This window comes from Microtus oregoni, unplaced genomic scaffold (genome assembly GCF_018167655.1).
Source record: "Microtus oregoni isolate MIOR12 unplaced genomic scaffold, Mior012 000268F_001, whole genome shotgun sequence".
NCBI lineage: Eukaryota > Metazoa > Chordata > Mammalia > Rodentia > Cricetidae > Microtus > Microtus oregoni.
Window position 1 is genome coordinate 1 of NW_024544942.1, and position 57,796 is coordinate 57,796.

General features: G+C 47.0%; 3 protein-coding genes across 4 annotated transcripts; 2 read left to right on the forward strand and 1 right to left on the reverse strand.

The window, feature by feature from the left end:
* Positions 1-2,436: 2,436 nt before the first annotated feature.
* On the reverse strand, positions 2,437-14,965 carry LOC121445666 (rhox homeobox family member 2B-like; the record flags this gene model as incomplete). Its single annotated transcript, XM_041647813.1, has 5 exons — positions 14,838-14,965; positions 6,241-6,359; positions 5,503-5,646; positions 4,910-5,330; positions 2,437-2,482 (listed from the first exon to the last, which is right to left on the reverse strand). Coding segments are annotated over exons 1-5 (858 nt in total), but the record flags the coding sequence as incomplete, so codon positions are not given.
* Positions 14,966-28,704: 13,739 nt separating this feature from the next.
* On the forward strand, positions 28,705-32,258 carry LOC121445667 (homeobox protein Rhox5-like). 2 transcript variants are annotated; one of them, XR_005973981.1, is made up of 4 exons: positions 28,705-28,938; positions 29,132-29,484; positions 30,094-30,139; positions 32,222-32,253. XR_005973981.1 is itself a non-coding variant. In XM_041647814.1 (4 exons), the coding sequence occupies exons 1-2, from the start codon at positions 28,860-28,862 to the stop codon at positions 29,473-29,475; spliced, it is 423 nt and encodes a 140-aa protein (XP_041503748.1). In that variant the 5' UTR covers positions 28,705-28,859; the 3' UTR covers positions 29,476-29,484; positions 30,094-30,118; positions 32,222-32,258. The 2 variants fall into 2 exon arrangements, 1 of the variants encoding a protein (XP_041503748.1); XM_041647814.1 differs by having other exon boundaries at positions 30,094-30,118; positions 32,222-32,258.
* A 2,296-nt stretch (positions 32,259-34,554) lies between these two features.
* Positions 34,555-56,371, forward strand: LOC121445665 (homeobox protein Rhox5-like). The gene is made up of 5 exons (XM_041647811.1): positions 34,555-34,857; positions 53,606-53,720; positions 53,897-54,353; positions 54,964-55,009; positions 56,255-56,371. The coding sequence occupies exons 2-5, from the start codon at positions 53,639-53,641 to the stop codon at positions 56,369-56,371; spliced, it is 702 nt and encodes a 233-aa protein (XP_041503745.1). The 5' UTR covers positions 34,555-34,857; positions 53,606-53,638.
* The last annotated feature ends 1,425 nt before the right edge of the window (positions 56,372-57,796 follow it).

A 57,796-nucleotide genomic window follows, 5' to 3' on the forward strand; every position in this document is an offset into this window, starting at 1 on the left:
TGGATGGAGGAAGAGTTGGGGGAGGACAAATATGATCAAAACATGTATGAAATTTTCAGAGACTAATAAAAATTTTAAAAACCCAGTAGGAGTAGGTAATTTAACTGGATATTTTCTTCGTTTCCATAAGATAAGTTTTCATTAGTTATATGAGTTCAGCCTGTAAATTATCAGCAATTCCCCTGTAAGGATAGAATTTATTATTAGTTTTTTAAAATTAGTGTCATGGATCCCCTAGCTACACTTATTTGGGTAATTTATATATCACAAACACGTTATGACTCCCCAGAGAAATGCTTTTTAAAGAATGCCAGCCTTGCTGGGGAGTGGTGCACACCTTTAATCCCAGCACTCGGGAGGCAGAGGCAGGCAGAGCTTTGTGAGTTTGAGGCCAGCCTGGTCTACAGAGTGAGTTCCAGGACAGGCTCCAAAGCTACACAGGGAAATCCTGCCTCCAAAAACAAACAAACAAAAAACCCTACTGGTAATTTTGTTTTATTATCCTCCACCATTAGCAAAAATAAAAACATACTATGTCCCTAATAAGCAATTTCAAAAACACTTATAGGAACAGCAAAAAAAAAAAAAAAACTCAAAAGAAATGCTCCTAACCCCCAAAAGAAAATCAGTCTTACAATGCATGCATATAATATCCTACATAACTGTCATTCATGCAACTATCTTATGCATTATCTGTACATATTTTCTAAGCTAAAATGCATACATTCATAATTCAGCCACAAGATACTTGTATATATAGCAGGAGGGTAAGCATGTCATTGGCCTTCAGATGGGCAGCAACAGAGGGGCCTCACAGGCTGGCATGACAGGCTATGGACGACCCCGGCAGACCATCAGTTAGAAGGGAAGGCCAGCCCCAAGCCTGCCTTTCCCAGATACCTGGCTACAGCGTCCTGTTTAGCCTGCCACACCCACACCTATGTAGGTTCTTAGCCCTGACAGCTTCGAGGCTGTCACTGCGCAAAGATGACTGCACATGGGAACCCCCACCTCTCCCCAGCCTCAGCCCAGCTTCTTACCCCAGAGCCACCACCCTTGGCCCCTGCTCCCAGCTGCACCTCCACTGTCTCTCCCATTCTGGAGTAATCAGGGAGAAGTGGGCTGGGGTAGCCTGGGTATTGGCCAGCTGCCCACTGTCCTTGGTAGCAAATGCCATCTGAAGGAGACCCAGCCCAACCTCTCCATCTTTTCCTGGAATATTTTTTGGGTTAAATTTCAAAAATGAAAAATACAGACACACACACACACACACACACACACACACACACACACACACACACACATCTTTTCCCAAAAAAAGCAGTAAAAATAGTTTAGTAATTCTTTGCTCCTGAGGAAATGAGCCATTCCTAATTAGTAGGGCTTTCTTGTTCCATTTTCTACCAACCAGGACCAAAAATCTCAAAAGACATTTTGAGGCAGAGGCAGGTAGATCTCTGTGAGTTCAAGGCCAGCCTGGTCTACAGAGTGAGTTCCAGGACAGCTAGGGCCGGACAGCCTTGTCTTGAAAAAACAAATACATATATACACATATACATACACACATATGTATAGTTTTTACTACATATAATATATAATATTTAACATATAATACATAACATGTCAATATGTTATCTAATTGATATATTAATGTTAATATACTTTATGTGTTGCATAATATATTAAAGATTAGTCTATAATATATTTATATTTATATATTATACCACTAAACCATCATTCTAGGTCACTCAAAATGTCTTTTGAGATTTGTGGTCCTGGTGGGTAGAAAATGGAACTAGAAAGCCCTACTAATCAGGAATGGCTCATTTCCAGAAGACACATAACTTCCTAAGGAACAAAGAATGTACTAAACTATTTTTACTACTTAAGTACATATGTACTACATATACATGTATCTTGTGCTGAATTATGAATGTATGCATTTTAGCTTAGAAAATATGTACCCATAATATATAAGATAGTTCTACGAATGTTATATAAATATGCAGGATATATATGTAATACACTGTAAAACTGATACTCTTTTGGGGCATTAGGAGCATTTCTTTTGAAGTTTTTGCTGTTCATATTAGTGTTTTATGAAATTGCTTATTAGGGACGTGGAGTGGAGAGAATTGAGTTCAGTTCCTAATACCCATTTGGCCTGCTCATACATACGTGTAACTCCAGCTCCAGGAAATTTATGCCCTCTCCTGGCTCCCTTGGGTGCACACACACATATGTGCATGCGCGCCGCGCGCACGCGCACACACACACACACACACACACAATTTAGAGATAATATTTAAAAGTCAATATGAAACATGGAAAATTAAAAAAGCAACACAAATTTTGACTCAGAGGACCAACAGGACCTGCAGATAAAGTAACATCTAGAATCACTTTCCTCCAAATGGCTGTTCCGTGCTTACTGACCTGCACTCTGGCTTCAGTTACACCCAAGCAAGATGCCAATCGTTTCCTGAGGGTAAAAATGGAAGACATTCAGTATTTGGAATTATGGATATGTAAAATTAAATATGAGAAAGATATTTTATATGTGTTTCGAAATATTTTGTCTCATTCTCTACCTTCTCTGATATTCGCTTTGAGAATTTTGAGAGTTTTAGAACAAATTATTTTATTACCATTAGTAGATATGCAAACCAAAGTATATCTCTAATAAGCAATTTGAAAGCCACTAACACTGTCTAGTAAAATCCTCAAAACAGTGCTCCTAACACTAGGTGTAGTCATACAGGAGACTTAAAACAACAACAGCAAAAACTAAACCCAACACAAAACAAGGCAAAAACTACAAAACAAATGTACATAGGGAAAGCCCAGGTGACATGTTTTGTCAGGATAGAAGGAAGCTCAAATAAAGATTAATGGAAGCATCCCAGAATTTTAAATATTCAAATAATACACAAGGTACTCCAACCTGCTAATCATCAGAAAAATGAAATATCACACTTATTTCTTTTCTTAATGTGTGTATGTGTCAATGGTGTATATGGGAGGCGAGAGGACAGCTTGCCGGAGTCCTCTTCTTCCATGTGTGTCTTCAGAATGGAATTCAGGATCTCAGGCTTGGTAGTGTCTTCACCTGATGAGCCATCTTGCCAATCAAGGTAAAGAAATATTAAAGTCATAGCAGGCCCAGGTGAATGTTATAAAATCTCACAACACTAGCCACACAGTCCTGAATTCCAAGCACCATTGGAAACTGAGGTAGAAGACTCCTTGCAAGTACCTGGACAGCCTTGCTACAGAGTGAGGTCTTATATCAGAAAGTCAGAAGAGAAAGGCACTCCCACACTTCTCCACCCCTGATAGAAAAAAAAACAGCATGGTGGAATATAGCTTCACTCTCAACACAAATGGCCTAATGGATATGGTGCTAGCCTGGAACTCATCATAGAACTGAGATAACCTTGAACTTCTGATCTACCTGCCTCCAAATCCCAAGCAATGAGATTAAAAATCTGAACCACCCCACTCAGCTCGGGTTGTTTTTTATTTTCATTTTTAATATATATTACAAACCAAATATATACATTACACAATGATATATGATATTTAATGTTGATCATATAATATTCAATATGTAATATTTAATATGTCATACATTATATTTAATATATCATACAATATCCAATATATCATAAATGATATTTAACATATAACACAGCAATATCATATAATATTTAATATACAACATATATAGTAACACAATATATTATAATATAATGTTATAAATTATATAACATATATTTTGGTCTTTAATATATAATAAGCATGTAATATATAACACATAATACATAATATGTAATAATATACATATCAATATATTATATATCATATATTAATGTACTTAATGTACACTATATCACCATACATTATACTATATTATAAACATCATATTTATGTATTAATAAAATCAATATGTTAATATATTAATGTATTTTAATACATTAATATAACAATTATTACATCATGCTATATTATATCATTATATAAATTATATTATAATATATTGTATATTTATATATGTAGTATAATAATATATAAATATATTATAGGTTAATCTATAATATATTATATAGTATGTTATATAACACATTAAATAATATGTCAAAGTATATTAACATATTAATACACATTAATATATCAATAGATAATATAATATATTAATATATGTTATATTATATGTTATATGTAGTAAAAACCATACATAAGTGTGTATATGTTTATTTGTTTTTTCGAGACATGGCTTTCTTTGTGTAAGAGCCCTAGCTGTCCTGGAACTAGCTCTGTAGACCAGGCTGGCCCTGAACTCACAGAGATCTACCTGCTTCTGCCTCCTGAGTGCTGGAATTAAAAGCATGCGCCACCACTGTCCAGCTCATTTTTTTTTAAATTGGTTTTATTGGGCTACACATTTTTGTCTGCTCCCCTCTCCTCCTCTCTTCTCCCCTTCTCCCCTCTCCAGTGACCCCATGCTCCCAAGTCACTCAGGAGATCTAAAGATAACCTTCCACTCTGTAGCTGAGGCTGGCCCTGCAATCACCCTCGCATTCACCACTGTAGCAAAAATGGCTCAGACAAATAGGTGCTTGCCTGCATGCCTGAGTTCAACACCGGGGACACACGTGATTGGAGAAGAGAAACAATTATTGAAAGTTGTCGTCTGTTCCCCATAGGTGCAATTTTGTGGATATGCACATGCAAGCACAACACACACACACACACACACACACACACACACACACACACACACACACACACTGAGGACTTAAATAAGAGAAATTAAAAAAAAATCACATTTAAAAATATAATAAAACGAGGACAAGAGTGGAACCTGGAGGCCCAACAAACAACAGAGCAAGCTAGGCAAGCTACTCACGCCTCCTCAGTGGTGAGGTACTGACTGCGCTGAAAGGCGCTCTCCAGCTCTTGGAGCTGAGCCAAGGTGAACCTGTGCTGGTAATGGACTCGGAATTCAGGCACCAGCACCCTCACGGGTTGAACACAGGACCACCGCTCGGCCAAGGACAGCACAGCCTGGTTGTCTCCCATGGCCCCACGATCTGGCTCCTGAGGCTGTGGCTCATTCTCCTGGCCATGGCCACCAACAGCGCCCTCTTGGTTCCCATCATCCACGGGGCCTGCTGCGCCAGCAGCTGAGGGGCCTTCTCCTGCTTCTGCTCCGGCTGCTTCTGCGGCTATGGCTGCAGCGGCTGCGGCTCCGCGCCCAGCCTGGCCCGGTCCACTGGCTTCCTCATTTCGTCCCTCTCCAGCCTGCAAGACCGTCGATGCCTCAGCCTCTGGAAGTGGGAAACAGAAAGGGGCACCGAGGTGACAGGGCCTCGTGATGCGAAATCCCGTGAAGTCGAGCGCCAACAGGCGACGCCAGTACACGGGGCCTGCCCCGCCGCCTCTGTGGACGCTCCTCCCCCCATGGACAGCACCACCCCACCGTTCCTAGCACGCACTGACCATCCCAGTTGTCATCGTCGTCGTCAAGTCCACGTAAAGCAGGTAATCGAAGTTTGACGCTCCATGTCCTTCCAGAATGCCGGCGTTGCAGTGGCTTATGGCTTGCTGTCCGTCGTGCCTCTGACGTGTCGGAGCCGGAGCTCCCTGACGTTCCGGAAGTAAGGTCTCTCAGCCTCAAGGACTTGCTATATCTCTATAGCTTCTGAGTTGGAGCCTCTACCGCTCTGGGAGTGAGGCTCCTCAACCCGCAGGGGTTTTCTGGTTTCCGGGTCCCCCCCCCCCCCCTCATAGTCCTTATTAGCATGTATCCAATCCTGGCCATGCCGTCCTGGCTTCCGGTTGGCCTGCAGTTGTTATGGTCTGCGATCCTCAGGGGCAAAACTGAGTGCAGCCTGAAGCTTGAGTGAGCTGCATGTGTTTGTGCGGGAACGGGTGGCACCTGGACAACGGAATAGAAGGGGCCTTCCGAGTTGCAACTTCATGAGTCCTTTCACCATGGTGACTATCTTCCTAGGGAACGGGTGGTGGTCAACCACAGGAACCGATTTGCAGGGGGCAAGAAAAGATCCACCAGAAGCCTTTAAGACCTTGTGGAGATGTGAGGACAATATCTCTTAGTCTTGACATTGGGTCCTTGCAACTTGGCAGAGAATGGGTACTAAGTAATGTGTTTATCTGGGAGGCTCTTCTTTGAACTTCCCCAGCAAGGTAGATCCTGCCTTGCTTCCGTGTTCTGACTTTGCAGGAGCTGGGCAGGGTTGCAGGACCTGGGGCTGTTCAGCAGGCAGATCGGTGGGCTCATCTTCACCAGGGCTACTGAGGAGGAGCTTAGTAGTACCGTCCAGCCTTCATGAGCGCTGGCAAAGCGTGAGAATAGTCACACCTGTGCTGAGGTTCCTCACCTTTCTCTTGAACGCATTTTTAACGTCTTCTGTGAATGGTCAGAGTGTCAAGAGCAGGCCTTTGTGCCTGGTTTCCATCCCAGAGTCAAGCAGCCCCTTTCCTGGCAGGTGGTCAGACTGGTTCCAAGGCAGCCAGCTTTTCCAAGCATGTTCTGGTCACTCTTAAAATGGAAGGAGCCCTAAAGTACTAGTGTCTGTCCAGACACACTCTATTTGGTGCTGGGAATATTCTGGAGCCCTGGTGCTGAAATTCTTCCAGGATAAGACTTACCTCACAGTTCTGGTAACTACCTCACCGCTAAATCTGCATATGTTTGCTTCCTGCCCTTTGTTTTTACTGTATGACCTGAATCTCCTTTTGTTGAGGTCCCCCAGGACCTGGGAAATATTTTTCTCTCTTCCTTCTGTGATTATAAAGACACTCATTTATGTGCTGGGGATGTAGCTCATTGTGCAGAGTCCTTGGCAAGAAATTTCTAAAAGCTTGGATTTGAGCTCCCCAATTGCATAAAGTGACAGGCTGTCCCAGGCTGAACACTGACACAGGAAGATAATAGCTTCAAAGTCCTTCTTTGTCTCAGAGGGAGTTTTAATCCTGCCTTGGGCATTTGGTCTCAAGAAAGAGAGAAAGAGGGAGAGAGAGGCATAGAGAGAGAGATCCCTTTCTTATTTCATCTTATCAGTTCCGTCTGTCACTCCTCATTTTCCTGCCAAGCAGAGAGCAAAGGGCATGATTTGGTTTTTAAAATGTTAAACCATGTTGGTTTCAGAAATTCTGTGAACATACAGCTTTGTCCCATAGCCTCCTTGGTAATGCAGGTGTTTCTATCCTGTCTCTCAAGTGGCCCTGCATTTCAGGCCCTTTAGGACAGAACTCCACTGAGCTACAGCCCTGCTCTCCTGAGCTGCAGGTGCCCCTCTTGCATGTCCCCTTTTGCATGGCGGCTTCAGATTGCAGCAGGAGTTCAGAGGGATTGGGGAACCCTTCTGATCAGGACCCTGCTGAGGAATTCCAGCCTTGCATAGGAGAACATGGCCCCTTGTGTGTCTAGAGAAGTCACTGGGGGCTACAGCCTTTGGAACTCTTGAAACCCAGCTTCTGCTGTTCAGTGCCCCTCTATACCATGTGATATTGGAAGATCCCAGGCTGTCTCATGGGTACCACAGAGAGCTGAAAGGGTAGACACGATACTGACCAACACGGAGTGGTTCTTTTTTTCCCCTTTATTTTCTTTATTATTATTATTTATTTATTAAGGATTTCTGTCTCCTCCCCGCCACTGCCTCCCATTTCCCTCCCCCTCCCCCAACCAACACCCCCTCCCTCATCAGCCCAAAGAGCAATCAGGGTTCGCTGTTCTGTGGGGAGTTCCAAGGGACCTTCCACCTCCATCCAGGTCTAGTAAGTTGAGCATCCAAACTGCCTAGGCTCCCACAAAGCCAGTACGTGCAGTAGGATCAAAACCCAGTGCCATTGTTCTTGACTTCTCAGCAGTCCTCATTGTCTGCTATGTTCAGCAAGTCCGGTTTTATCCCATGCTTTTTCACACCCAGTCCAGCTGGCCTTGGTGAGTTCCTGATAGAACATCCCCATTGTCTCAGTATGTGGGTGCACCCCTCGCAGTCCTGAGTTCCTTGCTCGTCCTCTCTCTCCTTCTGCTCCTGTTTTGGACCTTGAGATTTCAGTCCGGTGCTCCAATGTGGGTCTCTGTCTCTGTCTCCTTTCATCGCCTGATGAAGGTTAATATCCAGAGGATGACTATGTGTTTTTTCTTTGGGTTCTCCTTCTTATTTAGCTTCTCTAGGATCACGAATTATAGGCTCAATGTCCTTTATTTATGGCTAGGAAACCAATTATGAGTGAGTACATCCTGTGTTCCTCCTTTTGGGTCTGGCTTACCCACTCAGGGTAGTGTTTTATATTTCTGTCCATTTGCATGCAAAATTCAAGAAGTCATTGTTTTTTTACTGCTGAGTAGAACTCTAATATGTATATATTCCATATTTTCTTCATCCATTCTTCCATTGAAGGGCATCTAGGTTGTTTCCAGGTTCTGGCTATTACAAACAATGCTGCTATGAACATAGTTGAGCATATACTTTTGTTGTATGATAGGGCATCTCTTGGGTATATTCCCAAGAGTGGTATTGCTGGGTCTAGGGGTAGGTTGATTCCGAATTTCCTGAGAAACCGCCACACTGCTTGCGGAGTGGGTCTTGAATCTTTAATGACATCTCCAGTTTTTTCATACATCTTGCTTTTATTTGTATTTAGTTCTAAAACATTTTCTTGATTCTTTGTGAATTTCACATCACACATCCTAATATGACTCATTCCCCTGTCTCCTCGCTCCTGCCCTCTGCCCTTGCAATCTCCCCTGCCAAAATAAAGTTTAAAAGTAAATCAAAACCCGAACCAAATCACAAAAAAAATCAAACACCCCTCAAACCTCGGTGCAGAAGCTGTGCTGTGTCACAGGTCACCCTTCAGTCCACACATATATGCCCTTTTCTTGAAAGTGCTCATTGCACGGAGTCATTGGTCTGGTCCGGGGCCTCTGGTTTCTGCTGCGCTGTGGGTACTGGGCCCTGACTAGGACCCTCTTGGATATCCTGTGTTTGCTCCCCCCCACCCCCCGTGTTGTTTAGACCCTGCAGCTTTGGGTCTGTGCTGGTCACGTGCTCTAGAGGCTCATAGATGAGGTGGGTGTGGGGTGGGCTACCTTGTTGTCCTGATTCTGGGTCTGGCTGGTAGCTGGTCTGGTTCAGCCTGCCAGCTTTCCCTCTCTGTCACCACCCAGGAGAGATCTCCATGTCTTGGCCTGTGGTCCTACCACAGCCTGAGTCTGTGCTGATGTCCGTGACCCGTGTTGCTACCAAACACCACACTGATGCCCAGGATCTGGGCTCCCACCCTGTGGCCTTCTTGGTGCCTGAGAGCTGTACCACTGCTGAACCCATACTGACCTGAGTGTCGTGTGCTGCAACCTAGGCCCAGGGTGTCATATGGGGCCCCGAGCTGCAGCAGGGACCAAGTCTGGGTCAGTGACCCTGCCACAGCCGGGGTCTGCACTGATGTCTGAGATTCCTGTGTGGATGCTCAGGATCTGGGCTGACACCTGGGCCATACAGGTGTTCACAGGCCATGCTGTTCAGAGGGACCTGCACTGCCACCTGGGGCCACTGTGACATCTGCGCCTGGGCCCCTGCCGAGGACCCTGTCTGAGCCCATGGTCCAACCACAGCAGGGACCTGTATTGCTATCCATGGCCCATATTGCCACTAAGGGCCACTCAGGACGCATCAAGGGCCTGAGCACCACCAAGGGTCAGATCACTGTTGGGGGGTTGAGCCCTCTGTTGGAGCCATGGAGATCTGAGGAGCCTGTGCTGCTACCAGGGCCATGGTTTCACTGGGGGCCTGGGCTGTCCCTAAGGCCCTTGTCTGGCTTGGAACTGGCTGGGTCTGTGATCCTGCTGTCCCTCTGTGGTCTGTGGTATGTCCCTGGCTCCTGTCACCACTGAAAGCAGTGAGGATTGGGCTGCACAGAGTTGGTCCTGCCCCTCACTGGCTGAAGCACTAGGGAGAACTGGCCCTGCCCCCACCCACTGCAGCTCTCAGAACAGGCTCTGCACCTTGCCAGGACAGCACAGCAGAGCTGGGGTGCAGGTGATTCAACCCTGAAGACATGCGAGTGGAGAGCTAGCCCATGGTCTATCCCATGGTAGCATGAGGAGGGAGAGATACCCCTTGCCCCAGGCACCTTACCTACTCCAGGCGGGAAAAAGCTGGTCCCAGGGTCCAAGAGTGGGAGAGCTGATCCTGCCCCTCACAGACTGCAGCACTCAGGAAGGGGAGGCCCTGCACTTTGTCCAGGCAGCACTGTAGAGCTGACCCCCATTGATGGGGGTACAGATGATCAGGCCATGGGAATGCTTGAGGGAGATCAGACCCCAGCCCTCATCTGGAATATGGTAGAGTGGGTGAGGGGGAGATGACCTCCCTCCCTCTCAAACCCTTTGCCACCTGAGGCAGGTGGCTGATCTGGCCCTGAGGAGGCACAGTTGGAGAATAGGCACTGCCCCCTATTGGCAGTGCTGGGAATCAAATCCGGGTCACCTGGCAGACCAGCAGTGTTCTTAAGGCCTTCTGATTTCACCTATTAAAAAAAATCATTTGCACCTTAAAAATAAGATGGGGATTCCTTTATTTTAAAAATGTTTCAAGAGATACTAAAATCTTACATTTATATCATAGTTAACAAAAAATATTCTTTGTATTTTACAAGAAGAACGACAGGGACTGCTGATAGGGCGCATGACTAATCACGCTAGATTTTCTTTTTAAAAATATTATTGGGATTTTATTTTAAATCTCAAAATTACTTATTCATATAATTGAGTCAATGAAATCTCAAGTATACACATATATAGTTATATATGGATGAACACATATATTTGATTATCTAGTTGCTTTAAACAATGAAAAAATCCTGTAATAGTATATATATTAGAGCAAATTTATCATTTTTCCAGCAAAGGGAAAAATCTTACTTCATGAAAACAAAGGAAAATATAAAATCTTTAAAACATCAGTTTTCTACTTAATTGTTCACATAACTTTAAAAATCCATAACCAATGTAGCAAACATATTTAAATTATAACATTTTCCCTTCTGCCAGCAGTTTTAGTCCCATGATCCACAGGATTTCTGTGAAGGATCTTCACGGCACTACTGGCTGATTGCACTCAGGAGGCAGAGGCAGGTGGATCTCTGTGAGTTCGAGGCCCAGTCTGGTGTATAGAGTGAGTTCCAGGACAGCCAGGGCTACCCAGAGAAACCCTGTCTTGGAAACAAAACAAAACAAGAAACAACAAAACAGCAGAAAAGCCAGTTGGCGGTGGTGCACGCCTTTAATCCCAGCACTTGGGAGTCAGAAGCAGGCGTATTTCTGTGAGTTTGGGGCCAACCTGATTTACATAGTGAGTTCCAGGACAGCCAGGGCTACTTGGAGAAATCTTATCTCAAGCAACTCCCCCCTCGCCCCCTCCCCACACACAGAAAGAAGTCACCTGGAAAGAGGGAACCTCAGCAGAAGAACTGCCTCATCAGATTGACCTGTGGGCATGTCAATGGGGGCATTTTCTTTTTAAAAATATGTTTTATTTTTTCCATTCAAAAATTTACACTTCCTCCCCTCCTCCCTGATGGAGGAGGGTCATCTTTCTATCTGTTGATTTCATTGGTTAAGTAATAAAGAAACTGCTTGGCCCTCAAAGGTTAAAACATAGGTGGGAGGAGTAAACAGAACAGAATGCTGGGAGAAAGAGCTGAGTCAGGGAGTCGCCATGATTCTCCCACTCCAGACAGACGCAGGTTAAGATCTTTCCTGGTAAATCAGCTCGTGGGCTACAACAGATTATAAGAAATGGGCTAGTCCAGGTGCGAGAGTTAGCCGAGGAAGAAAGGCTTTAACTAATGGGCAAAGCGGTGTTTAAAAGAATACAGTTTCCGTGTAATTATTTCGGGGCATAAGCTAGAGCTAGCCATGTGGGCGGCCGGGTGCTGGGGACGCAGCCCGCTGCTCTTATTACTACACCTCCCATTCCCCTCCTGCTCCCCCACTCACCCTCCTCCCTCCTCCGGAGGCATTTTCTTAATTAGTGACTGACTGGGAGGGCCCAGTTCACTGTAGTGGGTAGTGGTGGATATCATGCCTAGGCAAATGTTCCCAGATTCAAGAAGAAGCCATGCCTTGAAAGAAAAAAAAAAACAGGCTGAGCGAGCCTCGATGAACAAGCCAGTAAGCAGCACCCGTCCAAGGCCTCTGCATCAGCTCCTGCCTCCACTTTCCTGTCTTGGCTTCCCCAGAGGATGGACTGTAACCTGTAAGCCAAGTAAATAATCTCTTTCCTCCACCAACTTGCTTTTGGTCTGTGTTTTATCACAGCATCAGAGAGCAAACCAGGTGGATCACTTAAGACATTTTCCAGGCTAGAATCACCACAAGATTTGAATATTTGATCAAAGCCTTATGAAAATGCCAGGTCATATACAGTGAATGTTTGTGTGCGCGCGCGCACGCACCACACGCATGCATGTGCCACAAGGTGGCGTCCTTTGTTATTTTTTATTTTTATTTTATTTTATTTTTTATTTATATTTATATTTATTTATTTGGTTTTTTTTTGAGACACTCTCTGTAGCTTTGGAGCCTGTCCTGGAACTAGCTCTTCTAGACCAGGCTGGCCCTCGAACTCACAGAGATCTGCCTGCCTCTGCCTCCCGAGTGCTGGGATTAAAAGCATGTGCCACCACCGCCAGGTGACATTTTCTTTTTTAAGCTTTATTTTTTATTTTATGTATATGCGTGTTTTGCCTGCAAGGATCTGTGTAGAATGTGTGTGCAGTGCCCATAGAGGTCAGGAGAAGGCTTTGAGTCCTCTGAAATTAAAGTTACAGATATTTGTGAGCTACCATGTGGAGGCTGGGAACTGAACTCCGGTCCTCTGGAAGAGCAGCAAGTGCTCTTAACCACTTAGTCATCTCTCCAGCCTCAAAGAAGATTTGTGTGTGGGATTGAATTAAAGGTCTGAAATGAGGGGCCATGACCCTTCATCTCCTTTTCTTTTCTTTTCTTTTCTTTTCTTTTCTTTCTTTTCTTTTCTTTTCTTTTCTTTTCTTTTCTTTTCTTTTCTTTTCTTTTCTTTCCTTTTCTTTTCTTTTCTTTCCTTTCCCTTTCCTTCCCTTCCCTTCCTTCCTTCCTTCCTTCCTTCCTTCCTTCCTTCCTCCTTCCTTCCTTCCTTCCTTCCTTCCTTCCCTTTCTCCCTACCTCCCTGTTTTCTTTCGTGAGACAGAATCTCAGAATGTAGCTTTGGCTGGCCTGGAACTCACCTTGTAGTCCTGGCTAGCCTTTAACTCATAGACATCTGTCTGTTTCTGCCTCCCAAGTACTGGGATTAAAGGAGTGCACCACCATGCCTAGCTAGCATTTCCATAATGCTTAGTTTTGGTTGACCCTTCCCCCTTGTCCTTCTTGACCCCATATCCCTGCTCCTCATCCCTGCTCAAACCCTTCCACTTCCAGCAATTCCCTTCTCTTTCCAAATCACAGGTGTTCGATTGCACCCCTCTCCTCCTTGAAGGTCACTTTTTTCTTCTTTCATAGGATCCTTTCTAGTTTTCTGATCTCTATATATACTCCCTCCTGCATAAACATAGATATAGAAAAATTAGATCTATGAGAGAGATCAATGTTTGTTTTTCGGGTTGTTTTTTTTTTTTGTTTTTTCGAGACAGGGTTTCTCTGTGGCTTTGGAGCCTGTCCTGGAACTAGCTCTGTAGACCAGGCTGGTCTCGAACTCACAGAGATCCGCCTGCCTCTGCCTCCCGAGTGCTGGGATTAAAGGCGTGCGCCACCATCGCCCGGCCAATGTTTGTTTTTCTAAGCCTATGTTGCTTAATATATTTTTCAGTTTCATCCATTTTTTCTGAAAATTTTTATAACTTAAGCACCAGAATAAAAGTTGATTTTGTGGGGGCTGGAGAGATGGCTCAGCAGTTAAGAACACTAACCTCTCTTCCAGAGGACCCGGATTCAATTCCCAACACCCACATGGCAGCTCACAACTGTCTAAAAATGCAATTCCACAAGATCTGACACCTTCATACCAATGCACATAAAAAATAAAAGTTAAATAAATCAAAAAAGTTGATTTTGTAAGCGTATATCACATTTTTATTATTTATTCATTAGTTGGTGGACATCTAAACCTATTTCATTTCCTTGCTGTTGTAAATAGGGAAACAATATACAAGGATGTGTAACTATCCTTTGATAGAATATAGAGTTCTTGAGGTATGTTCCAGGAGTGGTATTGCTTGGTCACGTTGTCATTCTAATTTCAGCTGTTTTGAGAAGACTCCACAATGATTTCCACAATTCCTGCACCATCAACCACTGAGATTTAAGATTGTACAGAAAAACTCCTTTCTTATGAGGGATTGAGGGTGTATCTCAGGTGTCCAGATGTGTGGGGCCTTGGGTTTCACCTCCAGCACTGCAAAGACGTCCCCGAAAATCCCTGTAGGAAAGATAGATCCACCCAGTGTTTGCTTTTCTGGTGCTGTGCTAAGTCATTGACCAAAAGTGAACTGGGAAGAAGGGGTTTATCTGCTTTCCTGGTTGCATGTAGCACACCGTCAAGGGAAAACAGGGCAAGAGCTGGGGTAGAGACTCTGGGGAGAATGTTGCTTACTGACTAGCCTGCTCTCTGGTTCGTGTTCAGCTACAGCCCCCCACAACCCCCTGATCTTTCTGGCTATGGGATATCCACCATGTTTTCAAGATCCGTTCATTTACTTGCAAATTTTATTTTTTCTTTTCAATTGAATAAAATATCACTGTGTATATGTAGTATTGTAGCGCGCACCATGGCGCTGTCATGTCGTGGGCACGGAGCCTGGGCGCCGCTTGCTGTTCCACGTCAAACTTGAGAGAACTTGTGCGCATGCGCACAAGCTCCCCCCTCCAGCGCAGGGAGTCTTTCGATCTGGCCATCTGATCTGGCCAATCATTATTTAACACGTTTATCGCTCCATTCTGGCCTGAGCCATTGGGTTGATGACACGTCAGGGCTTTGTCTGGCACCGTATATATTCTTCTGCTTCCACGGGGACGGGGTCTTCTTGCCTCTTTCAAACCTCAAGTGTAAGTGCTCCAATAAAGGGTGTTCTGAGAAGGATCCTGTTGCAGTCGTCTCTTCTGCTGGCAGTAGCGGCGTGCTGCAAGTGGTGCCGAACCCCGGGACTTCCATCACGGCATCAGGCAGAGACCCCTGCGGAAGCAGGAGGATTCAGAACTTAGACGCTCGGAGCGGCGGCGCTGGTGAGTTCTCCGTGAGTATTACTTCTGACGTGCTGAGTGGAGGAGTGAATCCGCTCTGGGGAGCCCCTGTCATTCGGGGTATGGTCGTCTTGGTGCTGACCCATTGCCTTTTTTCCACGTTTTCATAGAGCCGGTCAAGAGTGTATTTGCTGGGACCGGCAAGAGTAATGTGTAAGTGAACTGAAAGTAAGCCCGGTGTAGATAGGTAGGCATTTCAACTCGTGCATAAGGTGTGCAGATAACGTACAGCATGGGAAATGTAGCGTCTGGACCCGCTGGCATGGCGCCTTTCTCGCGCCCTATCCAGAGGCTGCTTAGGGACCGAGATCTAAAAATCTCCGAGGGTACCGTAAGAAAGTTTTTGGAGGATGTGGATCGAGTAGCACCATGGTTTGGAGGTTCTGGGGACATCAATCTCCCCTGCTGGAACAAGCTAGGTAGGGCCCTCGAGACAGCAAAGGCGGAGGGTAAGCTTCGGCCGGGAAGTCATCCATTATGGAAATTGGTACGAGCCTGTTTGCGGGACGGGAAATGCGTCGAGGCAGTAAAAGAAGGCCGAAGAGCGCTTTTAGACTACCAGGATAGCATGTCGGAGCTAGATACCAAGGAAGAAATGACAGGAGAACACAAAAAACATAGGCCTAAGGAGGGCGACAAAAGCTCTCGGAAAAGGGAGAGCGACAAGAGCTCTCGGAAGAGGGAAGAGAAAGCTCCAGAGAAAGACAGGGAGCTAGAGGATACGCGGTATCCACTCTTGGAGGAATTTCCTCAATTTTGTATAGATGAGTCCTCCGAGGATGAGGACCAATTAGAGGTGGAGGAGGAAGGTCTAGAGGAAGATCTAGAGGAAGCTGCAGTTCAGTATGAACGGGGACAGTGTAGTCCGGAGCGTACTAAGCCTCCGCCATATGATTCACCTAGAGCTAGTGGTACCAGGAGTGGCCCATCGGCACCTCCTGCCACGTCGGCTTCCTTCATTAAGCCTGGCACATGGAGCTGATTGGCTGCTGTGTTCCCCGTCTTTCAGGATCCCAACACAGGGCAGAGGTTTCATGAGCCGGTTGCTTATAAACAGTTGAAGGACTTGGCTGAGGCCACACAGACTTATGGAGTGTCTGCGAGCTTCACGCTCGGACTTGTAGAGCGCCTAGGACAATCGGCAATGACACCTGCCGATTGGATGAGTACTGTTAAGGCGTGTGTTACTTTAGGTCAATACTTGTACTTCAGGTCCATTTATACCGACTATGCTTATGCACAGGCCCGTATTAATGCAGATAATGGCAATGCTGCCTGGACGGCAGACATGTTACTAGGTCAAGGACAGTGGATAAACAATCAGACCGTGTTTCCTATTCAGGTTTACCAACAAATTAATGAAATAGCCATACGAGCCTGGAAAACCCTGCCTAACAGGGGCCAAGTGTCGGGTAATTTAACCAAGATAATACAAGGACCAGCAGAGCCATTTTCAGACTTTGTTGCTCGAATGATGGAGGCAGCAGGAAGAGTATTTAGCGACATGGACCAGTGTATGCCTTTAGTAGAGCAACTCGTCTATGAACAATGTACCAAAGAATGTAGGAGGGCAATCACCCCCTGGAAAGGAAAAGGACTCCAAGCATGGATGAAAGCTTGCAGGGAAATAGGAGGGCCATTGACTAATTCTGGACTGGCAGCTGCTGTTTTGGCTGCTGCCCGGATGTCTGGCAATAGACCAGGAGTCTGTTTTAAATGTGGCCAGCCGGGTCATATAAGAAAAACATGTCCGAATGGAGAAGGGAGGCAGGGAGGTGGAGGACGTCAACCAGGCCTCTGTCCGAGATGCAAAAAAGGGAGGCACTGGGGAAATGAATGCCGGTCGGTGAAAGACATCAATGGCCGGCCCATTACTAATCCATCAGATTCTGGCCGGCCCATTACTAATCCACCAGGTTCAAAAAACGGCAAGAGGGGCCCACGTCCCCAGGGCCCTCAAATGTATGGGGCATTGCAAGATCAGGCAGAGCAGCCACCTCAGAAACCCGAAGGGCAACCATGGGCTCTGCAGGGTTGGACATCTGTGCCGCCACCAGGCTGGTATTGACACCACAAATGGGAGTGCAGCCCATTGAGTCAGACTTTAAAGGTCCATTGCCTAGAGACACTGTGGGCTTACTGTTAGGACGTTCATCATCTGCTCTGAGAGGGCTGGTAGTAACCCCGGGTGTTATAGACCCTGATTATACCGGCATAGTTAAGATCATGTGTTCCTCCCCAAGGGGCATTACAGCTATTTCCCCAGGGGATCGCATAGCTCAAATGTTGATCTTGCCTAGTCTGCATAACCATTTTCCAGCCAAGGCTATGAATAGAGGGGATCAAGGGTTTGGTTCCACTGGCACAGATCTTGTTTGTCTGTCTATGGGTTTAGATCAAAGGCCGATTATAGCCCTTAATATAGAAGGCAAAACGTTTCAAGGACTGCTGGACACAGGTGCAGACCGCAGCATTATTAGAGAAGGGGATTGGCCGAAGCGGTGGCCTCTTCAGCTATCATCTCAAACATTACAGGGCCTGGGGTATGCCAATACACCAAAGGTCAGTGCTAAAGAATTAACTTGGACATATGAAGAAGGCCAAAAGGGACTATTTCAACCTTTCGTGCTTGATCTCCCCATTTCCTTATGGGGGCGAGATGTTTTGAGTCAGATGAGAATAAAACTTGTTACACAGTATTCAGATGTTAGTCAACAGTTAATGCTGCAGTCCGGATATGTTCCGGGCAAGGGACTAGGGAAGGGGCTTCAGGGCACCCCTGAACCGATTATGCCTTCAATGAGTCCTGGACGTCAAGGCCTGGGTTTTTCCTAGGGGCCACTGAGGATGCCATCCCTATACCCTGGACCACTGACATCCCGGTCTGGGTCCCTCAGTGGCCCCTCTCTAGAGAAAAATTGGAGGCAGCACAAGAATTGGTAAAAGAGCAACTTGCTCTGGGGCACCTGGAGATGTCTCAATCTCCTTGGAATACGCCTATTTTTGTGATCAAGAAAAAATCAGGGAAATGGAGGCTCCTACATGACCTTAGAGCAGTTAATCAGCAAATGCAGTTATTTGGATCAGTGCAAAGGGGATTGCCTTTGCTTTCTAGCCTTCCTAGAGATTGGCCGATCATTATTATTGATATAAAGGATTGCTTTTTCTTGATACCCTTGAACAAGGAGGATTGTCCTCGGTTTGCATTTACAATTCCATCCGTTAGTCATGAACAACCTGATGCAAGGTATCAATGGAGGGTTTTGCCCCAAGGAATGGCCAATAGTCCTACCATGTGCCAGTTGTTTGTTCAAAAGGCCTTGGAGCCAGTGTGCTTAAAATTTCCAAATTTGAGATTATGCCATTATATGGATGATATCTTGATAGCTGCCCCTACTAATGATGTGCTTGATTTGGCGTTTTCTACCACCGTTGATGCACTTAGGAAATGTGGGCTGGAAATTGCTCCTGAAAAGGTACAGAAGGAAGAGGTGGGACGATTTCTGGAAGCTATTACAACCCCACAAGCTATAAGACCGCAGAAAATAAGTCTGAGACTTGACAATCTTAAAACACTTAATGATTTTCAAAGATTGCTAGGTGATATCAACTGGCTTCGGCCGTACCTTCGGCTCACTACAGCTGAGTTGAGACCCCTATTTAAAATTTTGGAGGGAGACCCAAGAGTGACGTCCCCTCGAATGCTGACACAGGATGCAAGAGAGGCCTTGGTGAGGGTTGAACAGGCCATTCAGAATGCACAGTTAAGACGATATGATGCAAATAAACAATTAGTGTTGTGTGTTTTGCATACTAAGTCAGCACCCACAGCTGTCCTTTGGCAAGATGGGCCTTTGTTATGGATACATGCTCATGCCTCCATCCGCAAAACAATTGAGTATTATCCCACGGCTGTGGTGTCTATTGCCATGATGGGTATAAAGATGTCTTTAACACATTTTGCTATGCAACCACAGTTGTTGATCCAGCCATATTCCCCTAAACAAATACAAGTCTTGAGTGCAACACTAGATGATTGGGCTGTTCTTGTCTGTGCATTTTCTGGAAGGTTTGATAATCATTATCCATCCGATAAACTGTTACATTTTGTCATGAATCATCCAGTTATTTTTCCTAAGGTGACCAAGCCTTGCCCCTTGGATAATGCAGTCACTGTATATACTGATGGGTCAAGTTCTGGTGTGGGAGCCTATGTTGTCCAGGGAGGGGAGACAGTCATTAAACATTTTGAGCCAAATAGGCCACAACTAGTAGAGTGTCAAATGGTTCTGGAGGTGTTTCTCACCTTTACAGGTCCTCTTAATATTTACTCAGATTCCCATTATGTGGTCAATGCTATAAATCAACTTGAATCTTCTGCAATGATCTCTGACAGGAGCCCCGTGGTCTCCATTTTGTTGTCCATACGTGATACTATTAGAAAGAGGTCGCATCCTTTTCACATGGCTCATATACGAGCGCACACACTGCTGCCAGGTGTGTGCTGCAGAGGCCAATGCTCGCACCGACGAAGCCACCCGAGCTTTTCCAATGATAACATCATCTCCTTTTTCAGCAGCACGCCAATTTCACGAGTTATATCATGTGCCCGCCAGAACACTAACACTTAAATTTAAAATTCCTAGACAAGCGGCTAGGGACATAGTTAAATCTTGCCAGGCCTGTGTCCCTTTTAACCACCCCCCACATGTTGGAGTCAATCCAAAAGGCCTGCTGCCAGGTGACCTCTGGCAAATGGATGTCACCCATGTACCTAGTTTTGGTCGTATGCAATACGTGCATGTATCAGTCGATACTTGTTCTGGTGTGATCCATGCATCACCCTTTACAGGTGAAAAGGTGGTTAATGTTATAACTCATTGCCTGGAGGCATGGGCCGCTTGGGGTAAACCCAAACACTTAAAAACTGATAATGGTCCTGCGTATGCCTCCAAAACCTTTCAGCAGTTTTGCTCTCAGATGGGTGTTTGCCATCACACTGGCCTGCCGTACAATCCACAAGGGCAAGGCATTGTAGAACGGGCTAATCGCTCGTTAAAGGAAATGTTACAAAAACAAAAAGGGGGAGTAGCCCAGGGCTATTCACCCAAGAATGCCATATCCCTAGCTACTTTCACTCTGAATTTTTTAAACCTTGATGATCAGGGACGATCAGCGGCCAGCCGACATGCTGGGGCTCTACCCACCGAAAACGTTGAAGTAAAGTGGAAAGATGTGTTAAATAACACATGGTGTGGCCCGGATCCAGTGATTGCTAGATCCAGGGGAGCTGTTTGTATTTTTCCGCAGGGCCAGGAACAACCGGTTTGGGTCCCGGCAAGACTGACACTAGAGCTGAAACGGATACAGGACAATGAAGACGACTCTCGTGGTGCTGATTCTCCTCCTGTGGACGCCAATGATACAGATGAAAATGACGCAACTGTGGGCAGTAACCAGGGCATGGCCAATACCTATGCCTGTTCACGCTAATTCCTCTATTATTCCCACCTTGATTTCCACCTCATGTGATATGGAAGCCCCTTGTATGGTCCCAAGAGATGATAAGATAGAACGATTTAATTCAACTAAAGTTGTGCTTCATGGGACCTTTTGTTTTTCCCTGGAACATAAAACCCCATGCATTCTGTTAAAACAAAAGAATTTGGTTAATTGGATGGATCCCTTGCTTTATAGTCAGGTGAATATAGGCATATTGGCATCAGCTTTAAATCAGATTGTTCAGGGTGCCCAATCAGGCGGTGGTACATCCAGTAATGCAACTTCAGTTAACGTTACCACCTTGGCTATGAATACCACATTGTTGGTGCCTATGAAAGATCCCTCTCTTAGAGATTATAATAGCACTGAATTTAAAGCATCCCCACATTGTGTCCCAGATTTTTCTTTCCCTCCCACCTATACTGCCTGTCAGGGCAGGACATGGGAGGAGTTACAGATTTCACAGGGATTCTCCCTTTCTCCGTCTATGAAGAGATATTTTTATAATCAGTCAAACAAAAGTTCAACCATAGGGGATGGGTGGTCCTGGTATCAATGGTTGGTTTCCAATGAGGCAGGAGCAACAGCAGACATTTCCGCCTTAGCCCAAATCCAAAAGCTCACCGCCCGGCTGATTAATGTTTCTGGTATAGTAACCGAAACATCCCTTGGTAGGCGACTTCGTGTACTTCAGGAGGAGGAGCTGGCCAATACTACCTTGGCGGCAGCACCAGTGTGTGTGCCTTCTCCTTTTGTGTTTCTGCTAACTAATATTACTAATGCTACCCAAGAGGTAGATTGCAGGAGTACCGATTGCTTTCTAGCTCAATGCTGGAATGCTTCATGGAACCTTGTAGTGGTTATGAGGATACCAACATTCGTGCCAGTTCCTGTTAAAACGGATCCTGATGCATTCCCACTCGTTACTCTTTTACGAGAACAAAGGGATTTTGGACTCACCGTCGCTATAGTAACAGCGATAGCAGTGTCAGCGGCTGCCGCGGTTACCGCAGCAGTGGCTATGACCAATCAAGTACAAACTGCAGATACCATTAATAATGTGGTTGCAGAGGCCGCTACAGTGCTGGATACTCAAAGCAGAATAAATAGACACATGCTGTCAGGCATAGTGGCAGCTAATCAAAGAATTGATTTTTTACAAAGTCAAATTAATGATTTGGCTGATTTGGTTCAAATGGGTTGCATTTCGTATCAAAAGCATGTATGCATAACCCCACTTTCTTTTGATAATTCCAGAAATGAATCAAAGATCCTAGGCGAATTCTTTGCCGGCAACTGGTCCAAGGAAGCGGAGAACCTGATCCAGGACCAGCTGTTACAGATTGCTACCTTGAACGATACTCGTATACAGCCCATAACCCTTGGACAATTTACTGATTGGCTGCAATCCGCTTTTTCTTTCTTTAAGGAGTGGGTGGGGGTTGGCGTATTCGGTGCCATATGTTGCCTCGGCGTGTTTCTCTGCCTTTGGCTTCTGCGCCGATTTCGTGCACGGCAAGCTCGGAACAAAGCAATTATAGTCCAGGCCCTTGCCGCCCTCGAACATGGCATCTCCCCTCAGGTCTGGCTGGCTAGCCTCAAGCATGACCTATAACTGGATGTGGCCTCCGCACCCCAAGTCGATAGAGACATTGCACTGGGACAGGCACACCCAGTTCTCAATGTTTTTTAAACGTGCTGGTAGTCCTTGCACCTCATAGGCCTTGCTGCCATTGCACATGAGAGGATACACAGCATGACGCGCACAGCGCACCCTAACCCTTGATCGTTGGGGACATCATGAGGTCTCAAACTAGATCGGGTTTCTGCTTTAAAATATAAAAGGGGGAGATGTAGCGCGCACCATGGCGCTGTCAGATGTAGCGCGCACCATGGCGCTGTCATGTCGTGGGCACGGAGCCTGGGCGCCGCTTGCTGTTCCACGTCAAACTTGAGAGAACTTGTGCGCATGCGCACAAGCTCCCCCCTCCAGCGCGGGGAGTCTTTCGATCTGGCCATCTGATCTGGCCAATCATTATTTAACACGTTTATCGCTCCATTCTGGCCTGAGCCATTGGGTTGATGACACGTCAGGGCTTTGTCTGGCACCGTATATATTCTTCTGCTTCCACGGGGACGGGGTCTTCTTGCCTCTTTCAAACCTCAAGTGTAAGTGCTCCAATAAAGGGTGTTCTGAGAAGGATCCTGTTGCAGTCGTCTCTTCTGCTGGCAGTAGCGGCGTGCTGCATAGTATATTTTCAGCGTCCATTCATTAGTTAATGGACATCTCTGCTGCTTCCATATTGTAACTATTGTTAATGGAACAGCCATGAACGCTGATGTGCGTGTCTCTGTGGTGGGAAATGGAGTTCTTGGGATACATGCCCAGGAGTGGTGTAGCTGGGTTGTATGGTAGACCAATTTCTACTTTTGTGAAGAGTGGGCACACCAATTCTACAGGGGCTGCCCCAATTTTCATTTCCACCAACAGAGCATTGGGATCCCTCATTTCCCAACCCTCCTTTGCTTTTTTTCCTTAATCTTAGCCATTCAGATGGGGGATAAGATGAAATATTAAAGTAGCTTTAATGCATATGTTCCTGACAGCTAAGGGCAGCAACACCTTCATTTTTTAAAAGTTCCTTTATTCTTGACAGTTTCCTATGTGTACACAATGAAATATGATTCTCTTCAGGTCTGTTTTCCTTCCGTCTGCCCCATACCCTGTCTAATATGTCATCTACCTTTCTTGTAGAATTCAGGCTCACTTGTCTAGGAATGGTTCTTTCCATGGTGGGCTGGACCCTCCCACTTCAATTACCAGCCAGGAAAATGCCCCTACAGACTGCCAGCAGGCAAATATGATGGAGGCAATTTCCCAGTCGAGAATCCCTCTTCCTAGGTGCGTAAGTTGACAGCTGAAGCTATGATACACAGTCTTTAAAAAAAAAAAAAAGAAAAAAACAAAAAAAAACCTCAGTTGGTATCAACTGTGTTCACGGCTTAGAATAGACTTAGTATTTTGTCTCGTTCAATTTTACTAGTTTTGTTCAGTTCCAAACCTGAAACAAAAGGCTGAGGTGCCCATTTAACATGTGGAAGTGGAGAATGGCTGCCAGCTTCTCTCTGCATCCTTCAGTCCCTACCCATTACAGGGTCCTCCTGCCTGGAATACCCCACCTCCTACTGAACTCTCCAGCACAGGGGACTGGCCTATTCTTCCATATACAATTCAATCATTTTGGTTACCTGGACTCTTTGTACCTTCGGCCCTCTTGGCTGCTGCATCTGGTTCCTAAAAATTGCACTGCTTTCTTTCAGGAGAGAATTCAGTGTAGCTAATGAATTGCTTCAGGTCATTGATGTGGAGAGGAACCTACTCTCCAAATACAAGTAAGACCTGCCAAACTATTCCATCTTCTCACTATCCTACTTGATGAGGTTTCCATAAGATCATCCATTTGGGCTTTCCCCTAGGCTTCCTCTTACTGCATGATACTTCGTTCTCTCTATTATGCTACTAATTGGCATCTTTTGTCTTTGTAAGTATGTTGTCTGAAAAATCCAGGGCAATGGTGTATGCATGTTCAGAAGATCCCGGGTTAGCAGTGGTCAGAGTGGAAAACATAACCAATACCTCAGGGAGATAAACGTGCTATGGGCTGGGCTTAGGCCCTTGACTTCAGTACTGGGTGTGTGTGTGTGTGTGTGTGTGTGTGTGTGTGTGTGTGTGTGTGCTGTGGTGTGTGGGTTATGGTGAATTGCCACAATCCCACAAGTCTGCACAGCAAAAGTACAGCTGGCAGACCAAGAGACAAATGCGCAGGAATGTAATCTGGTGGAGATCCCAGTTTGCAGATGTCTGGGAACGCCTGTCTTTTGGATAAGTTACTGTCAATTCTGTAGAAATCCTGTGGAATCATGCTGTTTCTCTCCTTCTATAATATCCCAGCAGTATGTAAATCATTTGTTGAGATAATTTCTTCCTGTGTGGGCACCTGGATCCCCTCTCTCACACCGTGAAGCCCTGGTGTGAAAGCAATCACTCAGCCAAAGCTTTGTTCTAATAGTCAAATCTGCTAAGTTAGTCCCCACAATTACCCTTATTGACAGGACTCGTTGACAGGAAAGGAGCCCCAAAGAGGAGGCACTGAACAGGAGAGACAGTATGTCTGCTCTCCTGACAAGAGAGTCTGGGTGGGCCTGAATTCTCTAGCAGCAGACTCAGGAAGGTGGAGGAATCTACTGGCCTTTTGCTCTAACCCAACAAGCTACTAATAGTCTGTATTTATTCTTCACCTTGGTTTCAATTAACGTAAGATCATAGCTCAGGAAAATTAACTGTTTCTGTTTTTACCCCTAGAGATACATGAAAAAGGCTTGAGTCACTAACCCAGCCTCAGGGAAAGAAATTCTCACTGGGTACTGGCAGGTACCCTGCTGGAGCTGAAAGCAAAATCTTTAAAGAGGTTTTTTTTTTTTTTTTTTTTTTCTTATTTTTCTCAGGCAGCTAGGTACAAATCAAGCATCTTGCCTTCCTCCCAGGCCCACAGGTTGCTATGGCTACCAAAGGTGAGTTCCCAGCTGCCAGGGAAGTGGAAATGTTTAGAAAGCACAGCAGCGCTGCTGCATTTTCCTACAATTATCAACCATAAACTCCTAGTTACAGTTAAAGACTGTAGTTAGTGCGCGAGAACGCCTTAGAATTCTGTATTTTAGAATTTGTAATTTAAAGTCCCATTCTTAACTAATCCTCCTGATATCTGCCAGGAGCTTCACAGCCACTACCCCACTCTGAGATGTAAGAAGCCTCCCTTACCTGCCTCTGGGACTCTAAAATGCGTGTTTGATGCTGTTGTCACCCGCCTGTGGAACTGCTAACTTGTCTGTACGCCTCTATAAACTGAAAACCTTATGGAGAACGTTCCTTTTTTCTTCCTCGCCCAAGGAATAACTTAACCTGCAGAAGAAAGGTGCTTGAGTCGGTTTTTTCTACCCTTTAGATCCCTTTTCCCAGCCAGTTTTCTCTGGCTGTAGACATCCTGTTCTGAGGGAGCTCTAAGGCTGGTACTCAGTAGCCTCTGATAGTGCGTGTGTGTGAGTTGTAGTGTGTGTGCTGGTGCTTGTGATTGAACCCAAGGCCTAATGAATAAAATTCTAGGCAAGCACTCAACTTCTGAGATATAGTCCCAGATCCCCACACCTCCACCTACTGGTTTTCTGATTTAGCTTTAAGGATGTTAAAATAGTTTGGCCAGATGTCTTTGGGAAGCCTTTCGGAAATACCCGTGTGGAAAGGCTCAAGAGTAGGTGAGAACATTGCTGCTTCCTTTATTTGTGACATAAGAGTCACTCTGCCCTCATACTGCTACTGAGTACACTAGGTAAACTGAGGGAGGAGTGAGGCAGCTCAGCAACCTTCAGCTTCCTGCTTCCCCAGCTGGCGTTGCGTTGCCCGTCTGAGAACACAGAGTTCTTATCTTGTTTTCTGAGCCAGGCCTCTCTCTGATCCCAGGCTGTGGCTTGGGAAACAGCCTCAGGGGCTGGCTGTGTTGCTCTGCTGATCTAAAAAGGCTTCTTCCATCGCTGCATTCCCAGGAGGGCGTGAGCGGCTTAGCTGATAGCATCATCCCGATGTTCTCCCCCCGGTTTGCTTTTTTTTTTCCCCCAAACAGCTTTTTATATAACTCATGATTTTCTTTTTTTTAAATTTATTTATTTATTAAAGATTTCTGTCTCTTCCCCGCCACCCCGCCTCCCATTTCCCTCTCCCTCCCCCCAATTAAGTCCCCCCCACCTCAGCCCGAAAAGCAATCAGGGTTCCCTGTCCTGTGGGAAGTCCAAGGAACCCCCACCTCCATCCAGGTCTAGTAAGTTGAGCATCCAAACTGCCTAGGCTCCCCCCAAAGCCAGTGCGTGCAGTAGGATCAGAAACCCATTGCCATTGTTCTTGAGTTCTCAGTAGTCCTCATTGTCTGCTATGTTCAGCGAGTCCGGTTTTATCCCAGGCTTTTCCAGACCCAGGCCAGCTGGCCTTGATGAGTTCCCAGAAGAACATCCCCATTGTCTCAGTGTGTGGGTGCACCCCTCGCAGTCCTGAGTTCCTTGCTCGTGCTCTCTCTCCTTCTAACTCATGATTTTCTACAGCTTCACATAGCCACCTTTGAGTGTAAGGATCTATGATTAGTCACCTCTGCATAAGGAAATGGGAAAGTACTTTGAATCATCACAGGTAGATATGGCCCAAATGGAGCTCCATTCCCCAGTAACAAAACTACCAGGACAAAACACAGTCATTCCAGAGCCAGGAAAGAAAATCTGTTAGATCGGCTCCAGGACGATACACAATAACGCCTCTGACAGACTCCCACAGAGGAAGGAGTGCAGTTTTGCAAAGGCATGCGATGACTTTTTTTTTTTGATTTTTCGAGGCACTCGGGAGGCAGAGGCAGGCGGATCTCTGTGAGTTCGATGCGATGGCTTTCTTATTTGTTTCCAGGGTCTCGTGTACCTCAGGCTGGCCTTTAGCACTTCCTGTTTCTATGTCCAGAGTGCAGGGTTCGTAAGGGTATAACATCATCCTCAGCTCAAATCTCCAACTTGATTCAGCAGAGCACAGACGAGAGCGCCTTCATTCCCAGCTGACAAGGCGCTCACTCTGACCCAGGCTCCGAACTCCTAGAGAAGGGGGCCGGGCAGCCTGGAGCCCTGCAGGTGCTTCTGTTTCAGGGGGAGAGGGACCCGTATAGAGTTCAACCCTGTGCTGGACTAGCACATGCTCCCTGCGAACTGGTCACCAGGCAATGCAATCTGCTTACTGTGCCCACAGGCGGTGCGTAATGATCTTCTTGGAGCTTATTCTCCAGTGCCCACCGCTGTGATCAGGTGAACGCTGGTATGGCGGTGGGGAAGCTGTGTGTTCCGAAGACCCTTTATGTCCTCAGGGATTGGCTGCTCTTGCTGGTGGTCACGTTTTTGGGTCCCTACTTCTAGGGCCACTGTCCTCGTGGTTTCTGTTGTTAGTTGTGAGTGATTATGCCCCCCCCCCACTTCTTCCCTTTCTTTTTTTCCCCTGCCTCTACTGAAGCTGCAGCTACTTGCGCAAGCTCCCCACTGTTCATCATCTCATCCTTCTGTCTAGCCTGCAAGATTGCTACTGCAGTCCCAGCTGGAAAAGAGGAACCATAAAGAGAATCATCCAGCCTCCAGGCCCATGTGCTGGGGGAGGCATGGTGAAGGGTCGCAGAATGAGCCAGGGATGGGCACCATCTGCCCCCCCCCCCCCCCCGCTTCTCTCCAGGGGAATACTGGGTTTTAAACGGATTGTTAAAGAGCCACCTTTGAGGCGGGTGTTGGTGGCGGTGGCGCACGCCACCCTGCACTGGGCAGGGGCGGGGGGTGGGGGGAGGAGGCGAGGCATCTTTGAGTTTGAGGCCAACCTGGCCTACAGAGCGAGTTCCAGGCCAGTCAGGGCTACACACAGAGAAACCCTGTCTAGAAACCCCAACAAAACAAAATGAAACAAAACAGCTAAGTCACTTTTCTATGTGGCCATCGGCGTGTGTGAACAGAACTTAGGCCTTCAGGTGTTGGGTCAGAGGATTGCTCTAGTCTTGGTGAGCTATCTCGCCAGGAAAGAGCTGGTACTGAACTGTCTGAATTAACGGGAGGCAAAGAAATACCCGGTGTGACCTCTGGAGACCTTTATGCCTCGCTGCATATTTTACCAAAGTCAGAGCTGTCCGCTGAGCTGTGACCTGGCGTCTCAGGTTTTGCACACCCACATACCCGCATGCTGTCCCCTTCTTGCAGGCACGTCGTGCTCATTACACCCCTAAGCTGCCCGCTGCCCTCTGTGCCTCGAAGGCTCAACCCACAGGAACCACCGGGGAGCAGAAAGCAGAGCCAACAAGCCTAGGACTGGATACATTGGAAACTAAATTGGGCCTGAGGAGAGCCCTTTCAGGTTGAGGAGCGCAGCTCTCTCATTCTGGTCCCCGGACACCAGCATCAGCAGGAGCGTACGTCCTCATCGACTCATCAGAGTATGGCATCTCAAGGCTGCAGTCGGGCCATCACCTGCTTACTCTGCCTGGGAGTCAAGGAGGACCAGGAAGAGCAGCAGGGTCAGTACCGGTATGGAATTGGTGTTTTAGTGATCGCCGGGAAGCAAATATCCCTGGCAGAAGGGAATGAGCGAAGCAACAGCACCCACCGTCAGCTCACTTTATACATAGCTCTTCAGTGCTTTGTCTCTCCTTTTCGTGCACACTGAGCCCTGATGCCCTGAGCTTTCTCTGGCTGTTTCCTCTTTTGCAGATATGAACGCACAGATGATCTTTCAGGCTGGAGAGGGGAGAGAGAAGAAAGGTGTACGGGGCCAACCTGGAGTGGGAGGAGTGGGAGCAGACAGTGAAGGAGAAGAATTAAAAGGAGAAAAAGGAGGCCCCTTTGGTCCTGATGCTCCAGGTCCTGTGGGTGATGGGAAGAAGAATGGTGGCACCAGCGGAAGTGGCGTGGAGCAAGAGCAAATGGAGCTGGTTGCTGAGGGTACGGAGAGCCAGAAAAGCCTAAAGCCTCCGGAGAGGTCAATGGCCCGCCACCAACTTCGGTTCACCCAGCGGCAGCTGGAGCAATGGGAGACCATTCTCCAGCACAGTTGAGCCAGCAAGGTATGCAGACACGCCTTACCTTGCCCCTAGTGGGCAGTTTTCAGAGAACACATGTTAGTTCAAGGTGATCTTGGTTCTCTCCCAGGGCCCCCTTATCCCCTCTTGAAAGAAAGGCCACCTGGCAACTCTAGACTGCCCAACTCTATCCTCCTGCAAATGGGGGTTGGGGTATGACGAAAGCTAGGGCAGCCGCGAAGGAAACTACTTTCTTGCTGTATTTAAACGAGTCCGGTTAGACTGCAGCAAGGCAAGGTCTTGCCAGAGCAGAGTGAGAAGCCTGAGGTTGGAGTTCTGCCTTTGCTTGAAATTTTATATCTGTTCATCTCTTGATTGCTTTGTGTGTCTTTAAATTACATTGGACCATGATGTATTTTGATGAATGATTTTATTTTTTTGGCTTCCCCTTTAAGTTGGTACCGGGTGGTGGTGGGAGAACTCAGGGTAAATTAAGCCTCAAGGTGGATGCTGCAAACACTGTTGGGGGCAGGAGGAGGGGTTGATAGGACAAACATTGAAGCATGAACATGAAATATACTGTGCCTGCTTTAATTTCATCCACAGGGCCACATACTGAATGTGTTTTGTTTGTTTGTTTGTTTTTCCTTTTAGGAAGGATCTCGCAAGATGGATGGGTGTAAGTGAGTCCTGAATGTAGGTCGGTAATCTGAAAAAAAAAAAAGCCGTTTGGCAGGATAGCCATTCTAAAACTCACCTGAGATCTTGAATACCTTTGTCCTAGATATATTGAGTTGGTGGGCTGTTGTTGAAGTCTCTAGGTTTGGGGAGGGTCTTTAAACTCTGTGGGTACAAAATGGAGTCAGAAAGCCCCAGCATGTGAGAACGTGGCTTCCTAAAGGGAAAAAGAATATTACTGCCCTTTACATAATATTGGGGTAAAGAATGATGTAGAAATCCCCTAAGTTTGACCTGGAGAGATGGCTCCGCCGCTAAAGGCTAGGCTCACAAGCAAAAATAGAAGAAATCACCCAAATTTATGAATCTATGAGCTCTGTGTTATTATTTCCGATAGTAAATTTAAGCATAAATTCTAAGAGGAAGGAGGGAATTTGTAAATCTTCAGCCATTGTAGTGATGGGATGGGGAGAGCATACAATGCCTGCTTCTCCTGGCATTGCTGCTTCAAATTCACTACCTTGCTGGTAAAGCAAAGTAGTGAATGGCAGACCTGAATTTAAATTGTCTGGTACATCTTGGTGTGTCTTCCTGATATATGAAGAGTCCACATATGATGGTGTTTACCCATAATACCACGACCCTGGAGGTGAAGATCAGGAGTTCAAGGCCAGCCTGGGCCACATCAGACCCCGCCTCAAATAAAAGCAGACAGACGCGCACGCCTCAAACCCACACATTTATGTTGGTAGTGAATGTCTTTCTGACATCAGATCGTTTTCCTCATCCCTGTCAGGCATCATGAAGAACTGTTTTGTGTGATTGGTTGATGGTGGGGGCTAAACCTCACTGTGGGTTAAATTCATACCTGTGGTAGTTTGGAATATTTTTTCCATTTTTCTCGGGCAGAGGTAAGTGGATTTGCAGCTCACTGGACTCAGAAGTGGTCGCGTGAGAGCAGGGGAAAGTCCAAGCTGTACAGGAGTTCTTCTGGGAAGAAGGAAAGTAAAAGATTCAAAGGAGCATAGGGATAATGGCATTAGGTGTATCTCTGAGTTCCCTCTTGTGTGCTCACTAACGGAAAGGCCCTGAAGACTGGGGAGGTCGCGTCTCTAGAACACCAGCTGTTCTCAGGCCCCTAAGGCTACGTACATCCCAAGGCTACACTCCAGGCTTAAGCCAGGTTTGGCTCAGGGTGCTCAGGGCACAGTGCGTAGTACGGCATTCGCTTTCTGAGGAGTTCAAAGCAGCCCTGGAATGGAGAAGCTGATAATTGCCAAGCTGCTTTGTCCTGCCCTCAGTTTACCTAGTGTGCTCTCAATGGCCCTCTGAGGGCAGAGTGACCCACATGCCACAAAGAAGGTGAAGGACTGTGTTTTAAAATTCAGACATCTTAACATGAATGTCTCCAAAAGGCTTGTCCCACACCTCGCCTGCTCTGCTTTCTGAGCATCATCAGAACTACATTGTGAAAGTGTCCTGGATGTGAGCGTGGTCCTCATTTTCCTTCCTGGAACAGTTGGTTCTCTTTGTTAATATTGCTATTGCTATTGTGGAGCTCCTGGCCATGAGTAGTGCTGAATTTGCAGGCCACATACTTAAAAGGGAGAAGTGCTCCCTCTAGTGGCCCAGGAGAACGAGGCAGCATTCAGAAAGAGCCCTTTGCCTCACCCTATATACAAACTGAATGGCCAGTATCTACTACAGAGCCTGAAACGTTTCCTGGTGCTCCCTGGGGTTTGCTGAAGGAAGGGCGCAGTGTTTTCCGTCCTAAACAGGGTTCTTCTGGCCTTTCCCCTGTAGCTCCGTGATTGGAAGCCAGAGTTCACACACATTGAGCAGTTACTATACCCTCAGTCCCTCACTGAATTAGAACAGCATGAAATGAAGGGCTTCTTTGTATGGACTCTACGATCTCACAAATTGGGTTGAGCCTATAACTCAGGAATAAAGCACTTGTCCCTGGCATAGTTGAAGCCCTAGGTTCAATCCCGAGTACCTACCAAAAAATTCAACCAAATGTCAGTTGGGTTTTTTTTGTTTGTTTGTTTTATCCGCATGCTTTTTAGTGTACTAATGCGGTCCCTTATCCTTCCACGTGCAGGACTAATTTAAGATTAGGAGCATTGCACACAGAAAAATGGGAGGAGGACCAGAAATGCACCATCTGGGGCCCTAGAACATCTGTCCTCTGAAGATTTCAGTGTCACCCTAGTCCCGGAGCAAGATGGGAATGGCTTCTTCTTGTGCCACCAACATCTCAACTGCCTATGCTGACCACAGCCACCGTTACTTCTCAGCCATTCTTTTAGCAATAAAGAGGCGGATTCTCAATATGTTTGTTCCATTGCCTTTGCGATCTCTAAAATATTGTTGTAAATACCTTAGTGATTCTAGTATTATAGAAATGTCCCTTAAACAGAATAACTAAAAGGTATCCTTTCATAATGTGGCATAATTGAGTTGTCTTCCGTATTCCCTACACATCACAGGAAATCTGCAAATATAGTGATGGATCACACTGACCTACACATCCTCCATTGCCACCCCTTGTCACCCCCGCTGCCTTCAACTCACCCCACTGCTGTACATACAAGGAAGGACAGGGCAAGCTCCTGCTGAGAATCAGTGTGTTCCCAGATGGGGCTGAAGTCTGCCACTATTCACATGTGTTTTCCAGTACTGTAAATGACTGGGGTGGGTGGGTTCTCTGATGATGAGCTCAGTAGTCCCGGAGGTAGATGCGTCCAAAGTGGGGTGAGGGCAGTGGGAATAGCCAGCGACCCGCCTAAGGCCAGTTACACTCCAAGCTGGGCTCTTGATTGAGCCAGATTTCCAAATCCACCCCTGCGTGGTCCTGGGCACTCAACATTGCTGTTCCCGGTTAGTCTCGGACAAATTGACAAGTGCTTTTGGCGTTATCATTCACATTTTGTCCACTAGCGGTGACAGGCATTCTTGAAATTGTTCCCATTCAGTTCACGAGGAGGTGACACACACTCTCGACACTGTTGTTCAATTTAGTTCATGGCGGGAGGGGGCAAAAGTCACTCTTGACTTTGTCTTTCAAAACCTTTTGTCTGTGAGGGCGCGAAAAAACACTCTTGACATTGTCGTTCCCATCTAGTCTGGTCCATTGTGGGGGGTGCCATGCCTGGACTGGTGGTCCCTGGGTTCTATAAGAAAACTAGCTAAGCAACCCATGGGGAGCAAGCCAGTAAGCAGCTCCCCTTCACGACCTCTGCACCCCGTTCCTGCCTCCAGGTTCAGCCCCGGTGTGAGTTCCTGTCCCGACTTCCTTCACTGGTAGACTCTGATGTGGGGCTGGAAGCCTAATAAATCCCTGTGTCACCCAACTTGCTCTGGCCATGGTATTTCATCATAGCAGTAGTCACCCTAGCTAGGACAGTCCCACAAGGGGACAACAGGCACTCTTGACATAGCTCCCACGTACTTCACAAGACCGCCCCAGATCCTGGCAAGAGCGACCCAGGCTTGCCTAGAACTGCTTCCAAAGTTTCTTTGGCTTTAGTCAGTTAGACAGTTGTACACGGCAGGTCTTACGGTCACACTGTTACAGGGACCCCCCCCCCCCCCCAGAGATGACCACTCAGACCCAGTGTGTAGCCACCTGAAAGCCTTTACTCCAACTGGCTGGGACCACACCCAGGTTTTTGGAGCAGCAGGCAATGGGACATTTCCAGCCTGGACGGAGCACCCGTGCCTGTCAAATGAAGCATGCCCTCGGAGCCCAGCTCAACAGCCATTAGAAAAGACCATAAGATCCAAGAGCATCAGCTCTATGGCAAGCCGAGCCCCTATCTGTAATTAGAGGTTTAACCCGGGAAACAGTGTTATCTATGCAAAGAAGGCACTTCCGAGCGCTGACCATCCCCTGTTAAGGAAAAGCTGGAGAAGGCCACAGTGTGCCATCTGTGACACAGAATCACACGGAAGTGGTACTCCACAGGCATCTTGACTTTTTCAGTCCTGTTTAGTCCACAAGGGGGCGCCAAGCAACAGGCACTCTTTTTTTTTCTTTTTAAATTTATTTATTTATTAAGGATTTCTGCCTCCTCCCCGCCACCGCCTCCCATTTCCCTCCCCCTCCCCCGATCAAGTCCCCCTCCCTCATCAGCTCGAAGAGCAATCAGGGTTCCCTGTCATAGTTGTACCCCTTTAGTCCATGGCTGTGGGCCAGTGAGGGGGGACAACAGGTGTCCTCGATTCTGTCTTCCCCCTTTTGCACAACAGGAAGCAATAGGCACTCTGGACATTGTCACCTTTAGTCCACAAGGTGACTTTACATCCAGGACCACAGGATTCTTCCTGAATTAGGAACCACCTATGCCCTCAAACCTGTATATCTGTGCAAAATTACAAATGTGGTACGTGGGGTCCCTTTGGGAAGTCAGGCAAGCAGGCAAGGTAGGAAGAGAAGCAGTCACTGCCCCTGTGGCTCAGCTGTCACAACAGGAGATGCGCTGGAGAAGTTCACTCATGGAAGGCAGAGCCAGCCAAGAGGGTGGGCATTAGGCCAGGTGCTGCCCAGAGGCGAAAGGATGGAGTCAGAAGGAGCCCTCTGGGATAGGGCTCCAGTTGCCTGCTGCCCGTCCCACCTGCCAGGGGCCCTGCGTGTCAAGTCAGCTCCAAGACCACGTGACTCTGGCAGTGTGAGTCCTGTGCTTCCATGTCTGTCCTTCACATTTCTGAGACTGATGTTCTGGCACGGAAAAATAAGTAAGTGAAAGAGCTTCCTGTTTGGTTTCCATGGTTTCATGAAAAGTGGAGCCTCTTTTGTGCTAAAAAAAGAATGTCACGTGGAACTTTCACAAAACCCTGTTAGCTTTGTCCTTCCCGTAGCAGCTATGAGATGGCAGGTGACCGCCCTCCTTCTGACAGAGAACCATCTAGTGTGCGAAGTAGAGAAACAGTAACATCCCTGGCTGGGGTGTGGTGCTGCCATGGAGCTAAAGGGGAGGGGGAGTTGGCTGGTCCAGTGGTGGTGGGTTATCATCCAAGATAAAGGTGGGCATAGGACAGCAGATCTATTATTGTCACTTGCTTCTCAGTCTGGAGCCTGATGTGTCTGAAAGGGACAGAGAATGGCAGGGTGACAGCACAAGTATTTCCTCTTGTGTTTTGGATACTGTGTGAGTGTGTGTATCTGTGCGTGTGTGTCTGTGTGTGTATCTGTGCGTGTGTGTCTGTGTGTGTATCTGTGCGTGTGTGTCTGTGTGTGTGTCTGTGTGTGTGTCTGTGTGTGTGTCTGTGTGTGCTCGCATATCTGCATGAGCAGATAGACAACAAATAGAAAGGTTTCAATACACTTTAATTCTTAAATCCTGAAATATAAGGAAAATGTAAACGGACTAGTATGGAAAGCGACAGCTATTTAAGCTAGTTCTACAACCAACAATGTCTATAATTTACAATTATGAGGTTTAAAAACAACATCAAAACCCACAAAATATTAAGCTTTTTTAAAAAATAGAGATAAAAAGATATATATTTTTTTGAGACAGACCTTCCCCATGAAGCCCAGGCTAGCCTTGATGTTGTAATCCTCCTGCTTCAACCTCTCAAGTTCACAGATTCATAAATTGATGAAATTTTTACCTGCAATATCAGAGACATGTTTACACTAATGATGCTATTTGTTATTTATCTGTAGTTCAAATGTACCTTACCCACTTCCAATTCATCAAATGCAGTACTAGTGCCTGTTTCAAAATTGGCATATGAAATAACTTGATCTTTTTGATGTTTGAATTTCTGTACACTGGTTCTTTTACTCTTTCCGTTACTGAAGCAACAAATTTGTCAGAGTGAAAAACCTAAGACATCCACTAAAATCAAAGCAGGAGGCAAGCCTGTTATCATCTTGTTGGGAAGAAGTAGTCAAGCAGGGAAACTGATGTTGTGTTTTCATAGATATCTTTTGGGTTGAGACAGGATCTCACTGTGTAGCCCTGGCTGGCCTGAAACTTGCAATGCAGACCAGGCTGACTTTGAACTCACAGAGATCCGCCTGCTGCTGTCCCCCACATGCTGTGATTACAGTCCAGCACAAACAATCTGTGCTCCCACAGACATTTGTATGCATGTCACTACAAAGTCAGGAGGGTGACAGTGCGGAGGGACAGACATATTGACAAGTTTTTACATCAACTAAAAATGATTAAGATGAATTTACTAATAAACTTACTCAGAAAACAATATTCAATGACATGAAAATAAGTAATGAAGTTGAGGGTTCTGCCACAACCACCGCTTTAAGGCAGGGAGCCCACTAACGGGTTTCACTTAAACCCTCTAAGGAGTTAAAGGAAATAGAGTTATATACTTCTGACTCAATGAAAGTTTAAGTTTGCCGAAGCTTTGCTTTGACGAACTGCTGCCTGCCTAGTCATTCAAGCCCCTTTCTCTTGACCGAAGAAGCAAGTGTTTGACAAACTGCCTTGGAGAAATGACCTTGGCTGCCAGCTGCTCAGAGAGTAAATCTTGCTTTTTTCAAGATAACGGGAACTGTACTTGTCTATGTGAAATGGCCAAATTGCCTAGAAAATGTGATTTGAAGAGATTTGAAAACCACAGTTTCTCCCTGGAAACTAGCTTAATTGCTCTGTGTTGACACCCGCTCGACTTCTCCATGTTCAGCGAGCTGCGCAGGTGTTTTCTTCGGCAATGGGGTCTTGCTGTCAGTTTGTGGAGAGGGACATATAGTCTTGGCAACAACCTGAGTTGTTTACTCAATTATATGTAACCCATTCCTGGCGCTGGAAGCTTCTTTTGGTGACAAGAAATGCCCAGTTGGGGTTCTGTCTCCCCCATTTTTGGGCAATTTCATCGTAGATCATCTTCATACATGGACATATTTTTTTCTAGTTCCATCCATTTACTCCACAAATTTCATGATACCATTTTTAAACAGGCAAGTAATATTTTATTTGTAAATATATTGCATTTTCACCCGTTCTTCTGTTGAGGGACATTTAGGGTGCTTCCAGTTTTTGGCTATTATCAATAGAGCAGCAGTGAACATGGCTGAGCAAGCATGCCTGGGGTAGGACAAAGCATCCTTTGACTATATGTCAAGAATAATATAGCTGGCTCTTGAGGTAGATCAATTCCCACCTTCCCAAGGGGCCACCACACTGATTTCCTCGTGGCTGTACAAGTTTGCACTCCCACCAGCAAAGAATAACTGTTCTCCTTATTCCACATCCTCTCCAGCATGAGCTGTCAAGTGCTTTACTGATCTTAGTTACTCTGCCAGGTATAGGCTGGAATCTCAAAGTAGTTTTGATTTGTGTTTCCCTAGCAACAAAGGGTATCAAACATTCATTTGAAGTGTTTCTTAGCCATTTGAGTTTCCTCTCTGGAGAACTCCATTCAGATCTGGACCCCATTTTTAAATCGGGTTATTCGTTTTTCTGATATCTAGTTTACTTTTTGCATTCTTTTAGATTTACTTTTTAAAAAATTTTTCGAGACAATGTTTCTTTGTAGCTTTGGAGTTTGTCCTGGAACTAGCTCTTGTAGACCAGGGTGGTCTCGAACTCACAGAGGCCTGCCTGCTTCTGCCTCCCGAGTGCTGGGATAAAAGGCGTGTGCCACCACGGCCTGGCTAGATTTACTTTTTAATTTTTCTGTGTCTGGGTGCTTTGCCTGCATGTATATCTGTGCACCATGTGCACGCAGTGCAAATTGCTTGGGATTGGAGTTACAGACAGTTGTGGGCTGCCATGGGGGTGCTGAGAATTGAACCTGGGTCTTTTGGAAGAGCAGATAATGTCTATAACCATTGAGCCATCTATCCAGCTCCATCTAGTTTGTTTGTTTTTTAGTTCATTACATATTTTGGATATTATTCCTCTATCAGATGTGGAGTTGGTAAAAAAATCTTTCCCCATTCTGTAGGCTGCTGCTTCATCTGGATGATGGTGTCCCTACAGAAATTTTTCAGTTTCATGAGGTTCCATTTATTAATTGTTGATCTTAGTGCCTGTGCATTAAGGTAACAGTGTTTTCTGTTCAAAGGGCCTTTTCCTGTGCCAAAGCCCGTGTGTTTTCTAAGGAGAGGTAGAAATGGGTGGATCCAGACGGTAGGGGAGGTGGGGAGAAACTGGGTAGAATAGAGGGAGAAAAATCGTAATCAGAATATATTACGCGAGAAAAAAAATCTACAGTTAATAAAAGGGGGGAACACCACAGGAAAAAGAAACGTGTTTAATTGCTCAGAAAATGTATCTAGAGGTGGGGTCCTATCCCCAGCTGTATATATGTAAGCGCACACCATTTGAACTCCACTTTTATAAACAATAAACGTTTTCATGTGGGTCTGTCTTCTTGAAGCACTAGCAAGGGTCTTGGTCTGATAGCTAAGGGATTTCTGCTGTAGTCTCCGAGTGGTTGGGCAAATCACTTGCTGGCCTGGGTCATGTTCCCATAACAACAGAATGCATAAGTGCAGAGAAAAACAAAGGACACAGAAACTTTCTACGTGTTTGAGAAAAAAATTAAAATATTAAAGGTAAAATTTCCAACAAAATTTTAACAGAAGAGAAAGAGAAAAAGCAGGAGATCCAAGAAACAATTCAGTTTGAAAAAGATGCATTTTGATCCCAAAACGCATTGCTCTCATGAAGCAGTCTCTGCTTCTTTAGGGTTCTCAGATCTCCTTAGCCTGCTGTTTGATCTTCTGAGGCTATTTTCTCAAGACATCCTCAAGCTACTTGTTTGAAACAGACCGCAAAGTGTGTCAGAAAAGGGTTTTTAAGCCAACCAATTTTGGGAACCTGGAAGATCATTCAAACTTGCTCTTGCAACACTGAACTTGCGGGGGGGGGGACATTGCCTTTCCCACACCAACCCCTCCTGTTCCCTTCATGTACCCCTTGCCTGCTTACCTCGGATGGCGCATGGTTGGAATTATGGTTGTTCCATTATAGATGATACCATGCCTATACACAAGCAGGGTAGAATTTCACACTCTGTACTCCACTGTCTACTTTCAGCAATTACGATGTCTAGCCAATAGGATTCTACTGGCACCCTACCAAAATAGCCAACCCCTAGATTTACCCTGGAATATTTTTAGATGGGTCCAAAAATCACAGTGTTTCGTCATCTCTGAAATATAGACCCTCTCGTCATGTTTGTCATAGCAGAACGTGAAAGTGTCATAGAGAATGCCTCATTGCACATACCCATGTTAAACATGCAGAGATGCTTTAATTTACGTATCTACCATGATCCTGATCTAAAAGTCCATTCCGTGCAACTGCCCTCATCTGACTTCCTCCACTGTCTTTACAGCAGAGCGCTGGTTTGGGAGAGTAAGGAACATCAGCATTCCATTTGTGTTCTGTAGGAAACACATACTTGTATAATACCTTTGTTCTTTGTGCTTTTCTAGGGGTTTGAAGTATGTATGAATTATTTTTGTCTTTATAGTGCCACATAAATTGCAATTTCTTACTCTTAAGATTTGATGAATGGCGCAGCGGAGATACACTGGTTAAGTGGCTTGAAATATAATATCCCTTACTGTGTGCTGGATGTCTTGGAATTTGCTATATGTACCTGAGTAGTTTTCTTTCTTTCTTTCTTTCTTTCTTTCTTTCTTTCTTTCTTTCTTTCTTTCTTTCTTTCTTTCTTTCTTTCTTTCTTTCTTTCTTTCTTTCTTTCTTTCTTTCTTTCTTTCTTTCTTTCTTTCTTTTTTTTTGGATTTTTCGAGACAGGGTTTCTCTGTGGCTTTGGAGCCTGTCCTGGAACTAGCTCTTGTAGACCAGGCTGGTCTCGAGCTCACAGAGATCCGCCTGCCTCTGTCTCCCGAGTGCTGGGATTAAAGGCGTGCGCCACCACGAGTAGCTCTTTCTAAAGCCAAAAGAAATCAGGTTTTCAAGCAGCAAGATCTCTAGCACACCATTCCAAGTCTCAGAGTAACTGATACCCAGGTTAGAAATAAATAGCTGCTATACTTTGCTTCAGCTTCAGTCTGCCAAACATCGATTCAGTGATATGCCAGGATTTTCTTCCTCCAGACTTCTCCACTGCCATGGGCAATCATTCTTTCTTCTTACAATCTCGTACATTTCTTCACAACACACTGCCTACTCCATGTCAAAAGAATGCTTGATTGACCCCCAAAATCCAAAACCCATGTCATAGCCATCTTCCATATCCGTATGTGAGCCCTGGGAGATGACTGCATTGCTGATCAAGGCACATGTCCTGGGCTCTTCCGGGAGTAGCTCCTAGCAGAAGACGCCCAGAGCTGAGGAAATCCAGCTTCAGTTCTCTCCTGAGCGCCTTGCTAGCCCCACGGCACGAGGCTGGGTCCAGAAACCCTGAACTTGTGGAACTCATAGAGGATCTGGTATGCTACTACCTGGGTGCTGAACAGTTCTGGTAGTCTGTGATCATCCAGGCCCCTACGCTGAGCTGCTCAGCGCAAGCCTCCGTTCACGTCACGTGATCGGCTTAGGCCTCTAGTGTATGAGGCCAGGTTCCTGCTTTAGTGCAGCTGCCGGATCCTGAGCACCAGGAATCACTGGCCAGAAGCTACATGTCCATCAGTGTTTTTGAGATAGCTACTACAGTAGCTCCCAAGGACCACGTCACACTGCCCCCGTCACCTTTCTATTCCTAAATCGAGCATTCCATCAGGGAGGGAAGAGTTCCTCTTGGTTTAGTAGGCTGAATATCATAGCAGGCAAACACGAAAATCTACAGCCCACTGTGATTTCCAGGTAGTGCATTTCCTCAGGGCTGCCTGGGATGGGAAAGTTACCACCGTATCTCTTCCTTCAGCTCTTCCTTCAGGGTACCACACTGTGCGGAGCTCCAAGAATTAATTACATGGTCTCTGTTCTTCTACCAGTTAGCTTTGTCAGACAATGTGTGCCAGTCTGAGAAGGAAGGCTCACCGGAGGGATTGTTTGGATCAGATTGACCTGTGGCCCCGTTTGTAGTGGGATGGCCTTGATTGTGAATTGGCAGAGGAAGGCCCATCCCTCTGGGGGTTGTTACCATCTCTGGGCCCGTGTTGTTGAGCCGTGTAAGAAAGCCTGCAAATGAGCCAGCAGGCAACCTCCCTCCATTGCTTCTGCTTCAAGGCTCTGCTTGACTTCCAGCCCTGACTGCTCTCACTGATGGACTGGATACCCTATGAGTTGCTTTTGGTCTGAGTATTTTATCATGGCAAACAGAAAGGAAACTCGAACATGCTCCTCTTACAGCAGAGGGCAGTGTGGAACTGTGACCACACAGGAGGCGTCTAGCCTCAGCGTGAGGCTGACTGTTGATCTGGATGGAAGTGCTGCAATGTCAGAGGCCTTTGTGCTTGCTTCTCACGTTTAATGTTTTATTTATAAGTTTACAGGGGGTACTGGAGTTCAGTCTGAAGAGAGGCGATGAAAACATGCTAGAGAAGGAGGTAATGGAGTATGACAGCTGGTCTGTGTTTGTATGTGTGTGGACATGCATGTTTTGTGTGTAGGTACATGTAGAGGTCAGAGGGCAAGGTTTTGCGTCTTCCTTAATGGCTTTCTACCTTTTTGAGTTTTTTTTTTTTCTTGAGACAGGATCTCACTACGTAGCCTTGGCTAACCTGGTACTCACTTTGTAGGCCAGGCTGGCCTTGAACTTGTAGAGCTCTGGCTCTGGGATTAAAAACATGTGCCACCATCCTTGGTCCATGTTCCTTTTTGAGATAGTGTTCCTCATTGAATCCAGAGCTCACTGATTGGCTAGACTGGTTGGTCAGTGAGCTCCAGGGATCCACCTATCTCCAGCTCTGGGATTAGAATAAGGTACCACCAGGCCTGGCATTTCAGTATGTGCTGGGGATCCGAACTCAGGTCTTCATGTACATGTGGTAACCATTTTCCTGTCTCAGTTGTCTCCCTCACTGAGCTATCTTACCAGGTCCCACTAAATACATTCTTTTTAACCATTTCCCGGTGCGCTTGTTTGTGCCGTATGCACACGATATCATGGGTGGGCAGTGGAGCTGCTGACAACAGGGGCCAGTGTCTTTCCTTTTGCTTAGCAGAAGGGATCCTCTAAAAGCTCCTCTTAAGAGACACTGGCTCTGTGCTTCATCATTTCTAGTCCTTCTTGCCTGGATTAAGTTGTGCGTTTGCATTGCAAAGCGTTACTCCAGAAAGCACAAGAAAAAAACAGAAACTTGACAGTTCGAGATGCACCATTCTTCACTCCCGAGGGCTCTCTAGTGCAAAATCAGTTTTATTTTCCCCTGTGAATTAGAAACAGGATCTGAAGAAGCAGCTTGGGGGAAAGAGACCAGAGAACTGCCTTTACGGTTGAGTTCTGCTTTGCAAACTTGAGGGACCCTTGCTGCAAGCCATCTGGGGAAGAAGGATGGAGACGGGGGTCTCCCAGGCACAGCTGATGATAGTGATGCGCAGTGCTGGCTTTGTTGATCAGCTGATGAATTTATTTCCTGCACACTGTCCCTGCGTGTGATTATCATGTCATGTCATGGTTCTCTCGGCATGCGCCGAGACTCAGTCTGATCTGTTAATGAATAATTGAAAGGTTGTCCTGTACCCGAATCAAGAGACTTCCTAATACATCAAAACCATACTGCGGTATGGCTGTGTAAAAGACTGATTATAACTTAAAGGATCAAATTTTTTCTTTCACGTCTCAAATTTCTTTTGTATTTCTTTCTTGTTTCGGTGTTTTGTTGTTGCTTTTCAACACAGGGTTTCTCTGTGCAGCTTTAGATGTCTTGGAACTCGTTCCATAGACCAGGTTGACCTCGAACTTCCAGATCTGCCTGCCTCTGCCTCCCGAATGCTGGGATTAAAGGCGTGTGTTACCATTGCTGAGTCTTGAATTTCTTCCTTAATCCCTATATTTTCCACATTAAAATAGCCTATCCACGCATGTTCTCTGTACAATCCTAAAAAGCAGTAAACCCCAGTGTATCAAAACAACTATATCTAAATGCAGTGGTACTGACCTGGCTAGAACTAGATGCTGTTGGCACAGAGGGAGAAGGCCATGAAACCTGGGTAGACTGTCCTCTGCCACTGGAACCTGCAGTGTGATAGGTGGGGATACTGAAGTACTAGGGCTCAGGCTAATCTTGCTGGCTTAGTCCATTGTACCTCTCCTGTGTATTTACAGAGAGTCTGTTTCTGTGTTTTCTCCCAGGTTGTTGGGTAATATTAGGATAGTTTCCCTCTCTCTCTTTCACTTTGCCCACTGGCAACACGAGGAGATTTAGGCATTATTATTGCTGGGCCTGAACAGGGCCTAGCACTGGTCAGATCAGTGGACAGTGTATCCTGTTGTTCTTCAGACCCTGAAATCAGAGGTTTAGCCCCATTCTGCATATGGGACATTAGAGATGTCATCTCTGTGGGCAGGTGGTCTTGCACCCATTCCATAGAGGTTGGCAACCTGTCATCCCTTCAGTATGCAGGAGACAACCCCATGTAAAAGAACTGTAGCTGGAGGGAGGCCTGCCTTTCTCTTGCAGCAACTTGCTACGTAGTCTGTACGCGTCCGCCAGTGAGCCCAGTACAGTGTACGAGGATCCCCTACTCTGAGCGCCTGGTGGAGGCCTACTCACTGCTACCGCATGGATGGCTGCAGGGACTGTCAGCTTAGAGTGCCTGTCCCTCAGCAATGCCCACTGGATCAGCCCCCAGAAGACCAGACTCCATCCTTAGCAACATAGCAGTGTGAATCCACTTTGCTCCTGGTACCTAAGGCAATCCATGGCTGTCCAAAGGACAAGGGCCACACCCTCAGTTAGGCTGAGGCAGCCATATATCTGCTTTTTGGAGTGTGGAGTCTGAACCCCGTTCGGAGGGCTTTTTCTCAGGCTTCACTGTGGTAACCGTTAGCACTCCAATATCGCTGAGCTGCTTCCTTGTGACAAGCTGGCTGCAAGGACGGTTGCTAAGGAAACCAGGTCTGGAAACAGCAGGCCACTGTGTCAGATGGTGAGCACAGAGGCTTTCAGCTTTGTGATCCCTCGCAAATGCAGGGCCAGCCAGTTTCGCCATGGTGGAAGCTAAAGTTTTGTCACGATGGGGACTATGTGCTGTTCCCCAGTCTCTAGAACCTCAGGTTCCACGACCATTTGTGCTCTGCCAGCACCATGGTGATCCCTGGTCCCTGGGTTATCTGCCTGGTGCTGGTCCGGAATGCTGCTGGCAACGTTAGCTGAATCTCCACAAGCAAGCTCCCCTGCCCTATGAGCACGGTGGTCACTGCCTGGTCACCAGGCACACCCTCACGGCAGGTCCCCCAACTCCTTAGTTTTTATTAAGTTTCCCAACTCCGGGACCAGGGTAGCTAGGAAGAAACAGGGTCATCTTGTGAGGCCGGGAGATGGGAAGGAAATCTCCCAAAAAATCTAAGTGTCTGGGCCAAGTAAAGTCTATACAGGGAATCACAAAAGGGTCCCATGGGGTCTCCCAAAGGGCAGCCTCACTCATGAGTATGGCTGTCCTGTCCAACTGCAGTACCTCCCATGCCTCAGTTTACGCACCTCTTAGCTGGAAATAACAGTAATTAGCATAATTTCCCATACAGGCATTGGTATTTAGAGTAGAGTTGATCTTTCTCCATCGGCCCTGCCATGTGACTAGACTAGCCAATTGTGAAGGAGATCAACAGGGATTTTGCCTCTGTTCAGCCGGGCTGTGGGACCAGCTGGCCACGGCACGAATCCTGGACAACTGCTTTCCTAAATTACTGGCTGGTAAGCCGAATGGGTGCTTCTGCTCTCACCAGGCAGAAATAGTTAGTAGGCTCGGAAAAGCAACTGTCGCTGGATTTAATGCTGCAACGTCACAGGAGAGCAAGCAAGAGACTGTCTGCCTGTAGACTCACGCACAGCCCGAGCAGCCTGCTTACGTCATCTGAAAAGAAATATTTGGCCCAATTGCAGTGTTGTCTCTTAGCACCTCTCCTAACCACGGAGGACTATGCTTGGACCAATCCTAGGCTTTTCCCTTTAGCAGCAATCACCTCTCTGCTAGGCCTCCAGGGGACGTTCCCCACCCTCTCCCCTGGGTGGGAAAAGTTTCGAAGTCTTCTAGAGTTTGCTGAGGTTAATAGCACAGCAAAGTGTAGCGCAAACTGTTTTAAACATTCCTGGTGGAGGCTGCACTTTGAGGAGCCAGGACAATCAGCTGTGACCCTTTCATATTTTTTTTTTTTTGGTTTTTTCGAGACAGGGTTTCTCTGTAGTTTTGGTTCCTGTCCTGGAACTAGCTCTGTAGACCAGGCTGGCTGGCTTCGAACTCCCAGAGATCCACCTGCCTCTGCCTACAGAGTGCTGGGATTAAAGGTGTGTGCCACCACCGCCCTGCAACCCTTTCATAATTTTATCACAGTGCCCTTTGAACGTTCAAGAATGCTGGCACTGGCATGAAGAAACTCCGCCTGGCTTTCCGACAGTCCATTTGTTCAAGATTGCCTAGGCAGTTTGGGAGAATCCCACAGCTCCTGCTTAGCATCAAATGGGTCCATTTTCCAACATCCTTGTTTTCTTACTAGAAAATGAACATTAGAACAAGCACACGTTGTTAGCATTCAGGCATAAGGTTGGCCCGCCTGCTACCACCTGGTATCTGTCAGTATTTATGCAAATGTCTAGCCAGCCCCAGGGTCCCATTGCTGCACTAGTGCTTGTCAATATTCAGACAAAGGCCTAGCCAGCCTATGGTTGTTCACTACGTCATGCGCTGCATGTCTGCTGCAAGGCTCTGGACACATGCATCAAGGCCTTTTTAAAAGCAAGCTCCACGGCCCCTCACCTCTTCTGCCTCCCTTTTCTTTCCCAGTCGACTGGCACTAATTTCTCTTTCTCCCCATCTACAAACTCCCACGTGGGGCTGCTGCATATTGTGGTCAGTTTTCACTCTCCACTAAACTGCAACACAAATAACCTAAATGTAAAGACCTTACACTTCCTACCAGTAGTGACTGTGAAACAGATTCTAATACCACTTCAGTGGTGTTTCAGTGGCTCAGGGAAATAAGTCACCTTAACGATATCATGTTAAGTTCAGATTATTTTGTACTGTCCTTATGCCTGGGATGCCACTCTCTTCTTCAGGTCAGACTTAAAACTCCAAACCTATGTGGCCCCAGGGAAATGGCACTGTCTTGGGAAGTCCCTGCCTAAAGGGACTTCCTGTGGAAGGTTGAGAAAAGTAATGGGGTCTGCTTGGTTCTTTGGGTTCCCCGGGCTGGCGGGATGATGAAATGCAAGCAGCCCATATCCAAGGAGGCTTCATTGAGAAGAAAGGCCAGAAGCGTGCCCTGGGAGCTTGCCCATGTTCAGCCAAATGCCTTGCGGTGGGTGAAGACAGAGTATGTGGATGCCTATTGGCTAGTGCGCTTGGCAATCTCTATCCTCTCTGCTGTGGTGGACCCAACGGTAGGAAATCAACACACGGCAGATTCCACTGCCACTGAGAAATGTGTGTCTAGGCCCAGTTTGTGGGTGGAGGCAGAAAAACCCCTCCCAATTCTCCACTGTGGGTCTGGAGGTGCTCAAGTATGTCGTCTGCATGGTGGGAATTAGATTTTTTGGGGCTGGCATGGTGGGATGTGCCTTGGTACATGCTGTACTCCAGTTGTTTCTATTTTTTTTTGTCAAGGAAGCCAGGGGGGTTCTGGCCCATTTACATACCCACAGTTATACAGCTATTTATTGCCTCTGAATCGAAACATTCTTTCCTGAAGAGAGAGGCCGCAGAGGCTCATATGACTTAGGAAACGTACTAAATTCCGGAGAGTTGCAGCATTCACAAGAGTCCTTCCAAGGGTAGTAAAGTAAGTTCAATTCCGAGGAGAGGAAATCCTCCAGGTCAGTCTCCTGCAAACTGTCCATAGAGCTCCAGGGGTACAGCTATCGTGAGCTGCCACTCAGGCTGGGGCAGGACTTTTAATGATACAGCTACCTTTGAGTGATCTGTGCTCTGGTAACTTCTCACATATCCCCCGATTAAAATCCCCGACACACTGACTGGTTCACCGGCTGGAATCACGAAATTTGGTTTACCACAGGTGAATCTGTGGTTTGTTCATACCTCTTCAGGAAAAGACACACAACTGGTGAAGGCCCTGAAGATGAGAGACAGGTACCTGAGCAGAACGAGAACAGAATTTGCCTGTCCTTGTGGTGAAGAGGCAGCAGTGGCCTTCAACAAGGAATCAGGAGCCCCACTGGCTTTGGGCTTCAAGTCCTGCTCCAAATCCTGACTAACACAGGCTGAGAACTCTGAAAGGCTGGGGAGAGAGAGCAGGCCCAGGCAGGTGGCTTGGCAGGAGGGGCTTGCTAGGAGTAAACAAGATCCTCAAGGGTTATCTTTCTGTAGCAGGAGGACCCCCAACAGAGATCGGAGCTCTTCAGCAGCAGTGGACACTAGAGACAATAGGATGTGAAAAAGTCCTACCTTCAAGGCAGTAGCCTTGAAACGGTAGTAGGCAGTGTTTAAAAGCTCACAGAGATAGTCAGTTGCAAGGTCCCAGGGGAAGACTGTGGCAATTAGAAACAAAAATAAAAACAAACAAACAATAACCCTCACCTGGCTAGGGAAGAAAACTGAGAAGGGACAACCCACACTCATCCCTTTGATGCTCCCCTTCCAACCAGTCTGAGTCCATGCTGGGCAGCAGTGGTACCCACCTTTAATCCCAGCACTTGGGAGGCAGAGGCAGAGGCAGGTGGATCCTTGTGAGTCTGAGGCCAGCCTGGTCGGCAGAGTGAGTTCCCCGAACATCTAACTCCCCGAACATCTAGGGCTGCGTAGAGAAACTGGGTCTCTCTCTCTCTCTCTCTCTCTCTCTCTCTCTCTCTCTCTCTCTCTCTCTCTCTCTCTCTCTCTCATACACACAAAAACAAAACCAACAACAAACCCCCCAAACAGCCAGGTGGTGGTGCACGCTTTTAATCCCAGCACTTGAGAGGAAGAAGGGGGTAGATCCCTGTGAGTTTGAGGCCACCCTGGTCTACAAGAACTAGTTCCAGGACAGGCTCCAAAGCTACAAAGAAACTCTGTCTCGAAATAAAACAAAACAAAAGCCAAAACCACCAAAACAACAACAACAAAGCCCCACCTGATTCTTGACAGGAGTCTGAGTCCCAGCTGACTCCTGGCTCTGCTCTGGACCTGCTCTGAGAGATGCAGCTTTTGCTTGGAGAGCTACTGTTTCTGCCACAGCTGTGGAGACTGGGTGCTTCAGCCATAAGCAGGGTAATTTCTTCAGCCTTTGAGACACACCAGAGATGGGAGATCTACCATTTTAGATACTCAGTGACCTGCTCTCTGCAGACTTGCTCTGCCAGAGACTGTGCCCAGTTGGCATACTGAGACACTCTTGAGAGTTTGCTGCTGTGACCCTTGGCTAGGTACCCAGAAGCCTGCTCAGATCTTAGCTTATTCATTCTAGCTCCCTATCCAAGTGTCCACTCTTCTGTTTAAAGTGCTCTGGTTGGTAAATAAGAGTCCGTCTTGCTCTTCCCTTTCACTGACTATCCACTTTATCCCTGGAGGGAGGGGAAAACAAGAAATCGAGGTAAGACTAGGCCATCTTAGGGAAACGAGGTGGCGAAACATCATGATCCAGTTGACTGTTGTTGGGGGGTGGCCGTCATGGCAGGGACTTGTGGAAGCCACTGCTGTTTCAGGACAGTCAAATGGAGCTAGGAAGGGAGTCAAGCAGCCCGCAGGGCTCAGGACACCAGAGGGTCCCACCAGTAGTGCAAGCTGCGGGATGCGAGACCAGATCCCTTAGTGCACGGAGCTCCTTGAAGCTTTCTGAGAAGGGGATGCGAGGGTTTTTGTGGGTACCTATGCCTTTATCCTACTAGCAACCCTTCCTTCAGCCTCTCAGGCATTCACTCAGCAAAATATTGGCACACTGCTGTTTTCTGGTAGCAAGCAAAATCCCACCCTCTCAGCCCTGTGGAGAGGCCCAGGTACATTGGTGGGCTGCGTTCCCTCTTATCTAGGGGCAGGCTATCTGCCTAAATGCTTTCTTGCTCCCAGCAGAAGACCTTGGCGCACAGGAACACATTCAACACTACACAGGCCAATTCCCAGAAGCCCCTAGGGATCCCAGCTCGGTAATAGGAGGTACCAGTGGCAGTATAGAGTCCCATAGGCAGGAAAGACGGGAAGTGTGCACAGGACAGAGTTGAGTTAAAAAGTAGGACATGCCAGGAATAAAAAGGGCAAACCAAGGAACACTGTTTGGTGACAACTTCAAATGGAAAAGGAAGTCAGGGAAGGGCAGTGTTGGGCTCTGGCAAAGTCAGAAGGGCAGTGGGCAGCCATGGGCTGTGTCTGAGCAGGGAAGCAGGAGAGTCAGGTTGGCATTTTGGAAAGATCATCCTGACTGCACTTGTGAGAGCATGACATTTTTGGTTTGTAAAATCATCTGTCGCCAGGTCAGACCTTTACCTATGGGGTAAATCCCCTAATAACGGATATCAAAGCCCTGCCCACATTACTGTTTAGACATAATTCTTCAGAGAGTATCACTCCCAAATCAATACACACCTGAAGTCATTATTACCAAGTTCTACTAGTAAGTATTCTTCACTCTCGATGGATGTCATGGAAGAAGTTGAAACCTTGTCCCACCCTACCAGGGAACTATCTTAGAGCTTGATGTGCCAGTCTAAGCTTGCATCTGGGACGAATGGGCCTCTCTCACAGAGCCTCAGGGGAGTTTATGTGGTCAACTCCCTACACACCAAAATCTTAGCATAAGGAACACCCTTTAGTGGTCTTTTGCTGCAGCCAGTGCAGCCTGGATAGCCAAGACTGGCGGGGTGGGGTGGGGGGGCGGGGTGCTAGCATTGAGACACGGAGGCTTCTTTTCAGGTGCAAGAACAGCAACCTTTATTTTGCCCAGCAACCTTTTATACCTCTACTCTTTCTGTGGAGACCCACCGGCCAGAAAGAACACAAACATCCTTGTCAATTACAGACCACAAGGAAGTTCCACCTTCAGTCAGGGGGAGTGAGGGCAGCTGGATCACGACAATTCTGAAATTGCTAATTTGAATTATCTTAATCCTCTGAAGGGAAACAACATTGTCTTGGGTTTTGCCTAGGCAGGGATTCAAGTTTTGCTTTTTTGTCTTTAAACTCCTACTTGTCAATAAAAACATATTTACAATTCACTTGTCTTTCCCTTGATGGCTGTAACTAGCTGTGTGAAACCTTCTGGAGCACCTTCCTCTTGTGCTTTCCTGATTTCTGGAACTACTCCTGCATCCTGCAGATTCTCTTCTGTCTAGGGGATGGGCCAGGGGGGCTGCAGGGCTTTGACTGTAGACAGTTCTGCAAGTGAAGGTCTGGAAGTGCACCTGTGTGCGGACATGCAGATTCAGACAAAGCCACCCCTCAGGAAAAACTCTATGCAGGTATGTTCCCCATCTAGCGAGTAGATGGGGCAGAGTCAGCAGGGAAAATACTGTAGAAACCCAAAAATCACATTTCTTAACCTAAAACAGTGCTTTTCAACCTGTGGGTAGCCACCCCTTTTGCCTTTTGGCATTTATCAACCTTAAATAAAACCATTGGAAAACTCAGATATTACATTATGAGTCATAATAGTAGCAAATTACAATTACGAAGTAGCAAGGAAAATGGTTGGGAGAGGGTCATCACAACATGAGGATTGTATTAAAGAGGCACAGCATTAGAAGGGTTGAGAACCACTGCCCTAGAGCATCAAGAATGTAAACAAACAAGAAGGAGCTATAAGATTTCATTAACACATTTCATTCCTGGGGCATCAGTCATAGAAGATAACTTTAAAGAAAAGTCACACAGAGTAGTAAATTACACTCACAAAGCTCCGACATTCCACTGAAAAAATATGTGCATGGGTAAAGGTTTCCTGTCAGTGCAGGGATGTGTGGGATTGGGGAGCTAGAAACCAGCAGGCAAGCAGCAGGCATCCTAAGGAGTCAACAGAATTTAGTCCCTTCCCCAAGTTCAATATGGGGACAATAGGGCTTAAAGGATCTAGGGTAAAAGGCTGAGAAGAGTGCTGGTTCCCAGACTCACATAGGTGACAGTTTGGAACACAGTGGGCCTTGCTGTTCACTTGTGGTGCATACTTCCACAGGGCACTCCACAGCTCCTGTGGGTTACACAGCAAGTACCCATCTTTTAGGGTGCTGACTCCCCGATCAGAGAGTGAAATCCCTCTGCCTCACTCTTTTGCTGAGCCCTGGGAGGAAACTACCAGAAATAAAAGAATTCCCCTCGGGGTCCTGTGAACTCTACAGAAAGAAGATGGAATGAACAGACTCAGGGGCGCCCAGAATGAACGATTGCTTATCTGCTTCTCCCAAACCCTGGGGGCAGCATCTTGGGGAATTCATCTCAGAATCCAAGGCTGGGATCCATGCAGGAGGTAGGTCTCTGACCATAGTGAGGAAAAAGCACCCAGGTTCACATTTGCAACTTGCTTGCATATGGTGCAGGGGAGTTAGGGCTAAAATGGAGGGTGAGGTTGAAACAGCCAAACCAGGAGCACTAAGATTGAGAAACAGAGTCTCTGAAGCCCAGTCCCACAGCGACACTATCTCACACTGATAAGAACGGTCTCCCAGCCAGAGAGTCTGCTGGCCAGGCAGGCACCAATTCCTTCAAGAAAGCACATGTTGGAATGCTGGGGGCTCCTGTGAGATAAAGAGCCATGGCTTTTCACTTCTGGGAGGAAGTTTGGTTGCCCTAACTGTACAGGAAGTCTTGATCATATGTGGGTGGAAGGTTCATATGCAGGAATGAACAATGGGAAGTATGCTTGCCCCTGATTGGACAAAGGTGGAAACCCAGAGTCTTGTGATTTTTGCCATTGCAACCCTCTGACTAATGGAAATTTGCGCCATGCTCTGGGAATCTCAGGTGTGGGCCTGACCAATGTCTATCATCCTGGCCAGTATTTAATAAATATAACTTCAAATTTGGGTCAAAAGAAAAGCAAGCAAGCACATGTGGCACTATTGTCCCCTAAAATAGCCTGGCTTCTACAGCAGCTAACTGAGGGAGTAGGGAAAGACAGCCTCTGAGAAAGCCTCCCGCTTCCGTGTTTCAGGAAAGCCTTTCACAGAGACGCTGGAGACAAGGAAAACAGGAAGAAAAGCAGAACAGGCAGAATAATTGCAGTTGCTTCTAGGGAGCTGTGAGCAGAAAGAGAGATAAGTACAATTAAAAGCAAGGGGGCCATAGGAAATGTCAGGGGGCACAAGGCCGCTCAGTGGCTAGTGGCTACCAGACAAGGATCAACACCTGGCAAAGCCTTAGTCACAGATGAACAAAGGGTGTGTGGTGGGAGGGGGGCTGAGCCAGATGAAGAAGGCACTATCATCTCTTTGGTGTGGGCCGGACCATATGGATCTTGGGCATCCAGGCTCTCAGCCTGTGCTATCCCAGAGAACTAAGCCGCCTCCTAACAATAACCTCAGGCACTGTCCAGACGCTGCCACTGTGATGCTGTAAAAACAAACCCACTAAATGACAGAGCTCGGTGGCCTTTGTAAATTTGGGGAATGTCACCTATCGCTGCCGCCGTGATGCTTTAAAAACAAAGTCCACTAAATGACAGAGCTCGGTGGCCTTTGTAAATTTGGGGAATGTCACCTATCTGGGGAGTTTCTCTAACTTTCCCCCAATCTCCCCCTCTCCTGCAATGCTTCTTTGATGAGACTGCATCAGAATTGCTTATTCCTCCCATCTGTAAACTTCATGGCAGTGAGACGAGTTTGGAGCCACTGACTAAGGCTGATTTGTGATGCCCAGAGATGTCTTTGGGCCACCATAGGTCCTTGGGACAAGCCCAGCTAGGTAGAGAGAGAAAGGTCTCCATCAGAACAAGCTTGGAACACTGCTGGGACTCAGCGCTTTGAGAACACAGACTCTCAGGAGGATCTTGCCCTGGCCTTCCCACGTGTTTGCCATCACACGAGACGGAGATAGCGACCACAGTGAGTGTGTACACTTGGGCAATCCACTATTTGGCACATAAATGATGGAGTCTAATTTGTGCCACTTCATTAAGGGATGCGTCTTTTTCGTTTTGGTTGAATGACATTTGCATAACTTCATAGAATGATCTAGCCAGACTCAAGGACATGCTGAGCTTGAGAAGGTCTTTGTGTGACTTGCATCCTGTGTTGGAATTTAAAGTCCAGAGGCAACTTGGAGCCACAGGTTCTGCATCCCCGCCCCAGAGACTCGCTGCTTTTCCTTTTATGTACTTCTGCTCTTTGCAACCCTAAACTGCTTCTGCTTAGGCACCTCAGAGGACAAGCCCACAGCCTGGGCAGGACAGGTTGTGTGATTGGACACATTGTAATTTGGTTGAGCCCCCAGAAGACAGCCCTTCCGGGTCAAGCGCCAGAGCAGTTCATTTCGTCGTCTGGCGCCAGACCTGTGAGAGGCAGCTTTTGAATCTGCAGGACTGTGGTGTGTCTGATCGGAAGATTCCCGGAATGGAGACTCGCAAAGACTGCTCCAACACTTTCAGCGGGATGCGGGAGCTGGGAGCTGATGGGGACCAGGAACAACAGCATGGTCAGTAAACTGGTTCCGACGGGATTCTGGCGGGGGCCAAGAAAGAAATCTAGTGGGAAAGCCAGTGGCCATGGGCTTCGGGAACTCAGCCCTGCCTGTGGCCCCTCTTTAGACCTTCCAATGGTCCCTGAGCCACGATGCTCAGACTTTTATCTTTGTGATTTTCTCTGTTTCAGGTGGGAATGCAATGGTCTTGAAGGCTGGAGAGGAAGGAGGCAAGAAAGGGCTTGAGCAGAGCAAGCCCACTCAGGGGGAGCTTGATGAGGGCAAACTTGCTCCGGGCGAACTTGCTGAAGGCAAGCTTGCTCAAGAAGAGTCTGCTCAGTGCAGTCTCGCTCAGGAAGCCACAGAAGAGGTAGAGGAGGGAGAAAACAAAGAAGAAGAAATGGGAGGAGGCCATGCTGCCGCTGGTAGTTCTGGCCCCGTGGACAACGAGGTCCACGAGGAAGGTGGCCATGGCGGCAGCGTGGATCAACAGCAGCCTCAGCCAGAGGCGGCGATGCCTGAGGGCACCAATAGTCCCCAGACTGGGGAAAGGCTGCCTGTCAAGCGCCGCACCAGATTCACCCTGTCTCAGCTGCAGGATCTGGAGCAGCTTTTCCAAGAGAATCGCCACCCCACCTTGCACATGAGGTAAGCACTTTGTCCTGCTAGGCGGCTGAATTTTAGGCAGTGTGTCCTAGCCCAGGCTTTCCTTTGGAGCTCCCTGGATCCTTGCTTTCCTCAAGAAATAGACCCACCCTGTCCTGATCCTCCCATCCTCTGTGAGAAACTAGTTTCTGGAGTAGGGGGATGGGCCCTATTCCCGCTGGGAATGAATGTGCTTTTTACCCTTTGAAGGGACACGTGCGTGGGAAATTTAAACAATGCTTGTTCTAAATGAGTCTTTAAATATGAGAAAGAAGCCAGAGGTGTGGCTGGGAAGATGTGTGGGACGGATCCCACCTCAGATTAAAATTTTGCTAAGACTTTTCATCGCGGAGGTTCTGCCTGAAGTTTTCTATTCTAAGCACATTGACTCGGTACCTGTGTTTGGGGGATTACCCTTAATTTTGGTCCCTGAAGGAAAGTTGTTGCTAAAGCTAGTCTCAAAGAAATTATGAGGAATAGTGTGATGTGGGTGTGTGTACACATGTGCACGCACACAAGTGTGGACCTAAATGATTCAAAAGCACATGGTACATGTTCCTCGATCCTTCATTTCTAACACAAAGCCTAAAATGTTGGAATCTTTTCACTTCAGGAAGGATCTTGCAAGATGGCTGGGTGTGTCAGAAGCCGATGTGCAGGTCAGTATTCTAAAGAATAATTTTGGCAGGACTTCATATCTTGTGATGCTTCTGCCTAGAAGACAGGCGTAGGGGCAGAGTGGGACCCTGAAATGGCATCCCAAGGGTGCCAGAGCAGTACACTGGCAGGCTAGGTTCAAGAAGTCCCCAGACCTCCATTTTCTCAGTAGGACATGCCGAGCTGGAGACACCAAGGTGCTTTGTCTGCCATGTGGTGGACAGACCGTGTTCTCCAAGGTGCTCTGGAGACTGCAGCCCGCATGCCTCACCTAAGTGAAGAAAGCACGTTCTTGTCCACCTTCAGCTGTCACGCTGCGTGTCTCAGAAAAACTTTTCTCCGACTTCACCCCTCTCTAGTCTGTAATGGCAGATGCCTAGCTTAGTTCTGAACCAGTACAGGGCCCAGGGACCTCAAACTGCTCTTAGCACCTTTGCCTCCCTTTGCTGGTGATGTGTGTGCACTCTGATCAGCATTCCAGGCACCCCTGGCTTTTCCAGACCACATGCCCACGAGGGAAAAGGCCTGTAGTCACTGTGCTGGGAGGCTAAGAAGGAAGCAGAGCCGGAAGAAGTGCCCTTTGTCTCATTAAATCTGCATTCTGGATACTAACCAATGCTAGCATGGTGGAAACTTTGACAGACTACTGCCTCGGGCCTTTATGGATCCTCAGGAGCCCAAGAGAAATCTTCTTAATAATTGTTGATACCACAGGGACCCGCAGGAAACCATGAGCTAGATTATGCATCCTTCCTGAAAGAATGCATTAAAAATACCAATTGATGTGGGCTGGAGAGAGAGGTAGGTCTTTAAAGGGCGGGCCTGCAACCAAAAAGTACCATTTGATGGGGAGAAGAGGCAATATTCTGGGTCTGTTCCTCAGTTGAAGGACTGGGTGAGGCTTATACGTCCCCAGGGGCTACTCAGGGGGTGTTCTTAGTGTTTCAGTGAGAATGAACCTGTTGCTTCCAGCATTCTGAACAGTCAGTATACACTTGAGGTACCTCTTCAACCCTTCTTGGGGCTACATAATAAACATGGAGTTTCTAAGCAGTCAAAGATTTGGTGCTTTGCTAAGGGAATAGCTGAGCGCTAAGAGACACCCCTAGCATACACCCAGGCCTGGGATGGGTTCCAAATATGTCCTCAAGTGTTAGCCAAGTTGAGCCAGTATACGAAGTTACAGCATGTGCTCTTCAGCCGTGATACAGTCAGTGTACTGAAACAAGGCTCTCTTCTGGTTACAGGATTGGTTTAGGAACAGGAGAGCCCTTCACCGGAGGAATACTAGACTGCTGGTGCTGTGCAGCACACCCCCTGCTCCCCGAGAACAACGATGCCTGAAGATGCTGGAGCAGCACTGAGTGCCTTCCCTGTCCTGGAGGAAGATGTCCTGCAGCCTACCCTGCCCCTAATGTGTCGGCCACCCCTGATGGCCATGACACCCTTTCCTTCCCTGCATTGATTTCAGCAATAAAGAGGTGTATTCTCAGTACGTTGGCTCCATTATTTTCCCAGGTTACCAAACTGTGGGTATAAGTATTTGAAAGATGGTAGTTTAAAATTCCGGAAATGAAATTTAAATCGGGGTGACATGGGCAAGCAGCAATCACTCTGCCTTGCAAAGGGAAGAGGACTTCTAGGTGCCAGGCTGCTTCCTGCTGACCCCACGTGGTTCTCTGCGCCCCCCGCCCCCTTCATGGACTTGTCAACTCGCTCTATCTCTGTGGGACAAGTTCTTTATAAGGGCAGAAAGGGCAAGTCCCCAAAGCAGGACAGTGTGTTTCTAGACACGGTTGTTACCACCCACACTTCAGTAAGTCCCCAGCTTGGGCTCTGTTGGAAACTTCTCAGAGCTGTCTCCCAGGTTGGTGGCAGAGGGAATGGGAACACCCTGTGAGCTTTCGCTCCCCCTCTGTGGGGCCTTCAGGGCAATAGGAGGCACACTGCCCAGAGTCCTGCTTCTTGACAGAGAGGTGAAGCTATCCGCCCAGGCAGAAGGGGGGATTCTGTCTCCTTCTTGCATTCCGGCTCAGGGAGAATATGCTCCCAGCGTGGCCTGCTCAGAGACTTGACCTTAGTGTCTTCTGCTGCATTTTGTCACCTGCCTCGGAGAACCCTCAGTACTCAAGATTTGGGGGTCTTTCCTTCCTCACAGCCCTATGATATTAGTAATAATAAGGTTGAACCCCTAGCACATGAGGAAGGAGCACAGCTTCTTTCCCTATGTGAACCCTCAGGTCCAAATAAACCAAGTTCATCTTAGGGACATGCAGAGGTATGGCCTAGGCTACTAATCCAAACTTGCTGCATGGCGGGGTCCCAATGCCTGGTCTCCTGCAATTGCACACCCTGGTTTGTTTTCTCTCTGTTCCTTTGAGTGCTCCAGGGACCTCTTCTGCTGCAGATTTGTGCTATGTTGCTTTTGGGTCTCTAAGATGCCTCCCACTGAGAAGATCTGAGAGCCCTTCCTGTAGTGGCAGGTATCAGGTACACTAGGGACGGGTCCACTGCCCTAAACCTGAGGTCTCCCCATTTCACATCTAGGAAATACTATTTTGGCACAGGTAGACACTGGTCCTGGCTCTAAGACTATTCTAGCAGTCTTCCTGACTTCCCTGTGCCTGTGACAAAGGGTAGAATAGAGATATCACATTTAGATCTGCCTGCTCCCCAATGTCTTTCGGGGCTGCCGCACCTTGACCAACTGGGTGAGCAACTACTGACCATCACCTACTGCAAATGGACTCCGGTCTGAGATGTCCAGGGGACATGATGGCCACGGTGCT

What these genes read in the sequence shown, in the direction of transcription:
- LOC121445667 (XM_041647814.1), top strand. Translation starts at nt 28,860, where the DNA reads ATGGCATCTCAAGGCTGCAGTCGGGCCATCACCTGCTTACTCTGCCTG. An exon ending in GGACCAGGAAGAGCAGCAGG is followed by an intron (nt 28,939 to 29,131) that starts GTCAGTACCGGT and finishes CCTCTTTTGCAG; the next exon opens with ATATGAACGCACAGATGATC.
- LOC121445665 (XM_041647811.1), top strand. Translation starts at nt 53,639, where the DNA reads ATGGAGACTCGCAAAGACTGCTCCAACACTTTCAGCGGGATGCGGGAG. An exon ending in CACCCCACCTTGCACATGAG is followed by an intron (nt 54,354 to 54,963) that starts GTAAGCACTTTG and finishes TTTTCACTTCAG; the next exon opens with GAAGGATCTTGCAAGATGGC. An exon ending in TGTCAGAAGCCGATGTGCAG is followed by an intron (nt 55,010 to 56,254) that starts GTCAGTATTCTA and finishes TTCTGGTTACAG; the next exon opens with GATTGGTTTAGGAACAGGAG.